Below are 72089 nucleotides of genomic sequence, written 5' to 3'. Positions count from 1 at the left end.
TTTCTAGATGTGGTTTTAAATAAATAATTATATCTCTTTTACACCAAGCCCTGGTCAGTGTTTACTTGTTCTATTGTGTTCTCTTGACCTATTGTGAATACTCTGTATACTGCCTAACTCTTCTTGAGGGAAGTCTGACTGCTCAGCCACAGCTACCAAGTGAATCTGTGTGGTACAGACTGCTACCAAGTGGGTTTAGTGCTAAACACCTGTAGTCTTAAATCTTTTGCAGTGGTCCCCGAGGGAACTGCACAGGTTTCTCCCTAACACTGGTGTACAGCGGTGGGATTTGTATTGAGTATACACTTTAGAGTGCTTGTTGAACACTTTAGGACAACTAACCACAGAGCTTAGCACTGAAAAGCTGATTTTCTAACTATGTCTGCTATGGAAAGTTATACCCTAGAATCATTGTCTGCCAAAACTGCTGATTGCTTAAAAGTATTGTGTAGACATAAGAATCTCTCTGAGAAGGGCAAGAAAATGGAACTTATAGAAAGATTGTTAGAAAACCAAAGTCTGGGTGGTACAGAGGAATCTACCCCCCCAGCAAATGTAGAAAACAGTGATGGTATTGATCTGAATCAAAGTCTTGAGAATGAGTCAGAAGAGGAAAGTGAACCTAATGAAGTTAGCCACTCTGAGCCTCTGTCTGCCTTACCTACTGTACCTACTGGGCCCATACCAGGTCCTACATGTAACCCTGCTTATTTTGAACTTGAAAAAATGAAGCTTGAATTAGAGTACAAACGTTTTATTGCTCAATCTGAAAGAAACCAAGAGCTAGAGTTCAGAAGAATGAATGCCCAGGCTGGGCAGAAGCAAGCTGAGTTAAGAATCATAGAAATAGAGCTTAATCATGAATTAGAAATGAAAAGGTTGTCTGTGGAAAATGCTTCTCTCTCCTCTGGTTCTTCTAGGAGTTCCAGTCCCCCAAAGACCCCGGATGCCTAAAGAATTAGTGGGTATGTATGAACCTAGATTGGATGTGTTGGATTGGTTGAAAATGTTTGAGTATAATCATGGGCTCCAGGACATCACAGGGAATGAGTTACTTCCCTGGTTGTTCTCTAGGCTTCCCCCTGTTGCAACTGATGTGGTAATGGAGTTGGGGGAGGTGGATAAGAAGGATTATGAATTTGTGAAACTAGCTTTGATAGCTAGATTTGGGAAGACCCCTTCCCAGAACCTCAAGAGGTTTAGGAAACTCAAAGATCATGATGGTACCCCTTGGGCTACCTGGGTGAGTGAAAGTTTGAAAAACTTAGAGGGATGGATTAAGGGTTACAGAGTTAACACTTATGAAGGAATGAAGAATCTTGTAATGTTGGAGTCAATTTATGATGCCTGCTCTCCTGAGCTCAGACAGCACTTGGCTGATTCAAAGGAATTAGATTGCAGGAAGTTAGCTAAGGCTGCTGACTTGTGGGCTGCCAACAGGGCCACTCACAAGGATTCTGGGGCTACTCAGAAAAAGGATGAGGGAAAACAGCCGAAAAAGGACTCCTAAGAGAATTCTAATAATTCAAATTCCAAAGAGAGCCCCAAACAGAACCAAAAGGGTAAGCCACCAGGGAAACCAAATCAGACTAGTGTACCTCCTCGTGCCAAACCAGAAGGAGGTCAGAACAAGCCACCATTCCAGAAAGCATTTGGTAAATGCTTTGTTTGTGGCTCTACTGACCATGTGAAAGGAGATCCCAGATGTAAGGGTAAACCTTCAGGGGTCCAGCTTGTCTCCTTAGCCTTCGCTCCAGAGGAGGAAGTACAAATGGCAATTGGAAACTTTCTATTACTGGCTGATGAACCCATTGGAGTCTCAGCCAGTGTTCCTTTAGTGTCTCTGGGTCTGTGGGAACAACAGAACTTAGATGTCTATAATTCTATCCCAGATAATACTAAAGAGTATTATAAGGACAGTGTCCAGGTGAATGGTCAGGAGACTCCTGCCATTAGGGACACTAGGGCCAGCATAACTGTGGTGGACAAATCGTTTTTTCAGGCTGAGGATGTTGCTAAGGCACCCAAACGCCTCACCAAGTTAGCTGGAGGGCCTGTGCAAATGCTTCCCCAATTACCAGTTCTCATCCAGTGTAATGACATGACTGTGAAGATACCTGTCAGCATACAAAGTGAGGTGCCAAGAAGGGTTCTGCTGGGTAATGACTTGAAAACTCTTGGAGTAGTGTCACATACCCCAGACCTCCTAGTAAAAGGTTACAGGAGCTCACCAGACCTGCAAGGGAGAGAACCATGAGAGGTACTCCCAAGGAGATGATGAAGAAAGAGATCACTCCTGCTCCACTGGAGATGTCAGCTGCCGTCTCTAAGAAAATAGAAGAAAAAGGGAAACCTAAAACTTCTAAAAAGAACCTCACAGCCAGCACTCCAGTGCAGCCAACAAGGACTTCCCCTAGGTTGTCCAAAGTTACACCAGTAACTCCCCCTCCAGCTGAGGCTGAGAGGGAGGTACAACCCTGTGTGGTTGAACTAGACTCTGAAGAAGAGCTAGTGGAAGGCCAGGAACTCATTGGAGATCTGGATCATGTTGACCATCCTGAGCTGCAGTCTTTACTGGCAGAAGGTGGACCCAACAGGAAGACTTCAGTAAGGGACAGAGAGAATGTCCAACTCTGGAAGGTCTTCGCCACCAGGCAGATGCTCAGGCTGAAGGGCAAGAGCCTGGGAAATATAGGTTACACTGGGAAGATGGCCTCTTCTACAGTGAACCAACCGAGTCTGCACCTGGGGACAACAAACGACTTGTAGTACCCCAAGAGAACAGACCACAGTTCTTGCAGTTAGCCCATGAGATTCCTTTGTCTGGTCACTTGAGTTTCAAGAAGACTAAGGAAAGGCTCTCACTTTACTTTTATTGGCCAAAGATGGGGGCTGAAGTAGATAAATACTGCAGGAGCTGCCACACCTGCCAGACTTCTGGTAAGGTTGGCTCCAAGAATGTGGCACCTTTAGTGCCTCTCCCTGTAGTGGGAGTCCCATTTGAGAGAGTAGGGATTGACATTGTTGGTCCCATTGATCCTCCAACTTCCTCAGGCAACAGGTTTATACTTGTTGTAGTAGACCATGCTACTAGATACCCTGAGGCAATGTCATCCGCCAGGCCGGCCGTAGCCGAAATTGGCGGTTGCTACCACATTGGAGCTGGAGACGCCGAGGTAGAGTTTAGTCCCCTCTTTGTTTCTGCGTCTCCAGCGATACAGCGCAGCGCGGCCGGTCGTATTTAAGGCCCCGCCTTCCGGCACGACACTGCGTTGCAACCCTCCTCTGGATGTTTTCCTGCTTCCGGGTTAACACGCTGTGTTGTTTCTGTCCTCTGGCTTCGGCTTTCTTACAGAAACCTACCTTTGCTGTTCGGTGCCTCTGCTTCCCTCCTGTTCTCTCCGGAATACCCGCAGTCTGCACCTTTTTTCTCCCCGCTACACGGAGCCCCCCTTGGGGGTTTTTCCCTGACTTCTGGCTTGGTTCCGGAAGGGAGTCGCGGGACAGTTGTTTTTACAGCGGTCACTGTGGCTTCCCTCCGAGTCAAGCACCATCTTCCCAAAAAACAGAAGGATTACCTAGTGAGACGGCACCTGCAAGACCTTGACACTTCCAGCAGCTCAGGTGAGGAGAGTGTGTGTACTGGGGAGGCCGAGGTCGGGGTGCTTACTAAGCCACAGATTGCAACGCCCAAAAGAATCACTATGTCGGCGGAAGATCAAGTCCAAGAGCAATGGAAAGCTTTTCAAGCAATGTCTCAGGAGCTATAAGGGGTAAAGACTGAGAACGCTCTGTTAAAACAGATGGTCTCCTCTAGAGAACCTGCTCCCCCTGAATTGCCACCCATGGCACTATCCTCCGGAAAGTTTGACGGCTCTCCCAAGAAGGTGAAGGAGTTTCTAGAAGCTTGTATGGTGTATTTCACCTTCCGCCCTCGCACTTTTTCCTCTGATCAAGCCCGAGTGGGCTTTCTGATTTCGAATATGAGAGGAAACGCATTATCCTGGGCTACTCCACTAGTGACCAGTGGTAACGCCATTCTACAGAATTTCTCGGATTTTCAGGATCTGCTAAAGCAGACTTTTGAACGCCCGGAATTATCATTTACCGCTTGTGAAGAATTGCTGGACGTCAAACAAGGCTCCCTGGATGTCTTGTCTTACATATCAACCTTCAAAACGTTGGCGGCTGGAGCAGGATGGGCCGAATCCGCACAATACGCCATCTTCAGAAGAGGTTTGAAGGAAGAAATTAAGGATGAACTTGCAAGGTCTCCACGTTCACCTACATTCGCGGATCTGCTTGCTGCGGCCCTCCACATAGAATATCGCCTCCAAGAAAGGAGGGCTGAACGTCGCAAACAAAAGGGCCTTGGTTATCTTCCAGAACCCCTTACACACACTTCCCCTGGGCGTTCCACAGTCTCGTCGACGGATGAACCAATGCAGATCGGCACCACCCAATCACCACTGACCTCGGCTGAAAGACGTTGCAGACGGGAGAAAGGTCTGGGTGCTTACTGTGGCTCGGCCCAACACCTTCTTAAAGACTGCACAGAGCTGCCAAGCAAGAGGTCGGGAAATGGTCCCCCTCGGCGTCAATAGGGACAGACGACCGAGGGTCTCCAAATGTTTCTCCTCGTCCCTATGTCTCCCTCTCGGTTTCTTCACCCGGGTCGCAGGACGACTCCAGACTTATGGTGATTCCGGTACTTCTTGACCTCGATGACCGACAAATTAAGGCCCTAGCTCTACTGGATTGCGGTGCGGCGGGCAACTTCATCGACACCCTGTGGGCAGACCGAGTGGGTCTACGCCGGATACAGTGGAAGGAGGGTCAGAAGGTTGAAGGTGTGGATGGGTCCCCTTTATCCTCTGGCCCCATTACCCAAACCACAGAGGAATTAGCCTTAACGATAGATCATCACAAGGAAGTCTTATGCTTTGACATCATTAGGGCTGCCCACTTCCCTATCATTTTGGGTATCCCTTGGCTCCGCCGGCATAATCCCCGAATAAATTGGTCTGAGAACCAGCTAAGTTTTGATTCCTCCTATTGTCGCAACCAATGTTTCTCGCTGGAAAGTCGGGGAGACCTACAACCGGTTAAGATCTCTTCCAGCCATCACACAGGAGTTGATGCTTTACCCAACTTCTGTTCAGGATTCTCAGAGGTGTTTCAAGAATACATTCATGCCAAGTTGCCACCTCACCGGCCAGAAGACTGTACCATCGACCTGGAAGCCAACGCTTTGGTGCCATTCGGACGGATGTTCTCTCTCACACAGACGGAGAGACAGGTTCTTCGGAAATACTTAGACACCAATTTGGAGAACGGTCTGATTCAACTCTCAAAATCACCGGCTGGAGCACCACTATTCTTTATCAAGAAGAGAGACTCTACCGATTTTAGGCCCTGCATAGACTATCGGGGTCTAAACAAGGTTACTGTTCGTGATAGGTATCCCATGCCCCTCATCACAGACATCATTGAGGCAGTACAGGGTGCCAAAGTATTTACCAAACTGGATCTCCGGAATGCTTACCATCTGCTGCGAATCGCAGAAGGAGATGAGTGGAAAACCGCATTCCGGACCCCTCTAGGATTGTTCGAGTACCGAGTTATGCAGTTTGGACTGGTGAATGCCCCAGCGGCATTCCAGAGGTTCATGGACAGAATGTTTTCCGACATGCTCTTGATATCGGTGGTCATCTATCTGGATGACATTCTGGTGTTCTCCCCTAACATGACCGAACACATTGAGCAGGTCAGTCTGGAACTAGAACGCCTTCGGAAGAATCATCTACTTGTTAAAGCAGAGAAATGCAGATTCGCGGAACCTTCTGTGCAATACCTGGGTTATGTCCTGTCTGAGAGAGGGATTGCCATGGACCAAGACAAGGTGAATGCCATACTAGATTGGCCAGCCCCCACTTCCATCCGGGAGGTACAGCGGTTCTTAGGTCTTGCTAATTACTATCGGAGGTTCATCACAAACTTTTCGGAGGCCGTGTTTCCCATCACCAGATTGCTTAAAAAAGAAGCCTACCCTTTTTCTTGGTCCGCCTCCGCGGAGCAGAGTTTCTGCAGTGTCAAAAGCCTTTTTTGCTCGGCCCCAATTCTACAACATCCGGATCAAACACTACCATTCATTCTAGAGACGGACGCATCCGCCATAGCCATTGGGGCCGTGCTTCTTCAGACTATTCAAGGAGTTGAACACCCGGTGGCCTACTTGTCTAAAACGCTCTCACCAAGCCAACTCAACTACTCCGTTCTCGAAAAAGAGTTACTTGTCATGAAGACAGCTTGTGATGAATGGCGACATCTCCTTATGGGGGCAAGACACCCGTTCCTCATTCGTACGGATCACAAAAACCTGAAGGCCTTACAGGAGATGGAATGTTCGAACTCTAGACAGGCAAGATGGGCATACCTGTTCTCGCAATATGACTTTCGAATCACCTATATTCCTGGGTCACTCAATCGTCTGGCTGATGCCTTGTCCCGCAAGGATTCCCACACCGAAAGAGCGGCAATCAAGGTCGAGCCCATGTTCCACAGGAATCAAATACTGGCCACGGTGGGCTCTTTTCTCCAGGAGGTTAAGGCCACTGTCATGCAGAAGATACCCCATCTCTCCTTCCGTTCCGATTCCCCTTTTCAAATGAAGGACGGCTGGGTGTTCTATAAAGGGAAGTGGTACATCCCCGATGGTCCATTACGCAACAAGGTTTTGAGTTGGTGTCATGAATCCCGCATGGGAGGGCACAGAAGTGGCGACAGTACTCTTGAACTAATATCAAGGTCATTCCTCTGGCCCAATATCAGAAGGGAGGTGCTGAATTATGTTAAGACATGTCCCATTTGTGCCAGGACCAAGTACGCCTCGGGCAAACCCCTCGGACTCCTTACCCAAGTGGAATTGCCGACTCGCCCCTGGGGACTAATTTCCACTGATTTTATCATGGATCTTCCCAAATCCGAAGCTTGTACCTGTATCATGGTAACAGTGGACGCCTTTTCTAAACTTGCTCATTTTTCTCCCTTAGCGGGTCTCCCCACAGCAACCAAGATGGCAGAGGTGTTTGCCCGAGACATTTTCAAATTACACGGGTTACCTGACAAAATAATCTCGGACCGAGGGAGTCAGTATGTCTCAAAGTTTTGGTCGGCCCTGTGTACCCGATTGGGGATTGAAAGGGCTCTTTCTTCAGGTTTCCATCCACAATCCAACGGCCAGACGGAGCGACTCAATGCAAATCTTGAGCAGTATCTGCGATGCTTCATTTCCAGTCATCAGGACAACTGGGTCTCCCTACTCCCTACTGCAGAGTTTTCTTACAACAACTCCAAGCACTCTGCGACAAGTCTCTCTCCATTTTTTTGTACCTACGGGGTCCATCCCAGATTTCTACTTTCAGATGTGCCTAAGTCCTCGAATTCTCTGACGGCAGAAGAGGTTTTGAGGAATATTAAAGAGGCTCAGACCACCGCTTTGCGTAGCCTGGAAGACAGCAGACGACAGAATAAGGCTAGTGCTGACAAACACCGCAGAGCGTACCCATCCTGGAAACCAGGGGACAAGGTGTGGTTGTCGACCAGGTTTCTTCCCAGGTGGGCGAGACCCTCCAAACTTTCACCTCGTTTCCTAGGTCCTTTTTCTATTCTCTCTAGGGTTAATCCTGTGGCCTATCGCTTAAGACTCTCCCCGTCTCTTAGACGCATTCACCCTGTTTTTCATTCCTCTCTTCTCAAACCCTACTTCCCTGATCCACATCCCCGGACTCCCTTCCGGCAGTCTCCGGCTCCTGCCTCCTCTCAGGAGGAGTACGAAGTCTCTACCATCCGGGATTCTCGGTATAACCGGGGATGTTTGGAATATCTCTTGTCATGGAAGGGGTACCCTGAGTCGGAGGACTCCTGGGAGCCAGTTTCACAGGTGCATGCCCCTCGCTTGCTTGCCAAGTACCATCGCCTCCACCCGGGGAAGCCGGGGTGGGTGCGATTTAGGGAGGGGCATACTGTCATCCGCCAGGCCGGCCGTAGTCGAAATTGGCGGTTGCTACCGCGTTGGAGCTGGAGACGCCGAGGTAGAGTTTAGTCCCCTCTTTGTTTCCGCGTCTCCAGCGATGCAACGCAGCGCGGCCGGTCGTATTTAAGGCCCCGCCTTCTGGCACGATGCTGCGTTGCAACCGTCCTCTGGATGTTTTCCTGCTTCTGGGTTAACACGCTGTGTTGTTTCTGTCCTTTGGCTTCGGCTTTCTTACAGAAACCTACCTTTGCTGTTCGGTGCCTCTGCTTCCCACCTGTTCTCTCCGGATCCACGCAGTCGGCAACTTTTTTCTCCCCGCTACGTGGAGCCGGGCTCTGCCGGTCTCTCTCTCTCCTCTGCGGCTCCTGCCGCTTGTTTTCTTTCTCTCCTTTCCTCTCCTTACCTGGCCGCTCTGCTTCCCTGAGACTCTTCCTCTTCGAGCGGTCCCAAATTCCAGGTCCAGCCTTCCTCTCTGCCTCATTTCTGGTCACTCTGGTCGCAGCTTCCCGTACTTCTACACTCCTGACCATCGGGACCATCCCTTCTCTTAAGACACCATACTCTGCCTCGGATTCGAACATTGCCAACGGTCCTCACCGACATCTGGATTGAAGAGCGTCTCTGCTCTACTGCAGGGTTTTTTCCCCTTGGGGGTTTTTCCCTGACCTCTGGCTTGGTTCCGGAAGGGAGTCGCGGGACAGTTGTTTTTACAGCGGTCCCTGTGGCTTCCCTCCGTGACAAGCACCATCTTCCCAAAAAACAGAAGGATTACCTAGTGAGACGGCACCTGCAAGACCTTGACACTTCCAGCAGCTCAGGTGAGGAGAGTGTGTGTACTGGGGAGGCCGAGGTCGGGGTGCTTACTAAGCCACAGGCAATTTCTATGAGGACTGTTACAGCTCTGGCTGTGGCTAAGGCCCTCCTTGGTATTTTTACCAGGGTTAGGTTTCCTAAGGAAGTAATCTCTGACAGGGGGTCAAATTTTATGTCCCACTACATGAAGGCCATGTGGAAAACCTGCAGAGTTACTTACAAGTTCTCAACCGCATACCACCCTCAGACAAATGGGTTGGTTGAAAGGTTCAACAGAACCATGAAGAGCATGATAGGTGCATTAGAGGACCCCTTTAAAAGAAAGTGGGACCTTCTACTGCCTTGCCTTCTCTTTGCTTATAGAGAAGTCCCTCAGGAGGGAGTAGGTTATTATCCCTTTGAACTTCTTTATGGTCATCCGGTCAGAGGTCCATTGGCCCTGATCAAGGAGGGGTTGGAGAGTGCTCCTTCGCCCAAGCCAGTCAGAGTGACTGACTATGTGATAGGTCTCAGGAGGAGAATGTCACAAATGATGGCAGAAGCAAGTGATAACTTGAAAGCTGGACAAGCATTGGTCAAGCACTGGCATGACCAAAAGGCTAAAATGGTCGAGTTTACTCAGAACCAGCTAGTTCTCGTTATGATTCCAACAAGGCAGAGGGCCTTGCAAGACAAATGGATGGGACCCTTCAAAGTTGTGGGTAAACTTGGAGAGGTCAACTATCTGGTGGACTTGGGCAACCCAAGGAGGCTCCAACAGTCTTCCACACCAACAGGCTAAAAGCGTATGTCTTCAGACCTGATGTAGGAGCTTTGCTGCTAGCATCATCAGAGGAAGAAGAAGAGAGTGAAGCTCTTCCTGATCTCCTCAGAGGCTTACCTTTAGACGAAAAGATTGAAGGAGTAAATCTCTCTTCAAATCTGACACCTGAGCAACAGGAAGAGTGCACATCTATGTTAAATCAGTTTGCCTCTCTGTTCTCACTTTCACCAGGCTTGACCCCTTGGGGACAGCATGACATACTCACTGGTGACTGTCTGCCAGTCAAAAGCAGAGGATATCGAATGTCAGAAAATGTAAGAACCCACATCAAATGTGAGGTCAACAAGATGCTTGATCTCGGGGTAATAGAGCCCTCTACTAGTCCACGGTCTAGCCCAGTTGTGTTAGTACCAAAGGCAGGATCTAAAGAACTTAGATTCTGTGTGGATTACAGAGCTCTTAATGCAGTCACTAAGACTGATGCCCACCCTTTGGCAAGGACAGATGAGTTGGTGGATAGACTTGGTGCAGCCAAGTTCCTCAGCACATTTGACTTGACGTCAGGCTATTGGCAAATAGCCCTGACAGACCATGTCAAGGAGAAAACTGCATTTTCTACCCCAGTTGGCTTATACCAGTTTAAGGTTATGCCTTTTGGATTGAAAAAAGCACCTGCTACGTTTCAAAGGATGGTAAACCAGGTTCTGAATGGGATGGAGGACTTCTGCATGGCATACTTGGATGACATAGCAATGTTCAGCAATTCCTGGGAAGAACATGTAGACCACCTGAGATATGTTTTGCAGGCTCTTGGAAAGGCCAATCTGACCATAAAGGCAAGTAAATGCCAGATTGGACAGAGTAAAGTGGTCTACCTTGGACATGAGGTAGGAGGTGGAGAAATAAGGCCTTTGCCCAGTAAGATTGAAGCTGTGCAAAATTGGACAACACCTACTACTTAGACCCAGGTGAGAGCCTTCTTAGGTCTCACTGGGTATTACAGGAATTTCATTGAGAACTATGGGTCCATAGCTTCTCCACTGAATGTCATCTCCTCTCCTAAATTCCCTAAAAAGGTTAGGTGGAATGAGGAATGCAATCAGCCCTTTGAAACCCTGAAAAAGGCTCGTTGCCAAGCCCCAGTACTCAGAGCTCCTGACTATAACCAAACTTTCATTGTGCAAACAGATGCTTCAAATGTAGGAATAGGTGCAGTCCTCAGTCAACTGGATGGGAAAGGTAGGGAGCACCCCATTTGCTTCATCAGTAGAAAACTGAAGGATCCTGAAACAAGGTGGGCAACCATTGAACGAGAGTGTTTTGCTATTGTGTGGGCTCTGTGTTCTGACTTGAGTGTCGTGTAGACCGATGAGACCTCCGTCCCCAAGTGACGCACAGGGGAACAAAATAGAAACCCGCTGTGCGACCCTTGAGGCCACAGGTGAGAGATGTCTTCCCAGATCCACGGAGCCTCTGGAACACCGATGCTGCTATCAAGAAGGAATGAGGTTAAGCACCAGGCAATCACAATACAGGCAGGTAAACAAAAAGAATCTGAAGTGTCTTACCTATCTGGTGTAATTGAGACCCAGGTAACCTAGTAGGGAGGTTCGAGGCTCAAAAAGATACAGCGGTCCCTGGAATGGTAGAACCGCAGGTAAGCGTGGATACTGGTAGGCCACCTGTAAGATAGGGCTTGACTTGGGCGTAGAAGTACAGCAAGATATTCAGGGATGATCCAAAGACAAGTCGATATGCAGTCCAAAAATCCGGCAACAGGTAAACAGTTCCAAGCAAAGGTACAAAGGGGTGTCCAAGAGAGTCCAAGATAGAGTTCCGTGGTCGAGGTAGCAAGGAGCAAGTAAAAACGCCAAACAGGGTCCGAAGCCAGCTGAGAAGCAATGATCGTCCTGCCTCTCAGTTCTTTATACTGTGTGTCCCTGGGTCATGTGACGTCTCTGGGCCATGTGACGTCCACCAAGATCACGTGAGGAACGCCACACTGTATCACGTGACCGACGTGATGACGTAACGCCGTCCCTTCTGCGATACATCCTCCAAGGCAGTTGCCAATGCAGGAAAGGTTGTAAACGAGCCCGTACACCAAAGAAGGTACGGTGTTTTCGGTTCTGTGGGTTCACCGAATCCCTTGAGCCTCGAAGCTGGGGTGTAGATGTTTGGGGAATGTGAGCAGTGTTGTGATGTGGGGAGGCCTGATGTGCTGAGGATCGCCTAACATAGCCCCTCCCCAACGGCCCACGACCCCGTGGGCAGGATGGATGGTCTAAATGGAAACGGGCTACCAAGCGAGGGGCGTTCAGGTCAGAGGTGGAAACCCATGAACGTTCCTCCGGGCCGTAACCCTTCCAATCTACCAGATACTGGATCCCACCCCTAAACCACCTGGAGCCCAAAATGGCCGACACCTCGAAAACATCAGGAGAGGACAAGGACACCGGTGCAACAGGGGTACGAAGACGGACAGAGTCGGGACAAGGTTTGAGGAGGGAGACATGAAACACAGGATGGATGCGCCAAGAGCTGGGAAGCACTAGACGGAAAGCCACCGGATTAACAACCTTTGATATCACATAAGGACCGTCAAAGCGAGGTAGCAACTTCCGACAACCCACTAGGCGAAGATGACGGGAAGACAACCAGACCCTGGAACCCACCACCAGAGGGGGAGCAGCCCGACGTTTGCCATCCACACGGGCCTTCATAGCAGCCTTTGCTTCAGCGAGATGAACCACTGTACTAGCGTGTAAGGCAGAAAGATCCCTAAGACATGTCGTGGCCGCAGGGTTCGCAGAATCAGAAGCATCAGGGACCGGCAAGACCTTGGGATGTTGGCCATAGAGGGCGTAAAAAGGAGAATAACCAGTGGCTGAATGAGCCGCATTATTATATGCGAACTCCGCAAGCCGTAAAGCGGCCAACCAAGAAGTCTGATGTTGCAATATAAGGCAACGAAGGTATTGTTCCATAGATTGATTCGTCCTTTCGGTCTGTCCATCGGTCTCAGGATGATAGGCCGAAGAATACCTGGTATCAATGCCCAATAGCTTCGTCAGGGATCTCCAAAACCGAGAGGTGAACTGTGACCCTCGATCAGATATAATGACCGAAGGAAGGGCGAATAGCATGAAGACATGTTCAAAAAACAAATCCGCTAATACAGGAGCCGAAGGGATACCTTTGCAGGGAACGAAACGGGCCATTTTAGTGAACGTGTCCACCACCACCCAGATGGAGTCGAAGCCCTTCGACTTGGGGAGATCAGTAACGAAATCCATCGTCAACGTATGCCAGGGCCTGGGAGGTACCGGAAGCGGAAGCAACAACCCAATTGGTCGACCCCTTTGATGTTTAGCCTGAGCACATACTGCGCATGATCTAACATAACATTCTACATCGCGCTTCATAGAAGGCCACCAACACCAACGCTTGAGAAGATCTAAAGTGCGCTCCTGTCCGGGGTGAGCGTTAAAGGGAGCGTCATGAGACCACTCAAGGGCCAGATTACGTGTGTCAGGTGTGGGAAGGAACAGGCGTTCATGTACGAACGGTAATCCATCAGAGAACACTGGGTCCCATTCTCGTAACTGGTCAGAATGATCGCTAGTCCAGGATCGAACCGAGTCTATCAGTGACAATGAGGGAGTACAGAGACAAATCACATGACTCTTTCCGAGAACAGTGTCGGGGAATGTAGGCAATTGGACCCCCCCCGGGGAACGTGACAAGGCATCCGCCTTCCCATGTGCCGTTCCAGGACGGTGCATAATACGGAAGTCAAAGGAGGAAAAGAAAAGATGCCATCGGACCTGTCTGCTATTAATGCATTTCAGAGAGGCCAAATCCTGTAGATTCCGATGATCGGAGTATACTGTGATAGGATATTTAGCCCCCAGAAGATGATGACGCCAAACACGGAAAGCGTCCATGACAGCCAAGAGTTCTTTTTCCGTAACGGTATAATGAGACTCAGTACTGGAAAACTTACGGGAGTGGTATGCCACTGGATGTAATTTGCCTGTATTAGGACATGTTTGTGACAGTACCGCCCCGAGGGCAAAGGAGGAGGCATCTGCCTCGACTATGAACGGAAGATCAGGATTGGGATGTTGGAGTACCGGTGCGGTAGTAAAGGCGGTTTTCAAAGTCTCAAAAGCCTCCTGCTGTTCTCTCTGCCACTGATATGGTACCCGAGGACTAGTCAGGGCCGTGAGTGGGGCTACAATCGTGGAAAAGGAAGAGATGAAACGCCTATAAAAGTTGGCGAATCCTAAAAAGGCCTGCAAGGACTTGAGTGTTTGAGGTACTGGCCAATCTAAGACTGCTTTGACCTTAGACTCGTTCATGGATAATGCCCCAGGGGTGATGTGGAAACCCAAAAACTCAACAGAGGTCTTATGGAACTGACATTTCTCAGGTTTGGCAAATAAGGAATGTTTGCTTAAACGGGTTAATACTTCTCGGACGTGTTTTACATGGTCATCCAGATCACGAGAGAAGATCAGGATGTCGTCCAAATACACAACCATGTACACATCCAGAATATCCCTGAAAATGTCATTCATGAATCGTTGGAACGTGGCCGGGGCGTTACATAAGCCAAAGGGCATGACAAGATATTCGTACAAGCCGTAACGAGTACAGAAAGCAGTTTTCCACTCGTCTCCCTCGCGAACGCGTACCAAATTGTATGCGCCGCGTAGATCGAGTTTGGTAAAAATGGAAGCATGTGTTAAATGATCTAAGAGTGGAGTGATCAACGGGATGGGATATCTATCCTTCTTGGTGATCGCGTTAAGACGCCGATAATCCACACAAGGACGTAAATCCCCCTCCTTCTTGGGTACAAAAAGATAGGACTTGCCGCTGGTGAAGTGGAGGGGCGGATGTGTCCTAAACGCAGGGCGTTCTGTACATATTCTTTTAACACCAGTTCCTCAGAAGGAGACAAAGAGTAGATCCTGCCCGAAGGAACAGTGGAATCAGGAAGCAATTCGATTGGGCAGTCATAAGTTCTATGTGGAGGATGTACCTCAGACGAGCCTCGATCGAAAACTGATTCGAAAGCCCGATATTCTGGCGGAATCCCAGACACCAACCCCCCAACAGTATGGGACTGTATGACTTCTGGATCGTCAACTGTCAGTGTGAGTTGTGCTAAGGCTCCCAAGACCCGAGAGGGTGTGTCAGGGGCTTGATGGATCGGGAGACAATAATTCTGACAAATATCGGACTCAAAGAGTACAGTGCCTGCTTGCCAATTGATCAGTGGATTATGTTCACGTAACCAGGGAATCCCTAGTATGATACCGAATTGAGGTGCGGTGATCAAATCAAAACATAAGGTTTCTGTGTGTATGTTTTGTATGTTCAACAAGAGGGGTGCAGTTTGATGTCTAACAGGACCAGAAACCAATGCGGAGCCGTCTACGGCTTGGACATGTTCCGGTCGTGTTTTTACCACTAAGGGTAGATTGAGGGAATGGGCCAAATCAATATCTATGTAATTACCAGTGGCACCGGAATCAATAATGATATTGACTGCATGTAGAAGGCCAGTAGAGGGACATAGAGTAGCCTTTACGGAGATGGGTTGAACGCGAGCAAAGGCAAGAGGGGTTCCCGGAGAAGATGATGGGACACTCGACCTGATCTCCGGTTCTAAGGTCGAGCCATCCGAAAAACCTGACTCTTCTTGGGACGTCGAGGACACTCTTTCACGAAATGTCCAGTGGTGCTACAGTAAAAACACGCATTATCTACCCTTCTACGTTCCCTCTCAGATGTTGTAATAGGACTGCGTACCCCTCCCACTTGCATAGGTTCTTCAGTACCGGAAGCGGGAGTATTAACAAGAGTAGGAGAGGAGGAGGCCCCCAATTCAGCTCTACGCTCTGATCGGCGTGCATCTACCTGCAGGACGAGATCAACCAATTCCTGATACTGAGTAGGCATAGAAGGGATCACTGCTAAAGCGTCTTTCATGGTGTTATTCAACCCCCTATAAAAGACCACCGCCCGCTTGTTTTCTGGCCATGATGTTTCCGCAACTAGCTGATTGAACCGGGTGATGTAATCTATCAGAGTTCTTTTGCCCTGAGTCAATTCCAACAACTCCAAATCCCTAGACTGTGCCTTGTGTCGAGTATCGAATACTCGGGACATTTCTAGGACCAACAAATCAAAGTCATAAAGAACCGGGCTATTGTTTTCTAACAGGGGATTAGCCCAAGCGGCAGCTGTTCCAGCTAAATGGGAAAGGGCGAAGGCGGCCTTAGCAGTGGACGTGGGAAAAGCCAAAGGCCTGCATAAGAAATGTAACTTGCACTGGTTAACAAAGGTTCTGAATTTCTTGGGATCACCCTGGTAACGTTCAGGAGCAGCCAGGGGGGAAGGAGTTGGGAGGATTAATGGAGTCGGGACTGGGGGTGTAGTGGAGAAGCTGCCATCTCCAAACTCCGGGTCTGCAGGAAGGGAATGCTGAACGCTCTGTATGGTATCCAACCTTTGATGGATCACTGTGTTCGCGGCTGCCATATCTGCCCTTAATATTGTAATTGCCTGAACTAGAGCAGTTATGGGTTCGTCCGTGGATCCCTGCATCATCTAACACGACTATACGGCTTCTCAGTCTGTTCTGACTTGAGTGTTGTGTAGACCGATGAGACCTCCGTCCCCAAGTGACGCACAGGGGAACAAAATAGAAACCCGCTGTGCGACCCTTGAGGCCACAGGTGAGAGATGTCTTCCCAGATCCACGGAGCCTCTGGAACACCGATGCTGCTATCAAGAAGGAATGAGGTTAAGCACCAGGCAATCACAATACAGGCAGGTAAACAAAAAGAATCTGAAGTGTCTTACCTATCTGGTGTAAGGGAGACCCAGGTAAGCTAGTAGGGAGGTTCGAGGCTCAAAAAGATACAGCGGTCCCTGGAATGGTAGAACCGCAGGTAAGCGTGGATACTGGTAGGCCACCTGTAAGATAGGGCTTGACTTGGGCGTAGAAGTACAGCAAGATATTCAGGGATGATCCAAAGACAAGTCGATATGCAGTCCAAAAATCCGGCAACAGGTAAACAGTTCCAAGCAAAGGTACAAAGGGGTGTCCAAGAGAGTCCAAGATAGAGTTCCGTGGTCGAGGTAGCAAGGAGCAAGTAAAAAGCCAAACAGGGTCCGAAGCCAGCTGAGAAGCAATGATCGTCCTGCCTCTAAGTTCTTTATACTGTGTGTCCCTGGGTCATGTGACGTCTCTGGGCCATGTGACGTCCACCAAGATCACGTGAGGAACGCCACACTGTATCACGTGACCGACGTGATGACGTAACGCCGTCCCTTCTGCGATACATCCTCCAAGGCAGTTGCCAATGCAGGAAAGGTTGTAAACGAGCCCGTGCACCAAAGAAGGTACGGTGTTTTCGGTTCTGTGGGTTCACCGAATCCCTTGAGCCTCGAAGCTGGGGTGGAGATGTTTGGGGAATGTGAGCAGTGTTGTGATGTGGGGAGGCCTGATGTGCTGAGGATCGCCTAACACTCTGAAGAAGTTTAGGCCATACTTGTATGGTTCTACTTTTGTCATTCAGACTGACCACCAACCCTTGACATTGTTAATGCAAATGAAAGGGGAAAACCCAAAACTATTGAGATGGTCAATCTGCCTGCAAAGGTTTGATTTCACCATTGAGCAAAGGTCAGGGTGTCACCACCAAAATGCTGATGGTCTCTCTAGGATGTATGTCATCGACTAGAGGTATGAGATTCATCCAGGAGTGGATTAAATCCTCCTGTCCCTTAGTCTTGGGGGTGGGCTGAGTGTTAGGGAGAATTCTCTCTTTAGGCTGAATTTCCTAACGTAGTGAGTCCCCCAGCAGCTTTGCTGGATTTCTGGAGTTTGTTTTTTCCTCCTGCCAAGAGTGAGACTCTTTTTCTCCTACTCTTGGACATGATTTATGGTGTTCCTTTGACTGGTAATGTGTTTTATGGGCTATGGGGTCTCATGTGTTTTTACTATGTGTGTTAAACAGCACCCTCCATGCAGTAACACAGGGGTGTCATAGTGACACCCCACCATAGACTCCATACCCTGGGACTGACTACTGTCTCCCAGGGCATGTAAAGTCCCCATTGGCTTTACTATTCCCAAAATATTAACAGAAACCAGTACAAACCATCATATTGTGGACGTACTGGTCGGGGCAATTCGATTGCCCCGGGGTCTGTTAGTCGAGGGGGCACGTCTCCGTCCCCCCTGATCGAGTTTTGGCTGGTGGCAGTGGAAACTACTTGTTATATTCTACCGCAAATATTTTCCTATGGGATTTTCCCATTGTTCGAGGCTACCAACTTTAATTATTTAATTCTCATAGCCTCGAACATACCACCGGTTTATTTAATTAATATTAATCCGCCGGTTGGTATTTTTTGCCAGGACTCGATTCTAAAATGGTGTTTGTGTTCTCTTCTGTGACTCCAACCCAAATCGATCCCTTTGTTCCACTTTTTGGCGGGCTTCTCCACAAAAGCCTCCAAAAGTGGTGCCACAGGGGGGTTTAGGAGGGGGTTTAGGCACCCTGGACTGAGTTCCCTTGTGTGATTGGCCGAAGTGGTGAGCCGGCCGGCTCACCACTTAGCATGTTTGATTGACAGCTAGGCTGAGTGAATGGGGGTATGCTGCATAAAAGCAGGGCTTTGGGGACTGGAACTTCAGAAGTCGCACACAGGACCTGAGAATATGATGAGGGAGAAGCAGAGCCAACCTACCACGACGACACCACCGGTGGAGCCCTGCGGAACCGACTCACCACTTCCCGACGACAGAGAAGATCACCCGGCTGGAGAGGGTTCTTCCCCTGACTGGTGGGCACAACCAGTTTTACCTTCTTTCTTCGCACCCCAGACCGGTTTGTGGTCGAACTGCCCGTGCCAAGCACCCCGGCGGCCGGATAGCCACTCACCACTGAACCGCGAATCAACGGACCGCTCCTTGTACCTGAGAAACTCCGCGGCTGGTTTCTTCCCTGGCAGTGCAACGGACTCCTGTCTTCCGCCACGACGAGATCCTCTCTTCCCCCGGACGAAGCACCGACTTGCATCCGCTGCCAGGAACAACTGCCCCCGCTGGAGTGTTCTCACCACTTTAAGGTACCGTGTCCGCCAGGCCTCCCTTTCTAAAGATTGCTACAAGGTAATAATAACCCCTTAACCTTCTGGACTGGGCTGGCTGCCTTGACCCTCTAACTGGTCCCTTTCTTTGGTCCAACTCCTTTTTGAACCATTACAAGACTTTTGTGCACTGCAACCGCGTGACCTTGGAGACATTTCGTTTGATCCTCTTAAAGTGGATCCGGCCTATTGAACTCTAACTTCACGGTTTTACTTTGCCTTCCTCTTGTGTTATGTTCTTGTAAAAGCATTGGGATCTGTTTCAATTTATTCTTTGCTTTTCTCTCCCTTTTTAAAAATGAATTATTAGAGTGCCATCTACGTTAAGCGCTCACCGCTGTCTGAAAATAAGTGGGGCTTTACTTAAGAAATGTCTAATATTCTTTTAAGGGAGTGTATACCTTTTAGTGACCATGTTTTTGAATTGCTTACTATTAGTGCCTGTGTGTTTTTCTAGATGTGGTTTTTAATAAATAATTATATCTCTTTTACACCAAGCCCTGGTCAGTGTTTACTTGTTATATTGTGTTCTCTTGACCTATTGTGAATACTCTGTATACTGCCTAACTCTTCTTGAGGGAAGTCTGACTGCTCAGCCACAGCTACCAAGTGAATCTGTGTGGTACAGACTGCTACCAAGTGGGTTTACTGCCAAACACCTGTAGTCTTAAATCTTTTGCAGTGGTCCCAGAGGGAACTGCACAGGTTTCTGCCTAACACCCTTCCCCAGTGTCAAGGGAATGAGTACTGTTACATTCTGAAACAGAGGCGTACCAAGTTGTGAGCACTCCATTGAATCAATGCTGCTTGTAGCACAGCACACTCCACAATGTTAGTGACCAAATGACAAGTATGCCAAAATGACACTGATGACTGAGCCCTGTACACCCACTGAACCTACCTTGTCCTCATACCTGCTTTCTCTCCCCTGCAGGTGATTCTGGATATCCCCAGTACACATGGCTCATGACCCCTGTGCGTCATCCACACACTGCAGCAGAGCGGGCATACAACATTGCCCATGGTCGTACACGGATCTGCGTGGAGAGGGCAATTGGACTGCTGAAGGCACGCTCCCGGTGCCTAGACAGTACGGGAGGGGCATTGATTTATGCACCTGAAAAAGTTGGAAAAATTGTACTGACATGTGCCATGCCGCACAACATCTGCTGTCGGTGGAATGTGCCACTGCCCCCTGATGCTCATGTGCAGCCACCTGAGGATGGGAGTGAAGGTGATGACGTGCCTGAAGGTGTGGCACGTGCACAAAGGGTTGGGCTGAGGGAGGGGAGGTTGGCCAGACAGGGCTTGATAGATGTTTTTTTAATACGGGTGACGGCTACATTTTGCACATGTCACTTCAACATTGAAGAGCACTTAATCACAATCACTACTGTCCATGCTTTGTGAATTTTGAAACGTGATTTATTCTCAGTTAACAATTCCCCCTCCCCCAGTGAACACCCAGCACACAATCCCCCCTGCCCCCAGTGAACTCCCCACAACAGTGCAGGTAGGTGCATGTTTGTTTTCAGGGCACCCACAACGATGCCATGTCCAACTACGATGGTCATGGGCGCTTTCCATGTCCAGGCCCCTCTGGTGTGTGTGACCTCAGGTGGCGCATTGAACGGCGCCTAGGAGAAGGCTCAAGGGATCCCTCCATGGGTGTAGTCGAGGTAGATGGGACTGACCCGGTTGCTTGCATGTGCTGACGAAGAAGGTTGTTCCCCTCCCTTGTCTGCTCAGCAAGTGCTGATACTGCCTCGCACAACTCCTTCACCGTTTGACCAAACCCTGTAAGGGCTGAGGTGCCTTGCTCCACCACTCTGCGTGTGCGCGCATTGTCTCGCGCAATATACTTGCATCCATGGCGTATGGATGCACTGATGGCCTTGATGTGCCGGCTGTGCACTTTGGCCATGGATTCAACTTTGGCCTGTTTGGCCTCGATCACGTCCAGTCGTCCCATTACTGCTGTCCCCGTGACAAAGGGTACCCCTGGTGTGGCAGGTACCAGCCTGCCACTTGTGCGCTGTTGGGGGGGCTGCATGGGGACATGTTGCCGGCTGGGATTGGGCTGCCGGGCTCTGAGTGCCGGTCTTCAGGGCTGCCATATGATGGCGTGTCTTCGTCTGGCTGTGGTGTGCGGACACGACACACGTGCACAGGTTGGGTTTGTGCTACCTGTGTGCCTGGCCCTGGGGTCCCCTGTCATGTGCCCATCCCTTCAGCGTCACTGCTTTCGTGTGAATGCAGAAGTCCTGCCTGATGCACACGTGGAGGTATCACTCCCACGTCGGGCTCCGATCCACAGATTAGACTCCCTCTGCATCGGGGGTATGCCTGGTGGATTGGGACGAGCTGGCCGTGGACTCCCTGCAGACATGTGGGTGCTGCAGCGGTCTGGTTGGGCTGCGTTGTGGTGATGTGGGATGTGGCCTGCGTCGGTTCCCTTTCCGTGCGGCCCCTTTGTGGGGTGGTGGTGCTGGTCGAGGCACGCTGCCTCGGGCGCGTGATGGTGTGACCTTCTCCCCATCATCTTCATCCCGTGAGGTTTGCTCTGTGCCTGTGGGGTACATAGGGTGTGGATTGAGTTCAAGGCAGCCTACATAAGTATCAAGCAGTTATGTCATGATTCCTGCCCCTCATGTCTCCAGCCCTCCAAGATGTCAGGCTGGAGCCAGGCCACGATCACCTACATGGCCCTCAGGGGTCTCTCCATCCCTCCAAAGACCCACTTGGAGTCAGACTTGGCGCTTGTGGCACCAGACTCACTCACTCCCATAGGATAACATTGGGGATTGGACTTGTAGTACATTGATGGTGACAAGATGGATGCCCCCACATATTTCGGTTCCCAGAACTGCATGTGCGGTCTAGTCTTTTGGGTGTGGTTCAGCCCAGAGGCACCTGGGATACCCAGCGACTATTTAAGCCACACCCACGCTGAGAAACATGCTTTGCATTTTCTGCACCTGCAGCGTGACACTCACCCTGTTCAGATCGGTCTCCAGTAGGCCTGCATCTTTCTTCTGCGCTCAGCTCCTGCAAGAACAAGAACACTGCTAGGAACAGCCTTACCTTGCGGTGCTTCTGCCCATCAGTCATTGCTCCTTCTGTTCTGCGGGCATCTTCGGCGGTGTCATTCCCATCCCGGCACGCCGCTTCCCAAGGAAAAGTGAAAAGAACAGAAAAAAGGCATTAGTAAGCATTCTGCAAATCTATTTTTAAATACTGTACGAGCTTCAAACGCTTACCTGAATCCCAGCCGCTCTGGGGGAACTCTGTCTCCGGAACTTCTCATCCATCTGCAAGAGGGAAAAGACACTCCAGGTTAGCGTGGAAACATCTGGAGGCGCTGCATACCGCGCTTACCCACCGCATTTGTTCTTCATAACCGGCATCCACGCTGAAAACGTTGTGGCACCTAAAAGACACAGAAAAATAACTCAGTTCAATGCAAATACGAAAGGGGTGCATCGCGCATCACGCTCTCACTCACCTTCAGCGCTACTCATCTCAGCAGCACGCTGCCATCCCCGGACGCCGGCCATCATCTAAGGAAGGAAAGGAACGAAGTTGGAGAACTGTTCAAAAGACTCATTATACTTACCTGTCGGACTCTTGCCAGTGAAGTAACTAGGCAGCAACGAGCCCGCATCAATCAACGCGCCCCTGCACTGAAGGCAGGACGGAGCACTAAATAGATGGGTGTCCCCTACTTCACTGGCAAGAAGGGGAAGCAATTCGCAATAATAAAAAATGGTCAAGCCAGCGGGTTAGAAACTAAGTTCACTTAGAAAAACATAGTTCCATCAATAGCATGAGAACAGTAGCCCACAGTCAACACCACAGATCACCCCATACAGACCACAGTAAAAACTTTAAAAAGGTACATTTTTATTATTTTAGTCAAATTTAAGAGAATATTAAATCATTTGGAATTCACACAAGGATTTAACATACAGAAATATAAAGTACAATGTGTGATAAAAGGTGCTGGTCACAAAAGGAGGCTGCGAACAATTCAATGCCAGATGGCCGTGCAAGGGAAGAATGGCAATAATCCCTCAAATAGATGTTCAGTTGCCAGAACAACATTCTCCATTAAGGAAAGACACAATCTCTCAAACAGAAGGAGCCAGGTCAACTGGACAAAGATGGATATAGCAATTTGATTAAATTAATAAGTTGATTAGCTCAACCCATCACATAGGCAAAAGAAAAAAAGAGAACTGTAATTTGATCCCAAATAGGGCAGTCCAATAGTGTATTAGCACTGCAAAACCTCACAATCCTAAGTCCATGCACTAAAAATCTGACATAGGATGCTATACGTCAACTACTAAAGTGGCATGCACAAATTCACATAAATACATATAAGCAATGTGATAAGCATGACACCAAAAAAGAGTAGTTTCGATGGAAGAAACATCTAACTGGATTACAGATGATGTCCATCTTTGTCAGGACGTGGCATTCCCATACACATATTCTTGAGGATTCGTCTGTGATTTATTTTAATTTTAAAGGACGAATACACAGATTGGTGAATGTTAAAAACAACCTTTCCTTTAAATTAAAGGTGGTATCACATAAATAGTAGTTCTGCCTGAAAGAAAAAAGAAAAAAGAACAGGCATGTAAACAATACAAGTCGTCTGTACACATAAAAACAGGTGATCTGAGGGTTAACCCAAGGGAACCGCTCCCTTACTAGTCGAATCAGACATGTCAAGTGACTAAGGGGGAGAACATTGTAGTATCTTTCATGTCATTGTTTTGTTCTTTGGGACCCTGCCTGCGTCTGCCTTGGAATGTTTAGGTTTAAGTAGACAGAGATTCTAGGGATGGTTAGAGAGTGAGTTAGAAGTGTACGGAGGCAGTCGCAGTGCGGGGGCGCCGGGTTTCATTCAAAGGTTTAAATAAACCTTTCACTGCTCAACAACTGTGTCAGAGCATGCTTCAATTTGGTGACGAGGACGGCCCGGCGTCCAGCGAGCCCACGTTATACTATGTTTGTTTGTGCCGTGTGTGAAGCGAAAAAAAATAAAGCTACACTTGTCAGGGGCAAGTGTTTCATGTTTTGGACAATTATAATGCAGAACGCAGTTATCGTGTTACCTTAAACGTTGCAGCCGCTCGCAGTAATACGCACGTAGTACCGCTGTGTTATTGAAGAAAAGGACCTCTAAGCAGCTCGCGCTCACGTGACCGTATACATTATCAAGACCAGGAAGTCTGGGGAGGGTGAAGGAAGATTACCACATCCTCGTCCCAGTGTTGAAAAAAATTAAAATAATTTTTTTACAATTGCTTGCATTGGAGTATACAAGTGTTAAATAAAGAAGCCAGATGCCGTTTTCTGAAAAGTAAATATTTTGCTTTAAGTAGCTTTGGGAGAAACGTAATCCATTCACTAAGCAGGAGAGACTTGCAGTTGTTGTGGCATCCAGAGTTTATATCAAGTCCAGTTCAAGGCCCAATTCATTCTGGCGATTCGCGCTACAATTGACAATACATTGTGGCAGTAGGAGATTTGCTCTTAAAAAATTGTGACTGTTTAGAGGGCCTCACCTGGTCATTGTTGCTTTAAGATGCAGGGCATCAGTATCCAACCACCAGCAAGTTATTACCGACTCCGGGACAACCTGTGGTTGTATGGTCAGAATGGAAGGAATTCTGGTTGAATTACATTCAAGCTGTGGAACAAGAAAAACTCACATCTCGGAAGAAGAAGCTAACTTTGCTACATGCAATTGGGTTGGAAGGACAAAGAAAGTTCAGAGAATTACCAGAATTGACTGTAGATGAAGCTGGTGATGCGGATGAGCATGATAAGGCTATAAGACAATTGGACAAGTATTATGCTCCAGAAACAAATGTAGCCATAAATAGATACAAATTCTATACACGAGTGCAAAAGGAACATGAAACCATTGAAGAATATGTTTCCGCATTGAGAGTCTTGTCACGAACTTGCCAATTTGGAAACGGTATCACCCTTGATGAGTTAATCAGAGATCAGATCATTATTCACTCAAAGGACAATTAGGTGTAAGACAGACTATGGATGGTTGGAAATCCATCCCTACCAGAGACTATAGCCATTGCAAAACGTGTAGAACACAGTCAGTTGTGCTCCAAGGAGATGAAGAGCAAGAAAGAAGAGGCTGTACAAAGTATGCAGAAACAAAATACCAAAGCGGTACAGGAAAAAGAAACAGAAGAACAAGGTCAGGTTAACGCACTGCGGCCTAGAGACAGAGGTGAAGCCACTGTTAGGAACAAAGATAAAGCTGAAGTCAATGCAGGAAAAAGCAATAGGGCAAGGAGTTTTGAATAAAAAGGAAGTTCGTATAGAGGAAGGAATTGGGTGAGGAATGAACCCAGAGCTCAAAATGATCAGAGATTTCAGAACGTTCAACCAAGAGAAGGAGACCAATGTTATAATTGTGTCAGAGTTGGTACATTATGCTTATGCTAAACAATGTCCTGCACTTGGACAGAAATGTGGAAATTGTGGCATTAGAGGTCATTTCGCAGTCACGTGTAGAAGGAGGAAGAAAGTCTCTGCCATTTTAGAAGAAGAAGAAGAAGAAGAATCAGAAGAAGATAGGGTGTTCTTGATACATGAGCCACCAGATGGAGAATTTAAATGCCCAAGTTGTGAAGTGATTATTGATCATTGGAAACTTAAAGTTAAAGTGGATAGTTGTTCGCCATGGACAACAATTACTAAAAGAACATGGAAGGATTTAGTTGCGCGTGGTGTCAAGAGCAAGATGAATGCGTCTGACATACAAAATCCTGGTGGGTTTGAAGGATCTAGAATCAAGATGATTGGATGGTTTTCTTGCATTATTCAATTTAAGGATAGACGTGCACAGGTGAAGGTTTACGTTGCAGAAAAAGGCGTGAATGTAGTAGGGTGGAGAGATCAAGCTGGTTTGAGAATCAGATTGTATCCATGTGACAAAGAGCAGATTTTGGTTGTTAACAGTTGTCAAGTGGATGGAAATAAGGCTACAAAGATGAAAAATGAAGATTAATCAAAAATGGGTTTGCAAAAAAACTTTGCACACAGGATTCGTCTTAAGAAGGGATCGGTGCCTGTTAAACACACGAAGTCCAGACCGTATAGCCGATAAGGTTGAGCAAGAACTAACATTATAGGAAGCTAAAGGAGTTATAGAAAAGATTGAATCATCTGAGTGGGTCAGCCCCATTGTCGTTGCGTTGAAGAAAAATGGCAAACTTAGAATGTGTGTAGACCTAAGAGATGTAAATAAGAACATCATAACTGATACTTTCCCCCTTCCTATTATATCTGAAATGTTAAATCGTATTGGAAATGCTGACTTGTTTTCCACTTTGGATCTTTCAAGCGCTTATCAGATTTTGCTAACAGAGGATTGTAGAGACATTACGGCATTTATTACGCCACATGGGCTGTATAGATACAAATGAATGCCGTTTGCCGTGGCGTCTGCCGCAGCAGTATTTCAAAGAGTTATGATGCATGTTCTTAAGGGATGTAGTGGAACATTTGTTTATCAGGATGATATTATTGTATTTGGTAAGGGATCTGAAGAACATGATGGGAGATTGAAAAAAGTGTTGGAGAGATTGGAAGAAGTTGGGTTGAAAATTAAGAAAAGCAAGTGTAAGTTTGGTGTAGAAGAGGTGGAATATCTGGGGCATACAGTTAATGGCAAGGGGTACAAGCCTAAAGGAGATGCTATGAAAGCAATTAAGGAGTCACCTAATCCAAATAACAAAGATGGCTTAAGATCGTTTTTGGGGTTCTGTGAATATTATAACAGATTTGTGAGAAATTTTGCAAGTGTTACACAACCGTTGAGAAGGTTGTTAAAAAAAGATGCAAAATTTGTATGGAGTGATGAATGCAAGGAGGCAGTTGAATGCATAAAGGGAGTAATTTGTAACTCTTTGGAATTGGGCAGATTTGAGTTTGGGAGATTGACTAAGATCACGGTGGATGCCAGTGGAAGTGGTTTAGGGGGGGGGTTCTATCACAGATAGATGAAGATGTAAATGAAAAAAATATCAGTCATGCTTCAAGAGCTATTACAGAAACAGAGAGCAGATATTCAGTCATTGAAAAAGAGTTGTTGGCTTGTTCATGGGCAGTGAATTACTTTAGGAAATATCTGTGGGAAAGCAAATTTGTGATTCAAATGGACCATAAGCTTTTGATTGAAGTACTTACGGTGAAAGGAATGTGCAAAGCTTTGCCGAGATTAGCAAGATTTAGTTTTAAATTGCAGGATTATAATTTTTCAGTGAAATATGTACCGGCAAAAAGAAATGTTATTGCTGATTTTTTGTCTAGACTACCGTTGAAGAGTAGTGAGACAGTTGTAGATGTTGATGAGGAAATGGTGGCTGTTGTTTATGAGGTTACATCCAAAGATGTTTGGATTGAAGAGTTGGGAAAGGATATTGAGATACAAGAAATAAAGAAATACACTGAATCAGGGTGGCCTGAGAAGAGTATAATTAGCGAAGGTTGTCTGAGATTTTGGGAAGTAAAGGATGAGTTATCTATGGAAGATGGATTTTTAGTGAGGGGTGATAAATTGATTCCTCCTCGGAGTTTGTGTGGTGAGCTCATTGAAAAGGCACACCAGGGCCATCCTAGCATCACTGGCACAAAGAACAATGTGCGGTCGAAATACTTGTGGCCTGGTATGGATCTTATGATCGAGAGATTCATTAGGAATTGCTGGCCATGCCAGAACAGTGACAAGAGTTGCAGAATTGTTAAGTCAGAACCAATCAATATTTGTAAAGGTGAAACACCATGGGAGATGGTGGGGATTGATATTGTTGGACCATACGTGAGGTTGTTTGGGGAGAAGAAATTCCTAATTGTTTTAGTTGATTACTACTCAGGGTGGCTGGAAGTGAAAGCAGTGAGTAAAATTGATACTGGCGAGGTTATAAAATTCATTATGCAGGTTTGCAGAAGGGAAGGATTTCCTAAAATAGTTATTAGTGACAATGGAGTTCAATTCAAAAGTAGAGAAATGAGAGAATTTGCTAAGAGATCGGGAATTGAGTGGAGATTTTATATCATCCACAAACTAATGGGTAAGTGGAGAGGTATAACCGAGTGATTGTCGAGGCTGTGGAGTTGGCTTTGAGAAATAATATGCTAGTAGATGAAGTACTTAAGGGGAGGATATGGAGCACTAGGATGTCTGTTAAAAGAGGAATGGATGTCTCTCCTTTCGAATTAATGAGGGGAAAAGTTCCTAATACTTACTTAATCCAGAATGGGTTAATCACAGGAGAAGTGTACATGGTGGAAAACAAGATGTTGACAAACATCAAGATATGTGTAGTATGTTGCCAGAAAAGTCTAAGTTGAGAATTTTACCAGGAGATTTTGTGCAAATCAAATTTGGACGAAATGTGAGGAAGGGTTACTCTAAATACAGCAGTCCAGTCAAGGTTATACAAGTGTTCAGGAGAGCGGTTAGTCACTGGTGGATCGGTGTGGAATTTGGATAGGGTCAGTAAATGGATGTGGGGAGGTGAGCATGAAAGAGGTAGGCGATTTGGAAATGAGAGAAGAGGGACTGATTTATTTGGAGATGAGCATATTCAATATGGAATGGAGAATGTGAATGGGGATTTAGCCAGGCACAATGGGGAAGAAAACTTGCGACAAGGTAATGATGTTTCTGAACGTAGCTTTGTGCGTAGTTCAAGAGAAAGGAGATTATCGTTTTGGTCCAGAGATTATGTTATGCAAAGTTAAATTAATGCAAGAATTTTGAAATTCAACATGTAATTCAGATTATTACTATTGTAAGGGTTTTTACATATATGCATTATTTTTATATTGTTATATTCTTTGTGTTGCTGTTCAATACTGAAAAGGGGGGGATGATGTAGTATCTTTCATGTCATTGTTTTGTTCTTTGGGACCCCGCCTGCGTCTGCCTTGGAATGTTTAGGTTTAAGTATAAGGAGATTCTAGGGACGGTTAGAGAGTGAGTTAGAAGTGTACAGAGGCAGTCGCAGTGCGGGGGCGCCGGGTTTCATTCAAAGGTTTAAATAAACCTTTCACTGCTCAACAACTGTGTCAGAGCATACTTCAAAAATCTAATTACCATGATCTCAACCGCTGAGAAGGCAAAGGCTCAGGAGGCCTGTCTAAAAAGTCCAAGAGGTCACAATCCGGACATGCCAACAACAGATCACAAGTGAATAGGATCCAAAATTGAAAATAATGATTTTACAAGAACTGAAGGCTAAAAAATGACCACATATTGGTCATTAAGGTCATCTGAATTCAAGAGACTAGTGAAGAAAAAGGGGACCCCAATATACCGAGTCAAAGAAAAGCTCCGTGAAGGGCCAGTCGTGATGAATAATAAATAAAAGCAAAAAAGGCCCAAAAAGGTGAAGAAAAGAGAACGATAATAAAATAAAAAAGCGCATAATTGTTTAAAAAAAATAATAAAAATATTGTAAAGTGCAGAGCAGAGAATCAGGACAAAACTTAAAGCAACCACCAACAAGAAACACCCTGAAAAGTTGTTTGTGTGTTTATTCCAAGCAGATTGCCAAATAAAATAAATCCTTTTTACGATCTGATCTTTTTCTGTTTATTTCTCTCTTGCTACACTACATCTATCATTTACATGATACGTGTGCACACCTTCTAATACATGTATAGTGCACTCAAGGGGTATAGCAGGTTCTATCTTGCCCCTCCGGTTCTCTCTGTTTGAACTCACAGGGCTTGCAGATGTGATCCAGGCTTGGGTTATTGCCATTCTCCCAAGTATTTTCAGAGCAGTGAATTGTTGGAGTGCCAGGGGTGGATGGCTTCCAGGGGCTGTGATATCCGACGGATTGTGATTTCCAAGATGGCCGCCGCTTTGTTTCCCGTTCCGGCGGTGACGCGTTTCCAGCGCGCTAATAGCGCGCGCTCATGGCGGTAGCGCACAGTGCGCCGGATTTACGGGTTCTTGGCCCGTTTTCCCGTCGAGGGCTCTTTGGGCTACCGCCATGTCCCTGTGCGTGTGCATGAAAACTCGTGATCTGGCGGACTCTCCGCCGGGGGGCTTGGCGTTAGCGCTATTTACGCTCGAAGGGAAAACCACTGCATTACCGCCAAACTCGTGATGAGGCCCCTAGTGTTGATGGCTCAGGCCTCAAACATATTACACAATGAGTGAAGAAATTGCCCACATAACACAGACAAAGCCATGACAGAATCAGGCCCTGTTATGACAGGGCACCTGATTCCAAAATGTTGGACCTCCCTTTTATGACTTTGGTCCACAGATTTACGTGTTGCCCAGTGATCAAGAGGACTCAAGTGGCAGCACTGTGGCAGAGGGTAGGTCCGAACACGATAAGCCCAACCCTGAGCCAGACTGGTAAGAACACACAGATGAGCCCTTTCAGATGCACCATTATCCACTGGCTCAGGATGTAAAAGGGGGCCATTGTTTCTTACGTGGGTGTGGAAGTTTGGAGACCATTGGAAGCTGCAAAGTGAGCAGAAGAGGCGGTGAGAGCAGTGAATTGATGGAGTGCCAGGAAAGAGAGATCATAACGAATGGGAAGCAAATAGGAGGGAAGGAAGGAGGAAACCATTAGGAGGATCGAAGAAGCAAAGGCCAGGATTGGAAGAAGATGGAGGAGGGAAAACCCAGGAGGAGAAAGGAGAGCAGGGGTATGGGAAGAAGTTAGGGAATGGAATGAGAGACAGTTCCATCAGAGCCCAAATGAGAAGGAGGGTAGAAAATGTCAAGATCTGGTGGATTCCATAAGAATCCATGACTGAATGACACCTGCAAAGTGTATTTGCAGGTAGTGTTTGCATTTTTCAAAACACTGAGATGTAAGTGTTAACGTTGGTGGACCCCTGCATGCAATTAACATTTTTTGTAAAATTACGTGGTTGGCTTGTTAAAACCTAAACTGTATCTCAAGATCCTTTCGGAAGCCGCCATGTAGTATACAAACAAGAAAGGATCCAAGCGCTCCCAAAACAATATGTAGGCTCACAAAAGCCATCATACCAGATTTATTTATTTAGGTGTTTTGTAGAGCTGAATGCAGAGAAAGAAATCCAGCTTGCATTGCAGGTGGAATTGGCAGGGCAAGGATGGAGATGGGAGGATGGGGGAGGAGACAAGGGTGGGCTGTCATGGAGGGAATCCCACAGGGGGGAGAGGCTTGGGCTAGAGGGAGGTAGAAGGCAGAAAACCACATTCTATTAGGCCCGGGGATGCAGTACTGAGGGACCACAATGCTGGATATAGAAGTGCAAGTGCTAGAAGGAGGTCCAGTAGGACATGGCTACAAAGATGCAGCAACGTTGCAGAAAGTGCATGACCATAAATCACAGCAGGAAACGTCAGTTTCTGATGATTAGGGGGTCATCTGTGCATTGCAAAATGGCAGCTGGGCCATTTATACGCTTCGTCCATAGACCACACTCAAATAAAAAAAACACCTCAATTGAAATGCCACCAACCTATCCCAAACCCAAAATCATACCCCTACCCAGTTCCAATCATTTACGATTGAGCACACCTAAGGGTAAGGGCCAGTACCCTATATTTCCCGGGACGAGAAAAACATTAAACAGTGACTCCAGGACTGGGTCGGATTAAGGAGAGACCAGATGCCGTCCCTTGAGACCAATGGCAGGTATTCTCTTGTTGTCTCAATCTAAGAATCCAAGAAAGATCCATAAATTTGGACCCGGCCCGGATAGTATAGCTCAGTCGTAACGCGCTCATCTTGGAAGCAAGACGACGCAGAGCAACACAGGTTTGAAACCCGGGCCCGGGCTTAGAAAACTCTTCGGTATTAAGCGTGTTATAAATAACCAATTATAATTATACAGCATGTAGAGATTGTGACTTAGGTCAGAAGACTACAAGGCTGACATTTAAGCTTTCCCTGAAGATGTCCCAGGCTGAATACAAGAACCTAACCCCTCTTCAAAGACCACAGAATGGGTCTCCTTTCTGCCCCACTGGTTCTGATCTAGGGCCACATAAACTGGAACCAGACATACTTACCTGGAAAGATCGTATGGGCCCCCAGAATCCCCAATGATGAGGATGTTTTTTATCCAACAATGGATTAGGAAGTGGCAGGACCAGAGATCTTGGAAGAAGTGGCTGTCCTAGGGCATAGCCACCCAGCCCATGTGACACTCAAGAGCAGGCTGAACACATTGGTCACTAGGCATTTGGCAGTTTAAGACAAACTGAACCATCTTCCCATTTACTGTTCCCTGTGGTCTCCTTGTTACTGAAGTGTGTGGCCAGAGATGATCCTCAACTACTCTTCTGGAATTGTGAGAGAATTGTTGAGGCCACTAAGTGCGACCAGGCAGCCTCGCCTCATTTGCTTGCCCCCCTCTTCGCTGGAGAACTACAGGTTGCATATTACATTCTTAATACAGATGTGTTGACCAGGTATGGGATTCTGAAGGATTGCATTTTGGAGGGTCTGGTATTTGATAATGTATGTCACCATCACCAACGTAGGGAAATCAAACTATTATTTAATGAGACAACAAGATACGTCCTTTAAATAACATGATTCAAGCTGGAGAAATGGTTGAGAGGTCTGGAGAAAATGAATGGTAATCTCATTATGGAACACTATCAAACTCCCTCCTAAATTATTTACAGCACCCTGTCTGCCAAGATCATCAGCCCTTGTAGCAAACAGATTCTGGTTTCCAGCCGGCTGAGCAATGGAAGATACTCTTGCCAAATATAGGACCACAGAGGCCAGTTCTCATGCTACAAAATTAAGAGACCTTGGAGAATATAGGCGCTACATTAGTATCATGTCATTGCTGAGCCAAAGCAGGGGCCCAATGGCTCATCCCATTGCACTGCCCCAGAGCCCTGTGATACCAGGCAGTAAGAACACGGTTCCACTCCTGCCGAAAAAAAGCAAAATGCTAAGTCCTTGGAAAGTTGGGAACAAGTTCTTGTCCCACTAATATGCCCCCTGAGCCAATGGACACATGCTATTGTGTCCCAAATGAGAGCAAACTAAGACAGCGCAACTAGTGGCTGAATCCAGAGGAAGATGATCTGGAAAATGAGACCAATGAATGAAAGATGTTTGCTCAAGGACACAAAAGCGAGAACTATTCACTTCCTAAAAAATATGTTCAGGCACTGATGGCCTTACTGGACCCTGGAAGCCACCAGTCTATAGTCCGTTATGACCTGGTGTACAGAGTGACTTGTGCGTTTGTTGACAAGGAAGACAATCCAAAAGCACACTTCAACTTTTCAGTTGATGGCCAAACCTTTTAAGGTAAGGTCATATGAATTCATGCACTTCTTGAAGAAATCATCCTGGGTACCGGCCTAAAAACCTTTAATATGTCGTTTCTGAAAACACAGGAAAATGCCCTATACCAATAGAAGGAACTAGAGGAGCCGATATCAGAAAATACATGAGATAGCCTCACTCAAACCCCTTCAGGGATTAGGAGGAAAAGGGAGAGGTGTCTCCTGACTGACACTAAGAGTGTGCTGCTGGGCTGGCGGTGGAATGGGGATGATCCCTTGGCTAGTCCCACCATGCCACTGTCAGAAGACACAGAATAATTCCATGCATTACACAAGAAACTTTCCCTTTAATTGCAAAAAATGTTAATACATCTGATAATGTTTGTTTGTTTCTTTCTTTCTTTGTAATGCGCGCCGGACCGGAAGGTATCTGGGCGTGAAGATAAGAATACTTTAGGTTTACAAGTTACAAGGTTACACAATCACAAAAATGTACAGATCAATGACAAAAATGTGCAGATCAATGACAAAAATGTGCAATATAGCAGGTAATAATACATTTACATAGTAGATAGATACCGTGGAAAGGTCGGTTTGGCTAGTGGTCACTTGTTTGGTAGGCTCACTTATGGCTCATTTTCTTTGAGCCACTTGATGCAGTTTGATCTGAAGTGTGGGTATATTTGGTCAAGTCTTAAGGTCGGCGGGAGGGAGTTCCACAATTGAGCAGCTTTGACCGGGAAGCAGTTCCCTCCAATTGTAGTCATTTTGAAAGGGGGAACTGCGAGGCAGTTCGTATAGGCAGTTCTCACAGGGCTAGATGTGATTCTTCTTTTGAACCTCTCTGAGAGGTAACTGGTTGCTAAATTATTGAGACATTTGAAGGTTAGGGAAGCTGTTTTAAGTTTAATATTATTTGTCGTGGATAGCCAATTAGATTCTCTGCTGATTATTGAGATATGTTCTCTTTTGAAGATTCCTAGTGCCGCTCTAAGGGCGTTGTTTTACAGTATTTGGATTTTCTGCATGATGTATTTATTTGCACCTAGTTAGAGAGCATTGCAGTAATCCAGTTTGGACAGCACAAGTGCTTGTGCCAGTGTGGTGCAACTAGTTGTAGAAAGGTAGGTTTTAGCTGACCGGATTAACTCACAAGTGTAGGCTGTGGATGAGGGCATAGCATTCACTTGTTTTTCTAAAGTTAAACTGGCAACTTTGATTATGTGGCCATCTATGACGAAGGTTGTGTTGTCTTAACTGAGTTTCTTAATGTTGTGTGTAGACCCCAGTATGATGAGTTCCGTTTTGTCATCATTCAGGCATAGGCCATGACGGGCCATCCATGCCTGGATGATGAGGTATATCTTGTTCACCAAGGCCAAATCCTGTTTGTAATCCCCAGAAAGTGGGATGAGAATCGGGGTGTCATCTGCATAGTTAGGTTAGGTGATGCCCAGATTGTCTAAATCATCAAACAGGGGCTTAGTAAAAATATTATACATGGTGGGGGAGACGCAAGATCCCTGGGGAACACCGCATGTGATGGGCAAAGGGTCGGCAGCTGCTGAGGTGGATCTTTGTGATCCACCAGGTCGAATGCTGCTGAGAGATCCAAGAGGAGGAGTAAGGCAGATTTTCCTTGGTCTCTCAGCTCGTTGATCTGGGCTTTGAGATCGATAAGTGCTGTTTCAGTACCGTGTTGTGGTCTGAATCCAGATTGCCTAGTGCTTAGGACATGGTGCATCTCCAAGAATTTTTGGATCTGTAAATAGGCCACTCTATCTAGAATCTTTAGTAGAAAGGGCACCGTAGTGATGGGCCTGTAATTTGTTGGTATTGCTGGGTCTAGTGTTTGCTTCTTAAGAAGAGTCAGGACCCAAGATTCCTTAATTACTTGGTATAGTGCCTGAAGAGAATGAAGAGTTGATAAGTTTAGTAATGAATGGGGATAGGTCTCTGGCAGCGTCTTTTATTATTTGAGCCGGGCAGTTATCGCCTCGACACATTGATGGTTTCAGAGATAGGATTATTTTTTCGACTTCCAGTATGGAGACTTTAGTGAAGTTAAAGTTATGTTCTCGTTTGGCATTGGTAGGTGAGTTGTTGGTTTGGGTGGTTGTTGCGGGTATGTTTAGTTTTTTCTTGTCAATTTTGATTTGGAGTGTGGCAATTTTGTCACTTAGAGCCTTCTGGATGTTAGAGCACCATGTTTTATTTTTGTCACAGTTATCTGGGACTGGGGTAGGGTTCTCCAGTTCCTTCAGGATTGTGAAAAGCTCCTTAGTTCCTGATTTGGCTTGCATTATTCCGTTGTCGAAACTTTCTTTTTTGGCTCGCTTTATTTATTTTTTGTATTTTGTGGAGATGTTAATGAGGGAGGCTTCATTCATTTCTGATGGAAGAAGTCTCCATGTGGAGTCACACTTGCGTTTTTCTTTCCTTAGTGTTTTTAGATAAGGGGTAAAACAGGCATTTAAGTGTGCTCTAGGTTTGCTATTTCTTAGTTTTAATGGGACAATAGTATCCAGGGCATTGGTCATGACAGTGTTAAATTTGTTTACTAGAGATAAGGGATCTAGTGAGTCCGGCAGTGGGTTTAGGGTTGGGAGAATTAGTGGTAATAGCCTGTCTGTTCTTATATTTTTTTTGTTCCTTGTTAGCGTAGGTGGTGCTACAGTATTGTTTTGAGGTTGGAAGATTTTTACATCTACAGTAAAGGATATAAAGGCATGGTCAATCCAGGCTTGTGGACAGACGGAGGTGATGGTAGTGTTACAATTGTGGTCAGCCACCCAGTCAAGTGTCCGGCCTTTCTCATGGGTCGGCTGTGTCACTCTTTGGGTGAAGCCCAGCTCTGATAGGACATTGGAGATATTTTTGGCAATGATGACCAGGCCTCTTCCGCAGGAGTTAGTTCTGTATTCCCTGAGAATGGTGTAATTGGTCGGTACCGCAAGCATCAAGGCTGGGCCAGCCGCTTGGTGTAGCCATGTTTCAGTAATTGCTAGGAACTCAAAATTGCCTGACTGAATAATGTCAGCAATTACTGTAGCATGTGCTATTAATGACCTAGCATTAATAAGTGCTCCTGTAAGGGTAGGGCTGGGTGTGGGTAACATTGTGGTGGCAGGTCTGTTTTGTTTGGCTGGCTTAGTTTGTGATTTATGATCATTATCTCTTTTGTAGTTGTGATTAGTAGAGTTATTCAGCGAGGAGCGGTTTAGTTTTGTAGTGTCCTTCTGAAGACTTCTGCTAAAGGCATTGAGGTGCCTGGCTACCGGTTTATGGATTTTAGGTAGTCTTGCGCGTAGTTTGGAATTCCTTTCTATGAGGTCGCAAGGAATGTTGATTATAATGGGGTTAGGATAGGGTGTTTTCCTGGGTTGAGCATATCCAGTCTGGAAATGCAGTTGGCGCTTTTAGTAGTAGTCATCTCTTGAAGGGGTAGGCTCATAGATGACACTATAGGCCTAAGAGCAGTCAGATAAAGGAGGATGGTAAACATTATAAACTGGTACTTTGTAAGTATCTCAGAAGCGATTGGCAATGCTAGGAAGGATAAGGCAATGGGAGGTCAAGCTAAACAGGGTGTAGGCATGGCATTTGCATAGCAAAGCATTGATAAAAATAACATGGGTTAGGTATGGTTCTGTCAGAGAATCTCTAAATCACGGGTATAGTACACTTAAAGTATCCTTAATATTCGTTCTGCTAAGAAATGGGATTTAAAAAAAAGTGACAGGCTTGCAATATTGGGCACTTGTATACATATGCAGTCTATGTGGATCATGGTCAGCAATAGCATTTGTAAGTGATTCATGTGTAATCAGACATTTGTATCACAATAGTGAAAAAATGTCGGTACTGTTAATGGCCAAGGCAGACAATAATAGTCATAATGAAATAACTGGGAGTTTCACAAACTCTTAATAACTTCATAGATTTGCAGAGGGAGCCCCTAGAATGGAACGTGTGATACTCTCAATAATGAAATGCTGCTTTTCCTCACTGCCAAACAACTGTTATCGTGGAGGACAAGAAACTCAGGGGAGCGAGTATATTGAGCGGAGGCTCCAAATGCACAGAGCTGGGCCCGACCACAAGGCCGAAACATGTCTGGGGTTGCTTGGTTTTCTGTGCAGAGGGAACCTGGCCTAGCAGTTCGGGCTGGGCTGCTACCTTCGGTGGCGGCAGCTGCTGACTGATTTGCACATGGCTGGTCCCCTTTTGCAATGGCGCAGACGGGCTAAAAAACGGTGGTGTGGAAGGTTGGCCCAGAGCAATTGCCAGTGGTTTAGATTAATTCGAAACCTTCCACCCATCACTTTTGTGGTCAGTTTGTTTCTCCTTGTGAGAGAGGGTATGCCCAGACGTGGGTCCCTTGCTCGCTGCGCCACAGGGAACCAGGCTGCACCTCACTGAGGAGGTCCAACAAGGCCGAAACATGTCTGGGGTTGCTTGGTTTTCTGTGCAGAGGGAACCTGGCCTAGCAGTTCGGGCTGGGCTGCTACCTTCGGTGGCGGCAGCTGCTGACTGATTTGCACATGGCTGGTCCCCTTTTGCAATGGCGCAGACGGGCTAAAAAACGGTGGTGTGGAAGGTTGGCCCAGAGCAATTGCCAGTGGTTTAGATTAATTCGAAACCTTCCACCCATCACTTTTGTGGTCAGTTTGTTTCTCCTTGTGAGAGAGGGTATGCCCAGACGTGGGTCCCTTGCTCGCTGCGCCACAGGGAACCAGGCTGCACCTCACTGAGGAGGTCCAACAAGGCCGAAACATGTCTGGGGTTGCTTGGTTTTCTGTGCAGAGGGAACCTGGCCTAGCAGTTCGGGCTGGGCTGCTACCTTCGGTGGCGGCAGCTGCTGACTGATTTGCACATGGCTGGTCCCCTTTTGCAATGGCGCAGACGGGCTAAAAAACGGTGGTGTGGAAGGTTGGCCCAGAGCAATTGCCAGTGGTTTAGATTAATTCGAAACCTTCCACCCATCACTTTTGTGGTCAGCCCGACCACCTATGCCCATGTGTGAGCCATATGTGGATTATAAAACGGTAATGGAGACTTATGTAGGCTCAGTACGCACACCGTGCTGGCCCATTTCTCCTGAATACAAAATATCTGACATACTCAAGACACCTACAGCCAACCTATCCCCAACCCAAACTCATAGTTATCCCCAGTTGCAATCACTTACAGTCTGCCCGGCCCAGTGAGGGCGGTCAAGACCCTGTATAATCCAAGTAATTGAAAAAGTTACAACGGAGTTTGGAGATGACAAACATTTGCTGGGGTATGGCAAAGGGACATAGGTGGAGCAGGGAGTGTGGAATTTGGATAGGTGTAAGGGAGGAGGCAGTAGAGAGAGCAAATGTGTAAGTTGTGGTGATAAAAATTAAAAAGGAGACAGAAAGCAAGTATGAGGAGGTAGAAAAGAGAACACAGAAGGGGAGGTGGAGATCATATCAAAATAGGGGAGAGATCAAGGAAGAGGAAGTTGGTGATGATAAGAGCTAATGAGGAAGCAGTCAAGATAAGACATGAGCTAGAAGTGGAAAGAAAGCATAAGGAGGAGGAGGTGGTAGAAAAGGAAGTGGAGGAGGAGAAGGATGTTTGAATGCACCCCAAGTCTAATGGGTGTCTAAAAATGTGAAAAGGAGGTGCAAGCACATGGCAGAGCATCAAGGCGGATTGCTAGGATTCAGACAATTGTGGGAATGTAAGGACGAGTTCAAATGAACACCTTGCTAGGAATAAGCATATAGCAGGTTGATGATGAGAAAACAGTGACTGGGCTGATGGGTGAATAGAGTAAGACCAGGGATTTGGCTGCAGACCAGAACCTAAACAACAGCATAAGAATCCTCAGGGGATATTGCTCATCGTGCAGAATCTTTGGGCAGTACTCTGCCAGACACCCAAAGCCATTTTATGAAACTCAAAGCAAAGCCATCTACTTAAAGCCAGCCTTTGGCAAGCTTGAGGAACTTTGATGTCACACCCACCCCAGAAAATGACACTTGAGGACCACCCTAGGAGTTCAACAACCTTGTACCAATCAAAGCATGAGTGAAACTTTGGGAGACGTCATGTTCACATTTCTTTGAGAGCCATTTTGTTGATAATTCTTTTCCCTTTTAGAGAGACACTTGCCAGGGGAACATTTCTTTTGGAACATATTTTCCTTTATCAATAATCCTACCTGGAGAAAACATTAGCGACTACCATCCCTTTTGAGGCACTCTGTTGACAGGACTTCTTTGTGGCAAACATTCTGCCCAGAACATTTATTTTGAAAGACATTTTTGCTATGACATGTTTTCCTGGAGATAGGGGTTACTGAAGAGAATCCCTCGATTGGCACTTGGCTATTCTCCCTCAACAGAGAAGGGGAGAAATGGGCCAACATGGGAGAGCAGCTGGAGGGAGGTTGGAAAAGATTGAGAGCTACACCTTTGTATATTATCGTAAATTGTAATGCAAACATTCACTCTTAGTGTGGGCAATCTCCTTAATGAGTAGGGTTGAGCTTGTTGCCTTTTGAAGGGATTGACTCCTGTGTTTGCGAAAGAGTATAAGTACATTTAAGAATAGCAATCTCTTACATAGCAAAGTGCATGAGAACAAAAAGAATTGTGGAGACCCAATAAGTAAACAAAAAATTATATTTATTCCCAAAAAAGTAAAAAGAAAAACGTTTTGTTATTACATCTTAATTAGAATGTCCTTGTGTATGCTCATCCGTGAGCCTTTTGTCCTTGGTATTGTCCTCTTACTGTTTTTCTTCCTAATATTTCCTCTTTGTATCCTGTCCTCTTATATATCCTCATTTATACTTTTTGTGTCCAGTCCTTTTTTGTATCCAGTTCTCTACATGTGTTTCACCATCTCTATGTGGCTCTTCAGGAGGAGAGTTTCAAAATTATTGTGCTGTACTTGGCAGCTATATTTATGTCCAAGTATAAAGTTAAATCTAAAAAATAGACAGAAACGAAAATGTTTTGGTGACCGTGGCCATACTATTACTAATCTCATTGGGTTTAAATCATATAGAAAGAGAAAGAAATTCCCCCTTGAGTGTTTTCTTATCTTGAGCTTGTTAGCTAAGCATGTTAAAGGCTTACCCTGCCTTATTTATTCATGGGCTGCTTCGATGGGTGGGTTTTTTTTTCTCAAAATTATGCTGCACCCATAAATTAATTGGTGCTTGGTATAGATACTGAAAAGCAAGAAAAGAAAATTGAAAAAAGGTACCTAAGTATGGTAATCAATCTGTTCTTAGAGAAATACAGAGGTAATAATGTGACATGACAAACAGTCATAATGGACTCTGAAAAATAGGAGGCCAACAAAGACATGCCAACTTGACTTTTCTTGCTGTGGCTTACCTTTTGGAAGGAAAGAGCCTGAGATTTACCTCAAAGCAGGCAGGTACGATGATCCCTGCTTGTCTGGCCACGAGTGGCAAATGTTTACAAGTCGGCCGCTTTTCTCGCGGTCAAAAGTGTGACGTCATTGTGTCGCATACGTGATGCGATGGTGTAATCTTGTACGCATCTCAATCTGTTTTCTGCAGAATAGCGTGTACCGCTGATTAAACAGGTGATGTTTATTCATCACACACAAAACAAATCTTTTAGATACTTGGTGAGAATAGTGAAAGTATTAGAAAAAAGTCTGACATTCATGAATTTCTGCATGAGATCAGTTTTGTAATCACAGAAAGAAGATCTGGAAAAGTCTTGGTAAGGAGAAAGGTGTGCCGTCACAGAATCTAAATGGAGATAATGTGAGTTGTAAAATTGGATACTAACCACAGAATTGGTTTTTATATTGCAGGAAGTTTGTATTGTTTTATTTGTCTTTTTATTTTTTTTTTGTTTCCGGTTTTATTTAGATGTAGAGGCTGAAATAGCCCTTTTACAGGAATGACCAATACTCATTGTCTCGATTAGGACCGCTGTTTCCACTATCCATTAAAGTCATCCACATTGATTCCAGCTGTCTCAATTTTTGAATCTTGTTGCCTCCTCACAATGTGTCTTTAGTCGTTGATAGACCTAAGAATTTAAGGTCCTCAATTCTTTGATCCTGATGTTCTAGGTCGTGGTGGACAGCTAATGGGTATCTTGTGTCCTTGTTTTTTATAGCTCTTAGATGCTCCAGGATTCTTAATTTAAGTTTTCTAACGGTACTTCCAGTGTACCATTTTCCGCAGTGACAAAGGATTACACTACACATTTTGTGTTGCAATCAATGAAGTCATGTATCTTCTGTGTGAAACCATTCGGTAGTTGGATCAATTTAGTATTGTACAAACTTTATAGACATACTTTGCAGCTGCCCCAGTTGTGGTTCCCAGAGATAGCTGGAATTGTCCATAATGATTGAATAGTTTCTGCTGATTTTGACTTGAGTGGTTGCATGTAGCTTGGAATAATGAGTGTCTTAATGGTCGCTGCTTTGCGCAATGTTATTGCTGGTTTGTTTTTTGACTGGTTAGGATCAAGTAGAAGAATTGTCCAGTGTTTGTTAAGTATCTTTCTTATTTTTAAATGATCTGACCTGTATGTCGTTACTAGTCTGATTTTTCGTTCTTCCAAATTACTCTCAAGGTGGTACCTTTATTCACTAGCAGTTCTTCTCTATCTTTATTTAGTTCCTTAGATTTCTCTGTTCTTAATGTCGATGCCTTGTACCCCCTTTCTTTAAATTTACACTCACTGTTCTCTAGGTGTTTTTTTAATTAGGTCTCTTCATTGCAATTTCTTTTCATAGGAAGACATTTTTCATACGGAATATTGTTGGGTGTATGGTTTGGATGGTTGCTGTGGGCATGAAGAACGCTGTTCCCAGCTGTAGGCTTCATAAATAAGGTTGTATGTATTCCATGATCATGTACATATTTCCAAATCCCGAAAGCTTATTCTCTCAGTACTGTCTTGCATGCTTAATTTGATGTTATAGCCATTGTCATTCAAATACTTTGTATATTCCAAAAGTGAATTTCTGTCTCCATTCCATATTATCACTGTATCATCGATATAACGTCCCCAAAATACCATGATTTCTGTTTATGTGAAAGCCTTATGCATCCAAGCCTGATTCAGTTCAAAATAGCCCAGGAATAAATGTTCATAGGGCGGTTCAAACTAGGCCCCCATGGCGGTTCCTTCTGTCTGATGGTAAATTTGGTTGTCAAACAGAAAATGTTGTTCATGAGGGTAAACCGGAGCATTTCAATGATCATTTTGTTTTGTTCAAAGAATGAGACAGATCTAGATTTGAGAAAATATTTTGTTGCTGTTATACCCTTCTCATGTTCAATGCAGGTATAGAGTGATGTCACGTCTATTTGTTGAATCACATGTTTTGTGTCATTAATATAAGACCCTAACTTTTTAACCAGAAATTCACAAATATATCTATGTACTCTGATATTTTCTCAGTTATTGAACCAATCCCTTTGATGAGGAGCCTTAGAGGGGGAAATGTAAGAAATTATTTGTGAATGTTTGACAGGAAATAATTTGTCCCCAGAGTTGGAAATGTTTCATTGACATATCCATATTGATCATCATTAAGAAGGCAAAGGTGGTAACAGTTTTGGCTCAATTTATTCCATGTGTCTCTGATATCTTTCAAAGGATTGAGAGGTAAAAGTTGTTAATATTTTGTGTTTCATAATTCTTTTTTGGCCTCTTTTATGTAGTCCACTTTGTTCATGATCACTATTTTGCCACCTTTGTCGGCATCTTTTGTAATGCATTCATTGTTATTTTTGAATTCCTTGACTGCTTCTGTTTCTGCATATGTAAGATTATGTTTCAAGTGTTTCTGAGTTTCATTGATATACAGCTCTCTGAGATCCTCTGTTGCTGCCTTATTGAAGATGTCAATGGCATTGTCTGATGCCAATACCGGTGTAAATTTAGATTGGAGTTTTAAATCGATGTCTTCTGTTTCAAAAATATCAATATCTTGTTCCATGCCAGACCCTGCATCATGAATTCTTGGTCTATTCCTTCAATATTCATTAGGTTGATGGTATCTTCAGCCAATGTTGATGATAGTTTTGATGGTGCTTTTGTAGACTCTGTATTGGTATCCCAGGCAACCTGTGTATGTTATGCTCACCTGGTATCCACGGGGGCGCCAGACGATACTGGATGGAGGTCTAAGTGCTATCCCGGACCCCTCTCTATTTGGTTATGTGCCAGATGTTGGGTAGCACCTATAACAGGAGAATGGAGGGTTAAGATACTGGTTCTGTGGTGGGCGGACTCCCAACTCCCTCTGGTCCAAATCCCCTCCCTTGTGGTTATTGCTCACCTTAGGTTTTTGTACATTGAACTCTCCGTCCTGTGTCTCTGTGCAGGGGTGCATGGTTGGTGCGGGCGTTCCATGGACCTTGTTGCTTCACTGGTCCGTGTGCCCTTATGTTGGGTCTAGACTGGCTGTGACTCCCACTCTGTTTGCTGTCTTCCAGGTGAGTTATAATGTCTTTTCCGTCTTTATTCTGTCTCTTTTTTTCCCTCCGTTTTCTCTGTCTTCTCGGCGTCTTGCTCCACTATGCTGTTCCCTAACAATGTCCCTTTTTGTTTTCACAGGGATGGTTGCGATCTCGGATTTGCCGTGCCGATGAAGAAGACCACGGTGAGTTATTGATGCGTGGCGCGCTGCGCTGTTTATTGGTGTTAATTGCTAACATGTGTTCTCTTCTCTTCTTTGTGCAGGTTGCGATGATGTTCCGGAGTGATGAGCGATCGAAGCGCTGCTTTCCCTGGTAAGTGCTTTGTTAATACTGATCTTGTTCCTTCTCCCTTGCAGGTTGTGGTGAAACCCAGAGATGGGCAAGGTATGAGAAGCGCAGGGTGCTGCCAGGACTCGCTGCTTGCCCAGGTAAGAATTGTTACTAATGCTGTCCTTGTTTCTTTACATTTGCAGGTTGAGGCGAACTCCGGAGATGGGCGAGGTAAGCAAAGCGCAGGATGGAGTCCAGGCTGGTTACTTCACAGGTAAATGTTCTCGCTTGCTAATGCTGTTCTTATTCTTCCACGTTATTAATGGAATCCAGATCTAGGGCTTCAGGATCGGGCCTCTGCAGACGCAGATGAGCAGGAGCTGGACACGGTGAGCGTTATGCTGCAGGAGTGCAGAATAACTAAAAGTGTGTTCTGCTGTTTGGGTGTGGTTTAAATAGCCCAGGTAAAGTAGTTCCAGGGTAAGTAGTTCCAGGCCCAGCCACACCCAAAACACAAGACCACATGGCTTGGTTCTAAATAACTGAGCTGTGTAATAGGCCTCCAAGACAGTACAAAACTATCTGTGAGCAGTGCCTTAAGTGGCACTACAAAATGAGCCGGGGCTCATCGAGGGGGCGTGGCCTAATGCTGGGGGTCCTGCTGGCCCATTAGGCCACGCCCACCGACGAGCCCGGCTCAATGGGCTACTGGCCCCCCTGCCAGGCAGTCTTTTGTAGAGATCACCACCCGCTCCCCATGTGGGAGAGGGTGCTGATATCAGCCTTTATTTTCTAAAGGCTTGCCTGGCAGGGGACAGCGCCTCGCCTATTCAGCCTTAATGGTGGCGCTGCCCCTCGCCAGCTGGGGAGGGGCAGCATCACCATTAAGGCTGAAAAGGTGAGGCCGCTGGAAGCAGAGGCCCTGTTCCTAAAGACTGAAACTCCTGCAAATCTGCGGGAGCTTCAGTATTTAGAAAGCAAGACCTCTGCTTCCAGCAGCCTCACGTTTTCTCCATAATGGTGTCTCCGGGCCACAGGCATCTCTTGCTTAAAGGGATGCCTCGCAGGTGCGGCACCACCAGTATGGGTGAACGTAATTTTTTCTGAAGCCTGAAGCTCTCGCACAAGAGCGAGAGCTTCAGGCTATAGAAAAAAATGCCTTTTTGTGTAGTGGCCGGGGCTGCCAGGGGAGATTAGTGGGCCGCGGCAGGGCCCCGCCTCAAAACGAGATTTCGGAGCCTGCCGGGGCCCAGCCCTGGCAGGCCCCGGCCCACTTAAAGCCCTGTCTGTGACAATAATAGTAACAAACCAAACAATGTGTTTAAACAACAAACATCTCTTCAAATCTCTCTTGGGAGGGTTCCTGAATAGAAACAACAACCCACCATACTCCCACGCTTTCCACACCGTTCAGTTAAAAGTTTCTCCATCATATCAGAAGCGCTCCCAAACGTTATCATATAGGTCAACAATACAAGAAACACTAGGGCATCATCCTGGGCAGTGGCCTATTTCCCATAATCAACCTCATAGGCATAAAGCTTTGTGAACTTCTGTCAAGGACTTGACAGATGTTAGACATTTTGGGGGGATTCTTCTGCCCAGGATGGGTTGCCAACATCCCTTTATGCACATTTATTCCTAGGCTATTTTGAACTGGAGCATGCTTGGATGCATAAGGCTTTCACATAACCAGAAAACATTGTATTTTGGGGACGTTAAAACTCCATCAGAAACATACATGGAGTCAGTCCTGGCACCTTTGCTTCCCTACTTTCCCCATGTGAGTGAGCGTGTACCCCTGTGTGAAGGTCATGTGAGGAAACCTCTCCCTGTTGCGTTCTGTGCTTTAATGTAAACAACCCCCACTCTTCCATAAATATGGGCATGTCATTGTGCACCATGTATGTAATTTTCTCCATCAAATAAACCTCACATACTTTCTGCAACCTCTCCCCCAAATCAGGTATGGAAGGATGTCTCCATTTATGGGCTACAGCTATCCTCCCGGCTCGCAGAAGGGTCTCCCACATCTTTGGAAAGCTGTACATATTACACCCTTTGGGTGGAACCCACAAAAGAAAATTGAGCGGGTCCAACTGTAGGGCGACCCCCGTAATGTCCTTAATCCAGTTTAGCAGCTCTGACCAAAATAACCTAATCCATTGACAGTCCCAACCCATATGCACAGAGGTCCCTAGTTCCCCACTCCCCTGGTACACAGTGGTGATATGTCAGGGAACATCTTTGAGACTCTTACTGGGTCCTTATACCACCCATGGAGAACCTTAACATTGTGTTCAATGGCATGGGTGGAAAGATTCCTTTCAAATTTAACCTTGTATATTTATCCCCAGAGTACTCCTGGTACCATATTCCGCAACACCCAATCTCAATAAGTCTTAAATTTCGTCTTCCCTTTCGTTGTGACCATAACCAGGGCTTTGTATAACTTGGAGATAATCCCCCATCTCGATTGGGCCACCTCAAGGATCTCCTCAAATGGTGTAAGATCTCGGGTCAGATTGTCTCTCCATCTCGAGTCCAGGACTAACCCCTTGAGCCTAAGGTAATCGAAAATCCCAATATTCTTTCTTCCCAACATCTTGCGCACCTCTTCGAACTTTTTAAACTTGTCCTTGAGAAGGAGATGCGCAACTCTTTCCCGGCCCAGGTCTGACCATCTGTGGGCTCCTTTAAACCCTAAGTGACCCAACATGAACAGGGGATCCCGTAAAGAACTCAAGGGAGAGGGCCACAATGATAATTCCATGCTTGTCTAATTGTTCCTCCACTGTGTCCACAAGACTCCCAGTGTGGGATGTTCCCGTACCTCCCAAGGAATGAGTTTGCTCTGTGCCCTCAAAAAATACCAATCTTTTTTCAGGAAAAGACACAGTCTTCCAAGTATGTCCAATTGGTTCTCATGTCCTCCTACATATTTTCCAACATAACCCTGAGTTGGGCCGCTTTATAATTTAGAAAGAAATTCGGGAAGCCAAACCATCCCTCCCCCTTTGGGAGAACCGATGTCCGACATGCTATCTGCACCCTTTTTTTCTGCTATACAAAAACTAAAGCACATGTGGTTCAGAAAGCATCTGAAATAAAAATATCAGGTGTGGGAGCACATGCATTTTGATTACAGTCATCCTCCCTCTTAAAGAGAGAGTGAGCTCCAACCTTCGCCTCAAATCTCGTAGAAGCTTATCAACAATAGGCTCGTAGTTGAGCCTGTATGTCTGTGAGACTCTTTGAAATCTTAATTCCAAGATACGTTATTGCTTAATATATACCAAAAAGAGGTAGGATCTAATACTAAAATCTGTAGGCCAGGGGTCTGCAACCTTTGGCGTTCCAGTTGTTTTGGACTGCAACTCCCATCATCCTTAACCAGCATAGTCAATAGCCAAAGGTTGCATCCCCCTGCTGTAGGCAGTAGAATTACTTAAAAAGCAGTGGCTTACTGCCTAAATCTGTAGGGCTGGTAAGCATGTCATTGTTATATTTATGGTGGAGGTAAGTAAGGTATTTAAAATCACTGACAAAACCAAAGGTAGAGGGCAAGATATTTTTCTTCTTCCTAGACTTTACAAAAAAGTACCCTTTTCACTTACAAAAGCACATGGGTTGGCTTGCAGGTGCTTGTTATCACTTCAGTGGTAAAATGATTGCTAGATAATCTAAATGAATGAAGTTAAACAACTCTTAGCAAGTGGACGCTTACTAAGGAACAAACCCAGCGCCATGGAGGCTGGGAAGGAGTGAGAAGTGAGCTCTGCCCCACTTTTTATGTGTCTCCACCTCCCAGCTTTTTTTTCATAAAGACTGGGTCGTGAATGTCTGCCATGGAGGATCTTCAAAGATGCACAACTAGGAACAGGTGTTCAGGGAGTGGCGTCCATACGGGCTCGAGGGAGTTAGTGCAGGGTTACACCGCCGTTTCTCTCATTTCCGTGACAGCCCTGTAATTGTCCAGCTTTTAGTGTTTGACTTTTTTCAATTCGGGCCATTAAGACGGGATCCCAGAGGGCATGTCTGCGCTTCTCTCCCCCCTCCTCCCTAAACGTGTAGACATGTTTTTGAATCAGTGTTTTTGCATGTAGGTGTCCCAAACAAACAGACACAGCACATTTTACCTATCATCAATTCTGTCGGAATATACAATTATGGGATGTTTATTTTTAGTTTTTAATGTTTGGTCTAGAAACAGTAGTTTGGAACTCTTGGCAGATATTACCACGTGTTTAAATAAGCAAATACAATTCAGTCTGATGTGTGGGTTGTGTTTCATTCAATGGTGTGTTTCAATGAGTCGGCGCTCGTGTGCACGTGCAAGCATGTAGCATGAGTGGGCCCCTAAAGCGGTTTATAGTGACATTTTCGAACGTCACATTTTCGAAATGCCATTTTTTCGACACCAAAATGGCGAAGAAAATTTTTTGGGAATGTTTTTTTTTTAATTTTTTTAAATAGGCGGGTTCCCCCCAACTCCCTGTTTATTTTTTATTGACTTTTTTTTACTAACAAGACAAAAATTAAAAATTATAAAATAAAATAAAAACATTCAGAATTTTTTCTTTCAGCAATTTTGTTTCGACAAAATTGCATTTCGAAAATGTGTTTTTGAAAATTTAACTGGATACCTCCTAAAGCAAAAACTTGGGACAGGTGTTTACTTCAGACCGAGGAAGTAACTTGTTACCTGGCAAAGTAACAATGCATTTCTTTGCTCAAGTGGAATTCTTCAGGACGAGTCCTCTGTTGATGTTTTTAATACATATAGACCCCTGTAAGAGAAATGGGTCACCCCATTATCCCTCAGGAAGGAGTCAACACGATTTTATATAGTTGAGAGGCGATTCTTGGAAAAGAGCGCATTAATCCAGCAAGGGCTGCGAACAACACTGCACGCGCAGAATAAAAAATGTGCGCTCCATGTATCCATGGAATTTTGTGGACAAAACAACCCCATACGCAAGCACGGATGGAACACCCCAGACACGCCCCCACGCAAAGCAAAAACAGCCAGTACAGCTACCTTTGCGTGTTCCCCGGCGTGCGAATATACTCATCCTTCAAACAGTGTGTGGGGTCCCCCGCAAGCAGGCCTGCATCTCGAGAACCCTGCCCAGGGTCCCGAGTAACTGTTACCGGCATCCCGACAACATGCGTACGATGTATCATAACTCAGAAAATTTGCATGCGAACTCCCGTAAACCGTTCCTGCATACCACAGCACTGCGTACGCACAAACCTAAGTATTATCAGATCCCCAGGTGCGTACACTCACCCCTAAATCCAACATGCAAAACCACCCCTCTGCTGCGATTGCTATGCGCAAGTGTACTTACGCCTGCCTTCGAGTGGCGGAGCGATGGAGAGATTTGCGTGGGCATTTCGCAGGCGGGAGGTTGCGCAGTGTTATCCATGAATACGCTTTGTCGTGCACATTTGTGGGGGTGCTATTGACTGCCTGTGGGCCGTCCCTCCTAATGCCCACTTTTCCTTTATTCTTCTTAATTTTTCAAGTTCTGCCCCCTGCTGTGCCCTCTGCGCAGGCCTCATCCATGCTCTGCGTGGTGTTTCACGCAAAGCGATCGACCAATCACAGAGGCGTGCCGAGCCTGCGCAAAGTCCCCATAAATTAGGAAAGAGTGCCACGCAGTCGATTCCATGAATCGATAAACAAGGTTTGCACGCGGAATGGCATGCCAATCCCTGATTTTCCACGCAAATAATTCCATGAATCGGCCCTTTTGTGGCTATCTAGGTTTTAATACAAAGACTGTGACATCTTCTATGATCTCATCAAAGTGAAATTAATTAATTCAAATGACTGTGTTGTGTATTCTTTTCAGACCTACATACCTAAGGCAGACTTCCCAGTTAGAAGAAAGTTAAACTGGCTTCTGGGCAAGGGAAGTTAATCAATGGCTTTCCAACCCTTCCCTGCAAGGAGCAATGCAGGCAGGCATTAATATCATACGTGCATCCTCCTTAGATTCATGGAGTGGAGCAGTTTACTTTCTAATTATGCAGATGGGACAGAATATAAAAACATGAAGTGAATATATTTTTCATTTTCTCTTTGCTTTAACATACGTTCCAGGATGGAGTCTAGCTCAGTTGGGGCTTTTATGACAAGTCCCTAAATTCTCGCATTACAATGAACCTTGAATTCTGTTTTTCCCTCACAACTGCCTTACAAAGTTAAATTCTACAGACGTTGGGAATGGCAACGTTAAGGTTTAACTTTTCACTAAACACACCTAAAATAAGACCAATAAAAACCAACATTGCTGAAACCTCCATTCACCCTGTTATTCGGGAGTTTTGTTAGTATGTTGATGAGTTAATATGTTAATTGTATTTAGCGTTTCATTTGTAAACTGATGTTTTTTGTGTATTTTCAGTTGGCATGCAAATGCTGTTGGCTATGAAATGTGGCATGTAGGTGGTAGCAACAGTATACGTTTTTAATGTACTTATTTTATTACATTTTGGTGTATGCTGTGAGGTAATTTTACGTGGTGTATTGTTCCTATTTATTTAAATCGTCTTCTTGTTTGTTTTAAGTATGTTTTGTAAGTTTGCTATGCATGTTGCTAGGGTAGGTTGTAAAGATATACCAATGTGCTGATGTTATTTTTTGTTGTTATTTGTGAGGGTGAGTTAAGGTTCCAACATCTTGGTTTTAATTGGATTAACTTTTATGTTATGTTTAGAGTTAATGCTAGTTTGATTTAAGTTATCTTTAATGTTTAATGATATCTTAAATCTTAATGTTTGCACTCCCAACCCTTGTAGATTTTTACTTTTTATAGGTAGCATCCTTAATTATTGTTTATAATTCTCCACTTATTTCTTTGTTTTTCTTAACGAGCATTGTATACATTGTTTTGTTATTTTGACAGATTTGCTTGGAGTTGTAAGGTTTTAAATAAGTGGATCATTTATTAACTGACGGTTTTGCATTGTGTTGATATGTACAGATTATTTTGCAAATTATCCCTCTATATTCCGTTTATACAATTTACTATGGAACGGTTTGGACTTTTGGTGAAGCATCGAAACAGTACTGGTTATTGCTGTAATCAATGAGGATAGTTGACGTTTCCTATTTTGATGGTCCTGTGTTTGTGACTGGATGAATGGGTGAATTGTTCTAGAACATGGGTGCAAAACCTAAGGCCTGTGAGCCAAATGGGGCACGCCATGAAGTCCTTTGTGGCCTGCCGATGGTTAAAGACTTCCCTAGCGGAAGGTGGCCTGCAAGTAACTAAAAACAAACAGGACTCCCTCCTTTAGGAAAGTCTTTATTACCCGGGGACAATAATGGAACTGTGCTGGCTCAGTGCATGCATGCACTACTTGGCTATACATAGCCACATAGTGTGTGTAATGGCCCAATAGAGGGCCATCACTCAGGCCGGCGTGGCTACGGCTTGTTGCCAGAAAGCATTTCAGCCTTGCCACACCAGCTACTTTGTAAAGAAGTCCGTCCTGTCTGCCTTCCTGCCACCCACCCACCTTGGGAAGCTCGCCTGCCCGCAAGTCTGCCTGCCCGCCCACCCGCACGTCTTCCTGCCCGCTTACCTGCCTACTATAGGAGGCTCACCCTGAGGAGCATGCCGCCCTCCATTATACAGGTAAATCTTGGTCTGGGGACACATGGCAATGCTGTTTGTTGTGTGGGGGGAGGCATGAACCAGGGACATGACAATTGGTGGATGTTGAGGGGGAATAGGAACCAGGTACATGCTGTTGGATGGGGTGGGGAGTAGGAAATAGGGACATGCCATTTGGTGGTGTTGAATGGGGAGTATTAAACAGGGGCATGCCGTTTGGTGGGGGGTAGGGGAGGAGTAGTGAACAGGGACCTGCCGTTTGGTGGGTAGGGAATAGGGGCATGCTGTTCTTGGGGTCGGGAGTATGGATCAGGGATATGCCGTTTGGTGGGGGTGGGGAGTAGAGAACAGGAATATATAACATTTGGTGGTGGGTGAGAAGTAGAGACATACCATTTGGCAGGCGTGAGGGTGAAGAGTAGGAACATGCCTTTTAATGGGGGCTGAGGGGCAGGAAAAGGATATGCCTTTTGGAGGGTGCTGGGGCAGGAACAAGGGGCATGCCTTTTGGTGTGGGCTGAGGGAGGCCAGAACAAGGGACCAGGGACACATCTTATGGTATGGGGTGGGTGGGGAGTTGGGACCAGGGACATGTCGTTTGGTGTGTTTGGGCAGGGAGTAGGGATCAGGGACATGTCGTCTGGTGGAGTGGTGGGTGGCTAATAGGGACTAGGAATATGCTGTTGGGTGGGTGGGGTGTAGGGTGCAGGGACATGTCATTGGGTGTAGCAGGACATTTTGGCATAGGCCTTTCAGCACCAACGTTTGACCACAGCACGTTTGGTTCAGGTCCTCCTTTGGCATGCCCTGTTGCGTGTGGCTTTTAGGGTGTGCCAAAGGGTGACCTAACACCTGTGCCATATCTTAAATATACTGCCATACAAAACACTAATAAGTGCAGTGCATATTCTGACATCCAGAACACTGCATTTATCAGTATTTATGAAGTCAGTATATTGAAGAAACAGTTATGGAATTAGGTTCCCCTTTGGCGTGCCCTACTAGCCGCGGCCAACAGGGCATGCTGAAAGGAGACCTGTGCCCAAATGTCTGCACCAAAACAGCTGGTGCCGAAACGGCCATGCAAACACATGGCGTACCGGCTGTTGGGTGGGGGAAATAGGCATCAAGGACATGTCGTTTGGTGGGGGGGCAGGAACAGGTCTGTCGAGAGTGACAGACAGATCAGGAGAGAAGAGGCAAGTGAGAAAGGAAGCCATGAGAGAGAAAGGGGTAAAAGCTGGAGATATAGCTGGAATGTGCAGTGTGGGGTGTTCGGGAGGAGTGTGCCTGGATCACCATATTTAAATTATTTGTGGGATCACTCCAGCAAAGGGGGTTATCACCTCCTCATAAACATTTGCCTCTAAGAGGATTAACCAGGAACACCTCAAAAATATCCCATGACAGCAGCATTCCCTAAAATGTTGCTGGCACCTTGTATTTAAACTTCAAGCATAAAAACATGTATCTAAATATTTCCTTTGGTGTACAATTCTATTGAGTGAATTCACAGGCATTGTGATGTTCACATGGTCTTGTGGGTGAGTGTCTCAGCCTGGTCTGAAAAACCTGGGTTTTAATCCCAGTTTTGAAAGTTTTTTAAGTCAGTCAGAATACAGGATATGGCATGGGGGAACACACGGCGCATGTGCCCCTCGTGCCCACTAAATATTTGATATGACTCCCGCCTCCTTTGTAGCAAGAGCACTTGGAATGAATAAAGGACTCGTCTCTGAATCCATGAAACCCTGAAGCACGAATAAAGGACTTCTCTTCTCTCCAGTAAACAGCCTTGGAGAAGATTGCACTTTTTCTGATTTTATCATTATGGTTGCATAACAAGCGCCCTCACCTTGATCGTCATATGTGTCACTGAGTGCCTTGAGGAGAGGTCTGTTTTCACCAGTTAATGCACTGTTTAACTGACACAGCCTTTGCCAATTAGTTTCTCAATACTGGTGCCTCTTTATTGAATATTGGGGAGTTAATAGGTTGCAGATAATCACAGGACAGATTTACTGGCCTGAGCAGCCTGATGCCCTCCTCTGCCAGCCTTATGCCCCCCCTCGCCCCCTTCTGCCCCAGGCCTCCTGTTTACAGCTCTCATTCATCCAGGGGACATGTAGCTTGCTATGTAAAAGTTGGAAATTCATTGTTTCTTTTTTGATGTTGCCCCTTTTTTTCATCTAACGTGTATATTCTGATCAGACCTACAAGTGCTGGAATGGAGGTGCAAGGGTGTGGTAACGTGAAAAGTATGTCAACTGCAAAACCTGCCAAATTTGTCAATATATATACAGCATTTTCCTATAATTCTGATCGCAAAAAGCAGGAAGGACAATGGGAGGTCATGTGTAGCACTGTGTATGAGAGGGAAGATATCAGAGCAGTAACCCTCCAGGGCTACTCTTGCTGAAGGGCTGTTGTAGAGAAGACCGTTTTGGGCCTATCATTTCCTAACCCAAATGACCACCTAAAGTTAGGGCCACTCAATGCAGTCAGCGGTCGTCACTGCGCTGAGGACTACCAAGGCTGCTTGAGGGTGTGTTTTGTGTAGTAATTCTACTATATCAATGACGCTCCTTGTGTAGGCCGAAGTTTGCTGACCCATTACAAATTCATATTGGTCTACACATACAATTTTGGGCAATATCGGGTCTAATTGGTTGGCTGGAATGTTTGCACATAGCTTGGCATCAGTCTTTAAAATAACTATAGGGGCAGTAGGAAGAACAGAGGGCTGGGTCTCTCCCAGATTTGTGTATTACAGAGATCTTTGCCTCACCCATTGTTTGAGAAATGGCTGCGCTCTTCCAAATGTGATTAAACAATGTGTCAATTGGAGAAAGTAGATTTTGTGAAAAGGTTTTATAAAATGTCTTGAGCTGATACCTTGTTGATTTTAAGGGATTTAATTGCCAGAATAATTTATTTTCCAATAGGACCATTTAGTCACTCTCTATCGACTTCTGATATTTTCGGATATTTTGAGTACATTTTTTGCACGCCACAAGGGATTTACTGATGTGTTGCTAAGCCAATCCCTTGGTGGAGTATAGCCAGTTTAAATAGTCTCTAAACTCAGAGTTGGTCTCTGACCTTCAGGGCTAGGGATCCAGCTCTCTTACGAATTTCCCTGATATAAATTGATTTTATTCTGGCATTGACCTTCAGCTTCCATGTTACGAGTTTACTTACATTATTGCCTCACTCGTAAAATCTGTCTTAATATAATGCATTCCCGATTGGTGAAAATCATATTACGCTGCATCCGAATGCTTTGGCGCATACAGAAGACCTTCCTGAACCTGTCTCATGACATTTCTTCTCAAGAGTAGCTAGGTCGAAAGAGATTACCAAATTCATTTGCTTTAAGCTTTTGCATCCTCCAAGCCTTTTTTACAAGCTTTCCTCTCAGTGAAAAATGAAATGTGTCCCTTGTATAGTTGATTTACTTGCCAGTCTGACATTTTCTTAAAAAACTGCCACCATCTGCTCTGCAGCCTTACCGCATTGTACAGCCATCAGCTCCACCTGGTGCTCTGAGGCATCAGACCTATCGCCCCTTGGCTGCACACTTACCTGGAATTGGCATCCTGGCATTGGTTCCGCTTGTCCTCGCTTTGGCATTCTCGGATGGCAGTGCAGAGGTTTCACTGCCAGGACTTAATTTGCAAGCAGGCCTTGCTACAAGTGTCATGTGCGGTGGCCATCATAGGAAGACCTTATACATTGTGTTTTTTCTGCGTGATTACATGGCAGCCATCTTACGTTGGGGGAAGAGAATTTAAAGCAGCCTGTTGTACTTGACGTTTTCTCCACAACTGAGTTCTTCATCTTGTAGCACGGCACTGTGTTGTATCTTCCCACTTGCATTTCTTTTAGACTTTGACCTTGGTGGCCTGGACTGATTTTGGATTTCCCCTAAGATTCGGTGCCGTGTTCTCTCCTTCCTTGTATCACCTCTTCTCATTATCCCTGTATTTCCTACTCTGGATCTGACAAGAATTTGGTGTCTTCATGTCAATTGATTTGAGGACTTGCTTCATTGGACCGTTCACCTTCGATCCTCTTTGTGTCGTTAGTTTCATGGAATTCATCACCATTGAACATTGGACCCTGGAGTCTAGTCTTAGTATCGTCACGAGCACAGACTTGAATTGGTAGATCTTGGACCCTTGAGTCACTTCCCTGTGGTGTCTGGTGCAGATTATGGATAATGTCTTCGTACTGCGACAGAAAAAAGCAGGTACCGTTAGTATGGCAGCAGAAGGGGTGGGTAGCTTACATTGCTGCATTTACTTATTGCCCTGTGTATCTTTATCAACCTGAAGAGTGAACACAGTAATCCGCCTTTCAACTATTTTCCTCTGGACCCCTGTCAGAGCTTGGAATATTGGGAGATGTATGGAGGGTGTCTCTGTGGGCCTGGACAAACCGGACAAGAACCCAGTCAAAATCACAGCACTAATGTTGGATTCTTTATATAAAATAACTTTGCCAGTATACAGAGATACTGTATGAGGAATGCTTGCACTTGTATGCCACATGTTGACCAAAGTAATTACGAATTTGAATGCTAGTAGCGGCTTAATCAGAGCAAACAGCGGGCATGAAAATGGACACCCCTGCCTAAGACCACTAGCAATGACAGCAGGAGCTAAATACAATTGTTGGTTTTAACCCTTGCCACCAGAATTGAATACAACAATCAGAGCGAATCTAAAGTCTGTGTCCCAAATCCAAGCAGTTGGAGTGACAAATACATAAACTCTTAGTTGACTAGATCGAAAGCTTTCTCAGCATCTGGACTGGCTGTTGCATATCCACTGGTATTAGTGATGATCAACTCCAGAATTAGAAGAGGCCTCCTTAAATTCAGAGGGGTGTTTCTACCAGGTACAAATCCAGCCTCATCCTCCAATACCAGTTTATGTATGACTGTAGATAATCTACCAGACAGCATTTTTTTGAACATTTTAACATTATTATTTAATAACAGTCTATAAAAAACACACTTTACCTTGTTAAACAACACTATCGTTATTGCTGCTTTCATTGATTGGGGCAGCACGCCCTTTATTAAGGCATCCTCAAATACACCATGGAGCAATATGTCTGCAAAGGTTGCATACAACAACTAGACACAACCCATGCCCGCCGGGTGCCTTGCCACCTTTCAGGGGTTGCATAGTCCATTTAATGCCCTGATGGATAGGTGGGGCCCGACTCATTTCTTTACACCAGATAGACTTGGTAGGTAAAGTATATTTGCCAAAAAGGTTGAGGGATTGCTCACAAATCATGTGCACCTGCTGTGCCTATAATGACTCATGGGACTACCTAATGTGCTACTTATCAACAATGGATTGAGGCTGGCATTCCCATCTGGCCCACAATGAGAGTGATCGTCTTGCTGTCCAGTGCTTTGGAGATCTCCACTGCGGTCAAAGAGACTTTACTCCTAACGATGGTCCTCTTCTGTTCTTCTTAAACAACTGCTTCTCTGTGCAAATCTTTAATACCACCCCATTGTATGGAGATTGCATACCTCATAAACTCCATTTAAAATGATTCCCAACCAGTAGCCCTGGAATCCACATAATTCTGAGTATTAACAAAAAGACCTTGCATCTCATTTTGTATCATGGATGCAGTAGCAACGTGCAGTAACATTGAATCTTACGCTCTCTGCGCTCTCTGAGTTGGTATGAGTTTAGTAACTCTGCCTGCCCTTAGATACACTAGCAATAGAGAGTGATCAGATAGCAATAGGTCCAGGCACTCAGTGCCATGCATTGCAGGCGACTGGGATGAGCTGGTGAATAGCATACTGATTACTGAAATGACTTGCATACTGATTACTGAAAATACTGATTATTTAAAAGGAATTGTGCACAAATACCGTTGTGTTAACAAATCTAACTGTGTTTTCTATACAGAGGGTGGCCATTCATTTTTGAGCTGTCTAGGGTTGTACCCAGTAGACAATTGAAGACCGCCTTCACAAATTGCAAAACAATCCACATGATTAATCAATAATAGTTTTTTGTGAAAAATTGTATGCTGTCTATGTTAAGAGAAATAGACCTGCATTATCTGTGTAGGGCCCCTCCAAAGTAACCTGTACACTATTGCCAGCTAAATTGCATCCATCACTGCAGAAGAAAAAGGTGAACGACATAATTGACCTTTTTATTTGATATGCAGCTTAGCATGATCAAATTAACTATATGTGTTGATTGTTGTCTCGATCATCTGTCCTGTGTTTATAGAAACCCTGCATTCTGCTTACGACCTGTGAATTCCATCATAGTAAGTCAATTGTACCCAACATCATCCTATAATATGGAAATCATCTCAATGAAAAGTACTCTGATTGTATACCTGCCTAGTAACATAAATGCAGTCTAGCTGCCTTCTTGCTTAATATCCCAATTAATCCATCACTGAGCTGGCAACAGCTTTGTTTTTGTTTTTTTGACATAAAATAATAATCATTTTTTTAAACATTTTTTATTTATTTACTCTTGGCAGGTACAACGAGAAACACCAGGCAGATGAGACCAGACAACAGTGAGAACACATAAGAGCATACGTAAAGATACACAACATTTCAGTGATAGATAGAGCATTCCGGGAGCGGAAATTTCGATTCAAAATCGCAGTAGCTGCAGATGGGGGACAGAAGGGAATGGGGGGTAATTCAGCAAGACAGCCGGATGAGTAGTCCGAGGTGCGGCTGGCTAAGTATGAGCGGAACTCCACCCATGTGTCTTTAGGTCTGGAGGAATTGGGGAGTGTATCAATATAGGCCTCCTCACAGTTCTGAGCCCATGTAAGGTCGACCAGCCATGTCTTGGCTGTTGGAGGATTCTTGTCTTTCCATTTGAGCAGTATGCACCTTTCGGCAACCATGCACCCCATACTTACAAAGGGTCTGAGGCATTTGGACGGAAGTGAAGACCAACATCCAAACAGTGCGCCCAAAGGGGAAAGATCGAGCGTAACCATCAATATGTCCAACAGTGTCTTCAGGACTAAGTCCCAAAATCCGACTAGGGAGGAGCAGCTTCAAAATATGTGAATGTGATCGACCCCAGGTGTATGGCATCTCAGACACAGTTGCTCCCCAGTCTTAAGCATTTTAGCCAGCTTCCCGGGCGTGTAGTAAAGTTTATTTAACAATTTAAATTGCATGACTCTAAACCTAGAATTCAGGGATTCATTTGGTGTATGTTTGCACATGTTGTTCCATTGGGTATCAGACGACTCCACATTTAAAATGAACGCCAATTTCAACCAGATTGCTGGTATATTGGAAGGTGTTTTATCCAAAATCATCCTATAAAGTGAGGAAAGGCGGCCACGCCAGTTTGTGGAGTTTGCAATTTATGACAATTCAGCATTTTCGGGTGTTTCCTGCGGTAATCTGGCCACCATGTGGTGACAGCAGCACAAATTCTGTAATACTGCATCTGCTCTATAGCCGTGTCCTTGTGGCCCTGTCACCTGGTTTGTGGAGTAATGAAGGAGCCGCTTGGATACAGGTCAGCCAATGCTCAGTAACCCAGGCCCTCCCAGAGTGAGCTCAGGGTCTTGTCCCATGTGGGAGTCAAACCACGGAATTTCCATAGTGGAAGCCACTTATAATATTGGTGTTTGGCCCCGGTTTTTGAGAAAATTGAGCACCACGCTGTCATGGTTGTCTTAAGCGGGTCATAGGGGCAGTCGTCAGAATATTTCTCCTCTAGGACCAGTGTCCGGAGGTCAGTCCCCCCTGATGCTAGGCCTTCCAGCATCACGTGAGGTGGGGATTGATCCTCACAGTACCAGTAGGATGCAAATTGGGTATGGGCAGCTAGCCAGGATAATTAAAAATGTTGAGCTGTCAGTCCTCCGGCAGAATATGGATGAGTCAAATCTACCCACTTTTTACAGACCGCCCCAGCATGCCATAAGAATTGGGCGAGCGTCGCATGCAGTTTAGTGAAGTAGGGTGTGCCGGGCCAGAGGGGTACATTAACAAATGTGTAGAGCAATTTGGGGAGCAGGATTATTTTTATTAGAGCAAGCCTACCCGCCAGTGATATTGGCCACGACCTCCACCTGGTGACTTTATATCTGACGTACTCTTCGAGGACTGAGTAGTTGTCACGGATGAGGGAAGCGCCATCCCGGGCCACCATCACACCTAGATACCTGATGCCATTTGGAGCCCATTGAAGGGGGAAGCACCTGCGGGGTTCTTTTGTACAGGATGTCAGGGGAAAGATCTTGGACTTGGTATAATTTATGACAAATCCTGAGTGCTCGCCAAAGAGAGTAATATCACGGAAAATGGGGTTGAGATTAGTTTGTGGGTCGTGAACAGGGTCGGATTGGCCCATCGGCCACTCGGGCCGTGGCGGCATGCCGAAATAGTGCCTTGGGCCCGTTTTTTTTGTAGTCCCTGGGGGCCGTTATTTTTGTAAAAATTTGAAAAAAATTCAGTTTTCTTGTTCGTTTCCCCAAACTATCTGTTGGTGTCTCTTGCTTCGTTTCCACGTTGCAAACAACTTCTGCCTTTAGCTCGCTTTCCAAAATCTGCTGCTGCCCTCTTTCTTTTGCAACGTTCCCTTGTTGCTACATTCACCTGGGAAGTAGCTGATCCTTCTGCGGATCCTACCTCCTTTGTTTTGTTGAAAACGAAAAATGCTTTGCTGCTCATGCCCTTGCCGAGGTGCATTGCTACGGCATCGTGTGTCTTTCCCACGCAAGACTGATACTTTTGCCGGGGACTTGCTTCGGGCTTGTTAGTCTTGCTTGCGGAGTTCAACGGCGTACCTCATTCAATTAGGAGTTGCCGTTGGGAGCGGTCTGCGCTGTTTTCCATGCCGCCTGTCTCATCGTGAATAGCCGGTAAGCTTTATGTGGGTTGAAAAGTGGGGACAGGAATTCCTGCACTCCGGTGTTGAGGCCCGTGGGCTTTCTTTTTTGCTCCCACTGGGAGACTGACCGTATTGCTGGGTTCGTTCTTCTCGCTTCTGTTCTGTAAGTCGCTGCGCTGGCCTGATCTTCAACGGTCCTGTTTGACTGCACGACAGGTGGGCATGCCTGCTCCTTGTGTGCCCCGCTACCTTCCCTGCAATGTTCGCATGAACAAATGTTGCCATGGGGGCCCCAGCTTTCTTTTTGCCGCCTTGCTGTAGCTCCTGAGCCCTGTACGGGGAGAAATGCTGCTTGTTGCGCCGGTATTTCTATGCAGGCTCTGTGCTGCACACCGACAAGACACAAATCCTGCTCCATCGATCCTGGCAACACCGCTGGGTCACTTCCTTGGCAACCTTACCACAGCCCCCAACTCTTTTCGGGGAGAAAAGCTGAGCAGTCAAGTTGTCAACGGACTCCTGCAAAGAAATAGTTTTCAGCGTGCACAGAATATTGTTGCACTCCGAACTGAGTGTTTATTTCGGCAGAGCTGCTCCAGCAGCCCTGCATATATAGTAAGAATATGGCCTGGGCCATGCATATGTCTGCTGGCTGCGGGTACCAACTGGCAAGCTGACGCCGACAGCCACTTCATATCTAGGTGTGTGGCATCCTGCCTCCCCCATCTTATTGCCTATCTGTTTTCTTCTCCTTTGGAGGGGGGCAGATGCTGGGATGGGGGTGAGTTTGGTGCGTGTGCCCACTGCCCATTAGCACCTTTTGGCTCCCCTCCCCAGCCCATTGTTTCAGGCTATGCCTGAGAGGCAGCAGAGGAAAGAGGGGGCGAAGGGGGCGGCTTACCTTTCTGCCACCTGTCTCCCTCCTTCCCCCTCCATTTTCCGGGGGGCAGCTCCCTTAGCTTAAGGGCCTGCACCCTTTAGCTGCACAGGGTGGCCCCATTTCGCAGCACCAGACACAAGACATAGTATGCAGCAGGTGTGGGGGTGGGCGGGGGCTTAAATGCTAGGTCTGTGTAATCACCCAGACTTCACAGCCTTTGTTTGCTGGACATCTGATCAAGGGAGAGGCGTGGAAGCTACAATTATACGCTCTGCTTAACATATTTCTGCAGGGGGTTACGGCAAGTTGCTTTATTATGATGTGTGCTCTTTACAAGTAACCTAATCAAAATAGTGTTCTTGGAATCCACATATTTTTACCAAGTAAACCGGAGAAAATATGAGATCGAATCACTAAATGGCAAACTGGCCTCAAATCCTAGCTTCACCAGTTTGTGATCCTGGGCAAAGCAGTTTATCCTTATGTTACTTCTCTGTAACACTTTTTATGTGCACAACAAAGCGCTGTCTTTGCACCAAATAGAGGATGATATGACAACTAAACGTAATGTCTGTGTCATTGTTTTTTTTAAATTTAGATTTGCTCAGATGAAATGAGTTAAGTATGCTGAAGCCAAGTTGCATTGCTGAATTTTCCTTGCATAGTTACACATGCTGGCATGAGTATGTGGCTCTGTGTATGTATACATATTATACACAAACACACCCTTTCCTTCCCAGGGTGGGGTGAAGGGTGCCAATTTGCTTAATCCAAATGGTGAAGTCTGTAAACGCAAAATTAGGGCGGTATGTCCCAGATGTTGTTGTGACATGATGTTCCCCAGGACAGAAGCCTGTGAAGTTGCAGTGAATTGTATGCCCCCTTCTATTTATTACACACCCATGGACACATTATGGCAAAACAAGACCAAAAACATACCTGAAACGTCCAGGCCTAAAATACATGTGACATACAAGAATGGCTAAGCCTATAAAATAATGTGCACTAGGTGTGCAGTCATCAGTGAATGGTCGACTGCTCGGCACCCAGAGAGGACAGGACATTTAAACATCACAACAGTCATATGTAAACAGAAGTATCCATATGTTGGTGTGAACAAATGGCGCTGTATAAAATCTTGTGTGTTACAAACCATTTTTGAGCCTCTGCGTGTTTATCCAGGTGTGAGTTTTTGGGATAGCATTTTCTGTAAAGTCGTGAATTGACGCGATTCACAGATGATGGTTTGAGGGCCACTTTTTTGAGGCGAGGGGTGGGCCATTTGTTTGAGGCGAGGGGTGGGCCACTTTTCTTTGGGTGTCCAGGCCTATTTCTTGTCCCAGTCCGACCCTGGTCGTGAATATAGAGCAGGACATCGTCTGCATATAACGAGATTATTTCAGGGGGGCCTCGGAGATGCAGACCCCGACAGCTGTGATGAAAACAGATAAAACCAGCCATTGGCTCAATGGCCAGTGCGAACAGGATAGGGGACAGGGGGCATCCCTGACAGGTACCTCTTCCCAGTTCTAATTAATCGGAGACCCTGTAATTGACAAGAACTCTCCTGAAAGGGCTAGAGTATAGTCATTTAATGTACCTCAGCATCTCAGACCCCAGGCAAATATTTTCCAGTACCATATACAGATATTTCCACAATACCATGTCAAATCTTTTTCTCAGCATCAATCATTACCACCACAGCCTCCACGTCTGAGTTCACCCTAGCCATTACATTAAATAACAGACGGATGTTGAGAGATGTGTCAAACCCTGGGGATCCCTCCCGTGTCTCCTCCTCACCGTGATCTTCCACAGAGCTGTCGTGTGCTTCCGATTCCTTCTTCCGGCGTGATTTATTTGTCTCTTTGGGCTTCTTCTCTTTCTTTTGATGAAGATAAGGACGCGCTTTCTCTGAAGCCAAATTGACCTGTACTTATATCAAGTCTCGGGTAACTCCGAGGAGCAAGCCCCTCTAATTCAGGCAAAAGCCTTTGTTGGCAGAAGAAAGCCTGCGTGATGTGTAGTACTGATTCCAGTAGAAAGTATTGTCTTTCAAAGAATGTTCAATGGAAACTTCGGTGCACAAAGAAAGTTCCTTGGAAACTTCGGTGAACAAATCCAAGTAGAAACAACTGTTTGGCAAGAAAAGTTCCTTGGAAGGGCACAGTCAGTTGGTGGACAGAATCAGCATACCAGTCCGTCCCCAATGGATACTGCCGATAACAGGAAGACAAAGCAAAGTCTGGCAAAAAGGCATCCGTACGGAAACAGAAACAATAGAAAAGAATAGCAGTGGAATACGAGGCACATAAAGGAAATTCCTCCACCAACGCCTAATGCGAGAAACGCATTGAGGAAAGCTGAAGGGATAGGGCGCTGACACCAAAGGTAAGTACAGACAGATACAGATTAACAGCAGAGGACGAGCGGGAGTTGCCGAACAGAACACGGCCAAAAACAAGAGAAACAACCCCTTAATAAAGGGATGAATGGAGATCACCAGAAAGTCAGAAACCGCCAAAACAAAGGTGGCGGCGAAAAAGTCAGAAAGGCAGAATTATAATTACTGAGTACAGGAGTCATAGAGCGGAAACCACATAGATGCGGGAGAGAGAGAGAAAGTACACAGAAAATTGAACAACAGACAGTGAAAGTACAGAGAGGAGCTGGCTAGAGGGCAAAAGTTAGTGGGAGTATTCCAAGAGCTTTAAAGAAAGGCTAATATCCAGCAATAGGAGAAAAGCCAGGCGAATAACCAAAGAATGATACAACGCAAGGAATGCTAGTCCCCGCCTACCTAAATACAGACATGGCCATATTGGGAGAAGACTAGACCGCGCAATGCGGATGGAGTCTGTGCAGAGCCTTAATGAATTTCCACCTATGCCTGCACTTCCAAGTGCGGTGCATGCCAGTATTCCCCTTCCTTAACCTGCCTCCCCCAGGCTTCCCTCGGTACAGCATGTGAAATCTTTGAATTAGTCTGGGGGCATGTATATGGCTGCTGGGTTCCCAAGTCCTCTCAGCACACGAGTAACAGTTCCAGTGGACCAGATACTGGAGAACAGCTCTCCGATATTTGGAGTCCACTAAACGAGACACCTCGTATTCTTCACGTTCCGATGGTTTGGAGATCTTGTGTCTTCGTTTTCTTTGTTTGAAGGGATCTTCCACATGCTCCTTCAGGAGGGAGGTATGAAATACCGGGTGCACTCTTTGTAAACTTTGTGGCAGTTGTAGTTTGAAAGCTACATGGGTTCATTCTAGCCAGGATCCGGAATGGTCCTATATAGCGGGGAGAAAACTTTCAGCGACCCTCTTGTACCCCTTGCGGCTGTCCTCTAAAGACTGTAGTGCATCCTTATGCACCTGTTTCAGAGTAATCAACTGACTGTCAATGGCGGGAGATTTTGTGGCAGTAAAGTCCTTCCAAGGTAAATACTGAGGGTGGTATCCATATGTGCACCAGAAGGGACTCGTCTTGATGGCTTTATGTATGGTGTTATTGTAGGCAAACTCTGCCATTGGTATGAAGTCCGCCCAATCATCCTGCTCCAGATTGCAAAAGCATCTCAGATATTGTTCAAGGTTAGCGTTCAGCCTCTCCGTCTGTCCACTGGACTGTGGACGATATCCTGATGACATTGCCCTGTGGATCCCCAACTGTTCACACAGGGAAGCCCAGAACTTGGATGTGAACTGGGACCCCTGGTCCGACACCAGGGTTTGAGGCAGACCATGTAACCGTACAATATCTCTAAGGAATATGTTTGCTGTCTCAGGACTGAAGGGTATACCTTGAAGGCTGGGAAAATGTGCCAATTTGTGTGTCCACAGTTACCATTAAGGGGGTGTTGTTCCGGGAGGATGGGAGATCTACTACAATGTCTGTAGAAACATGTTCCCAGGGTCTTGATGGAAGATCCTCTTGCTGCAAAAGGCTGATAGGTCTCTGCCTGGAAACTTTGTTGGCAGCACAAGTAGGGCAATATGAGACATACTTCTTGACATCCTGTATGATAGATGGCCACCAGAAAGACCAAGAAACCAAATCCAACGTACCCTTTTGTCTCTTATGTCCTACCATGGGAAGGTCATGACACCATTTAAGCGCCTGGGATTGCAGAGCTTTCAAAGGTAAAAAGAGGGCCTGCTTGTGGAAGAGGTATTCTCCTCTTTGGGCCAAGTCTTGTCTTAGAAGATTGGTTGCCATATGGGTCTTGGTTGCTGTCTGTACCTCCAGGAGGAATGGATTGACTACAGCCAGGAATTTCTTGTCTGGTAACAACTTCTCGTTGCGCATATAACCTCCTATGTCCTCTTCCAAACTGCGGGATAACACATCAGCCACAGCATTAGCCGATCCAGGAATGTAGGTGATCATAAAATCAAATTAGGAGAAGTAGTAAGCCCATCGGGCGTGCCTCGAGTTCCAGCATTCCATTTGCAGGAGCACCTTCAAATTGTGGTGGTCGGTCCTTACAACAAACTGATGGGCCACTCCCTGAAGAAGGTGCCTCCACTCTTTGCATGCCTGTCTGATTGCCAGTAGTTCCCTTTCCAACACGGAGTAGTTCCTTTCACTCGGTGAAAGAGTTCTGGAAAAATAAGCAACTGGGTGCTCAAGATCATCTGGGGTCTTCTGTAAGAGAACTGCTCCAGCAGAGGCGTCTGCCTCAGCTATAAATGGCTGCGACTGATCCGGTTGGATTAGAAACGGAGCTGTAGTGAACAAGGTCTTGAGTTTACTGAATGCGCTCAGAGCTTCGGGACCAAATATGAACTTCACCCCCTTCTTGAGTAAAGAAGTTATGGGTAAGACGATATCCGAGAAATGTGGTATGAATCGCCTGTAAAAATTAGCCAGGCCTAGGAACCTTTGCACCTCCTTCACCGTTGTGGGTTCTGGCCAGCGTATAATCGCCTTCACCTTTTCTGGGTCCATCCTCACTCCTTCGGACGATAGCACAAATCCCAAGTAGGATACCGATGAAGACTCGAACAAGCATTTTTCTGGCTTAGCATAGAGGTGATTGTCCTGTAGACGACAAAGAACCTCCTTAACATGTTGGCGATGTTCAGGCAAAGAGGGCGTGAACACGAGAATGTCAACTAAGGAAATGATGACCAAAATATACAGGAGATCGGAGAAGATCTTGTCTATAAATCTTTGGAACACCGTTGGGGCATTCACCAGTCCGAAAGACATGACCTGGTACTCAAATAGTCCCAGCATGCTCCTCCGAGGTCTAATTTGGTAAAGATTCTGGATCCCTGGACTGCCTCTAGGATGTCATGTATGAGGGGCATCAGGTACCTGTCCCTTATGGTGATCTGGTTGAGGCCCTGATAGTCTATGCAGGGACATAGCTCTGACAAATCGTTCTTGGGAATGAAGAATAGCGATGTGCCACGAGACACTTAGACTCCCGAATGAGGCCGTTATGAAGATTGGCTTCCAGGTATTCCTTCAGTGCCTTTCTCTCCGGAAGGGATAGAGGGAACATCCTCCCGAAAGGTACTGGACCTTCTGTCTTTAAATCTATACTGCAATCCTCTGGTCAATGGGGTGGAAGAAGTCTCAGAACCTTATCCTCAAAAACTCCTGAGAAAGCCTGATAATGTACTGGGACTGAGGACACGGTAGACTGAGGTAGGAACATGGACTTGCCACATTGAGCTTCCGAAGTAGGACCTCCCAGGCATCTGTTTATACAATACAAGGATTCAAACTACAAGATATTGGCCTTCAATCTATCTGCGGATTATGGCGGCGTAGCCAGGGTATCCCCAGGATTACAGGGAAGTGAGCCGCTCTAATGAAATCGAAAACGAGGGTCTCACTATGTTCCCCCATAGAAACCAACACAGGCAAGGTTTCCATCACAATGGGACAGGAGGATAGGGGCGAACCATCCACTCCCTCGACCGGAATGGGAGTCTTCTTTTCTTGTAACATAATGTGGTTTTCAGCATCCCAGGAAACATCAATAAAGTTCCCTGCAGCTCCACAGTCCAACATGGCTAAAACATCCAGGGCAGGAGCGGGAGGGATTGAGAAAGAAATCTGGAAAACCATGAGACGACTGTCCTCAGATTCTTCTATTAGTTTGGTTTTGTTGCAGGGATTTGGGTGATTGTCTCTGTTAGCTCCCCTGCATAGGAACGGGGTGGTGCATTTTCCCCTGACGTCTGGGAGGCACTTCAGGGCAATTATGCAGTATATGTTTGGAAGAGCCACAATACATGCAGTGTCCCATCTCGCAACGTCTCTTACGCTCCTCAGGGGTTAGAGGGCCTCTGGATGTGCCGATTTGCATAGGTTCATCGGGTGGTACCTTCTCCCTTGGAAACAAAGGTATAGTTGGCAAAGGGGGATAACTGCGGTTCCTTCTTTTCTCTTGATGCAGTTTGGTGAGGCGGAATTCAATCTGTAGTGCGAGTGTCACCAATTCCTGAAAAGTTGCTGGTCGAGCTATTCGTGCAAGCTCATCTTTTATATCTTTGTGTAGACCTCTCAGAAACAAAGTCTTCTAAGCTGAATCCAGCCAACCTGCATTGAAAGATAGCTTCTGGAACTGTGAGACATAAGATTGGAATCCTGCAAACCTTGTCTGACGTCTAGCATTGCCTCGTAGGATGAATATTGTACTTCTGGTCGCTCAAACCTGGCCTTGAAGTGTTGGGTGAACTGGGTAAAGTTATTAAGTGAAGGGTCTGAGGTAGTGACCACAGGGGTTGCCCATGCTAATGCATTCCCAACCAGGTTTGAAATTAGGAATCCCACCTTGGATCGATCAGTTTCATAAGTTCGAGGACAAAAAGTGTAGTACACTAAGCAGGCATCCAGAAATTCTTTAAGTTGCTTAGGATTCCCATTGTATTTACCAAAAGGTAATGGTAGTGGAGGTGGGTCTCCTCGCTGGTCGTCTCTTGCTGCCACTTGCTGAGAGAGAGCTATGTTTTTGGAGTGGAGGGTCTGGACCTCTACTGTGAGTCCTTGGATGGCATTGACTAATTCCTGGTACTGCTCCAAGGAAGCCATTGGTGCTGTTTGGCGTTGTACACTGTCAAGCCCTGGGGATCCCTCCCATGCCTCCTCACCTGGATCTTCCACTGAGCTGTCCTGTGCTTTGGATTCCTTCTTTCTGCGTGATTTCTTTGTCTCTTTGGGCTTCTTCTCTTTCTTTTGATGAAGTTAAGGATGCGCTCCCTCGGAGGCCACCTTGATCTGTACTTATACCAAGTCTCGGGGAACTCTGATGAGCAAGCCCCTCTAATTCAGGGAAAAAGCCTTTGTTGGCACAAAAAAACCTTGAAGATATGTAGTACTGATTCCAGTAGAAAGTACTGTCTTTCAAAGAAAGTTCCTTGGAAACTTCGGTGAACAAAGAAAGTTCCTTGGAAACTTCGGTGAACAAATCCAAGTAGAAGCAACTGTTTGGCAAGAAAAGTTCCTTGGAAGGGCAGAGTCAGTTGGTGGACAGAATAAGCATACCATTTCCGTCCCCAATCGATACTGCTGGTAACAGGAAGACTAAGCAAAGGCTGGCAAAAAGGCTTCCGTACGGAAACAGAAAGAATCGAAAAGAATAGCAGTGGAATACTAGGTAAATAAAGGAAATTCCTCCACCAACACCTAATGCGAGAAAACCATTGAGGAAAGCTGAAGGGCTAGGGCGCCGACACCAAAGGTAAGTACAGACAGATACAGAATAACAGCAGAGGACGAGAGGGAGTTGCCGAACAGAACGCGACCAGAAACAAGAGAAACAACCCCTTAAGAAAGGGATAAATGCAGATAACTGGACAGTCAGAAACCGCCAAAACAAAGATAGCAGCGGAAAGTCAGAAAGGCAGAATCATAATTACTGAGTACAGGAGTCATAGGGCGGAAACCGCGTAGTTGCAGGAGAGAGAGAGAAAGAGCACGCAATAAACGATCAAAAGACACTGAAAGTACAGAGAGGAGCTCGCTAGAAGGAGAAAGTTAGCTGGAATATTCCAAGAGCTTTAAAGAAAGGCTAATATTCAGCAATAGGAGAAAAGCCAGGCGAATACCCACAGAACGATACAACGCAAGGAATGCTAGTCCCCGCCTACCTAAATACACACGGTGGCCATATTGGGAGAAGACTAGCCCGAGCAATGCGGATGGAGTCTGTGCACAGCCTTAATGAATTTCTACCTCTGCCAGCACTTCCAAGTGCGGTGCAATGCAAGATGTCGCTCTAACCGGGATGATCCCTGCCTGATCCTGATGAATAATGTGGGGCATTAATGGTAGCAGCCGATTCGCCAGCACTTTGGTGAACATTTCAGTGTCCATGTTCATGAGTGACAGAGGGCGATAAGACCCACATTCGTTTCTGGGTTTGACAGACTTGAGCAGTGTGGTTATGATGGCCTCTCGCATGGACTCGGGCAGCAGGGAGTCAACCAGCTACTCTTCCCAAACCCTGATGAGAGATGGAGGCAAGAGGGCCCCCTATTCCCAAAGGAACTCTGCAGTTAGGCCATCAGGGCCAGGTGCCTTTCTTCCGGGGAGGTCCCTGAATACAGCTAAGAGTCTGTCTGCAGTAATCAAGCTATTGAGGCTTTCAGTAGCCTGTGGACTCAACCTTGACATCGGCACTGCCTCTAGCCAGGCACTAGTGACAGCGGGGTCAAATAGTGGGTCCTCCTCTATAGGGCCCCATAAAAGTTCTCGAACACTTCAAGAACATCGCATTCCTCCCATTTGAGTTCCCCTTGTACATTGAGAATACTGTCAACTTCAGTTCTTCTGCGTTTGGCCTGCACCGTCCTGGCAAGTGTCCTACTGGGCCTTTCTCCCTCAGATTTGGGTTGTTTACCCATAACAGAAAAGTTCACGGCCGAAAAAAGACCATAGCTAGCTTGACCGTTACGGTCAAACAACCCAAAGCAAATGCTTCCCCAAACATACCCCACAAACACCCCCCGCTTTACTTACCTTTTGCTTTTGGCGGCACACCTCGTTGTGTGCCGCCGGCTCCCTGCGACACCGGTTCCCTTCACTTACTTGCTTGGCAGGGTCCTTCCCTTTTTATTTTTTAACATTTTTTATTTGTACTTTTTAAAATATTTTACATAGGGGGTGTCCCCTATGCGGGAGACTCCCCCGCAAACCCCCAAACACAAAAGTGTCAAACATGTGGAGTGGAGGACACCCCTGTAACCCTCACTCCTCATGTTCGGTATTTTCCCATTTGTACGAATGGTACATGCCCTTTTCGGTCTTTTGTACCATTCGTACAAATGGATACAGTCTTTTTGGACGTTTCCTCCCCCTCCCCATACTTTCTGGCGGCAATCAGCCTAGCAAGAAAGTGAACCTCATGCGAGGCATGTGAACGGAACTTCTCCGGCTCAGTCCGTATCTGTACTAGAGCTTTCGGTTCAAGAGATCAAGCATGTTCGGTCTCAAGGGCATTGAGTTGGGCCTCGCTGAGGCAAAGGTCATTCCTGATCGCTTTAAGGACCCCTGCCTCCCTAGATATAGACATCCTTCTTATGAAGACCTTAAAGGCTTGCCACCCATTACCCAAGGAAGTATCTCCTGCAACGTTACAGGCAAAGAAGGTTTTAATGTCCGATTTAATGTCGGCTTTGAACACTATGTCCTTTAAAGCCTCCAACTTGAATCTCCAAGTATAACCAGGGGGTTTGCCAGTCCTGATATTCAAAATTATTGGGGACTGGTTAGATAATGTGCGGGGATGGATATGGACCCCAATAACCCTACCAAGGAGTGAGCTAGTTCCCAGAAAAACATCGATACGTGAGGCCATATCTTGCACAGAGCAATAGAAAGTATACTTACGTGTCTGAGGGTGTGTGAGCCTCCAGGCATCCCTTAGGGATAATGTGTTCATGTGTACTGTCAGTCGGCGGGCAACCCTGAATAGAGGTTGGGGTGAGGGGCAGTGCCGGTCCTATCTAATCTGAGGTCCAGAATAAGGTTCACATCTCCCCCCCACAGAATGGGGACCTTGATGTATGAGTATAGTATCTCAACAACTCCATCAAAGTATTCTTGGGAGTCAATATTAGAGCAATATGTATTTACCAGCAGAATTTCAACCCCCTCAAGGATACAATGTCATGTCGTCCAGCCAGGTCAATGTGTGCTTTTTTTCAACAAATGTAACAGTTTTATGCATTATCTGTTCTCACCCAAAGTGGGAGCAATACGACGACAGGTATCAGCCCTAGCATGGCTTTCTTGTAATAAAAGAACTTTGACCCCATGCCTGGCAGCGTAGGCCATTATTTGCCTCGACTTGGTATTGTTCCGCGACCCCCTAATATTCCAGTTCATAATCTTTTTTTTTGTAAATTATTTTTTTATATGTTTATAATGCGCCGCCAGCCCGCAGGCATCGGGGCGCAATAAAAACACAAGAGACAACAAAAAGACAGGACAATGATCATCAGACAAAGTCAGGAACTACTGAAAGGCAAATCATTCCTTATCCAGGGCAAGTTACCTGACGAAATGTGTTTACAGGTTTTTCCAAAAAAGATTCAAGTTAGACATGGAACTAATAGTTGGTGGTAGGGCATTCGAAAGGGAGGACGCAGTGGCCGAGAAAGATCTTCCAAGACCCTTGGATCGAGTGTATCTAGGTCCCTGCAACCGAGGCAGAGTTGAAGAACGCAGAGTTCTGCAAGGGTGGTACAAAGGTACCAAGTCTTTAAGATATTCAGGAGCGTGGCAATGGTGCACCAAAGGCCCACTTTTTTAAATGGATTCACTCATGCATGGGGAGCCAGTGCAGATCTCTCCAGAATTTAGTGATATGAGATCTTCTGGGGATCTTCAGGGC

This window comes from Ambystoma mexicanum, chromosome 12 (assembly GCF_040938575.1).
Source record: "Ambystoma mexicanum isolate Mex_15411 chromosome 12, UKY_AmexF1_1, whole genome shotgun sequence".
Taxonomy (NCBI): domain Eukaryota; kingdom Metazoa; phylum Chordata; class Amphibia; order Caudata; family Ambystomatidae; genus Ambystoma; species Ambystoma mexicanum.
This window is presented reverse-complemented; position numbering follows the sequence as displayed.